The 61,881-nt window shown below is 44.3% G+C and overlaps 2 protein-coding genes across 3 annotated transcripts; one reads left to right on the top strand and one right to left on the bottom strand.

Annotated features, from left to right (window-relative positions):
- Positions 1-1,531: 1,531 nt before the first annotated feature.
- Positions 1,532-20,407, top strand: Akap14 (A-kinase anchoring protein 14). Of its 2 annotated transcripts, XM_085838182.1 has the most exons (6): positions 1,532-1,612; positions 7,045-8,697; positions 8,789-8,880; positions 14,322-14,501; positions 19,199-19,251; positions 20,143-20,407. In XM_085838182.1, the coding sequence occupies exons 2-6, from the start codon at positions 7,056-7,058 to the stop codon at positions 20,234-20,236; spliced, it is 2,061 nt and encodes a 686-aa protein (XP_085694308.1). In that variant the 5' UTR covers positions 1,532-1,612; positions 7,045-7,055; the 3' UTR covers positions 20,237-20,407. The 2 variants fall into 2 exon arrangements, with proteins under 2 accessions (XP_085694308.1, XP_085694309.1); XM_085838183.1 differs by lacking the exon at positions 14,322-14,501.
- On the bottom strand, positions 20,350-43,438 carry Nkap (NFKB activating protein). The gene is made up of 9 exons (XM_021153160.2): positions 42,881-43,438; positions 39,353-39,433; positions 33,569-33,639; positions 33,259-33,399; positions 30,544-30,607; positions 28,588-28,697; positions 28,423-28,498; positions 27,086-27,235; positions 20,350-23,279 (listed from the first exon to the last, which is right to left on the bottom strand). Exons 1-9 carry the CDS (start codon positions 43,258-43,260, stop codon positions 23,105-23,107), a joined length of 1,248 nt encoding a protein of 415 aa, XP_021008819.1. The 5' UTR covers positions 43,261-43,438; the 3' UTR covers positions 20,350-23,104.
- Between the last annotated feature and the right edge of the window lie 18,443 nt (positions 43,439-61,881).

Below are 61,881 nucleotides of genomic sequence, written 5' to 3'. Positions count from 1 at the left end.
TCAGGTTCAGCCTAATACCCTGGGTATTTTTTTTTGAAAGAAAAACTATGAAATACTTTATTTTTTATTTAATAAAATCTAACCACTTATTTTCAAAATAAACCATTAATCTCAAGGCAACTATTGAAATAAAAAATAACAAAGTATATTTTGTTCCTGAGTTTTAAAAATCATTATAGTAATTCATAAAGTTTGGTTCATAATAATTCTCATTAAAATTTATAATTTATAAGATATTTAAATATGCTTAATTGTTGTAGATAAATTTTATTAGATATTTTCATTATTTACATTTCAAATGTTATCCTCTTTCCTGGTTTCCCCTCTGAATACCCCCTACACCCCCCCATCACCCACCCACCCACCCATCCACTCCTGCTTCCTGACCCTGGCATTCCCCTATACTGGGGCATAGAATCTTCATAGGACCAAGGGCCTCTGCTCCCATTGATGTCCAACATGACCGGCCATCCTCTGCTACATATGCAGCTAGAGCCATGGGTCCCTCCATGTGTTTTCTCTGATTGGTGGTTTAGTCCCAGGGAGCTCTGGGGGTACTGATTAGTTCATATTGTTGCTCCTATGGGGCTGCAAACCCATTCAGCTCCCTGGGTACTTTCTCTAGCTCCTTCATTGGGGACCCTGTGCTCAATCCAATGGATGGCTGTGAGCATCCACTTCTGTATTTGTCAGGCACTGGCAGAGCCTTTCAGGAGACAGCTATAACAGGTTTCTGTCAAAAGAGGGGGTGGGAGGGGGAAAGAGAGAGTAGAAGGAAGGAAGGAAGGAAGGAAGGAAGGAAGGAAGGAAGGAAGGAAGGAAGGAAGGAAGGAAGGAAGGAAGGAAGGGAGGGAGGGAGGAAACATGTTCTAAGTTGGGCATGGTGGTGCACTCAGGAGGCTTGAGGCATGGGGACCTCATGTTTGAGGCCAGCACAGGCTCTATAAAAAGACTTTGTCTAAAGCCATGCTCATCTGTATTTTGTAGACAAGAAATGGAGAAAGAAAAGTGCTAAGTCAACTGTCTCTGAATCTGCTCAGATACTCACTGCTCCCCTCTCTCCTCCTCCAGCACATAAAGCCCTAACCTCAGAATGATGACATGAAAATGTCAGACTGTAGGCAGTGATGGCAGATACTTCTGGGTTTGAGCTCCTGGCAATTTCCAGGGCACCCTCTGTGTCTCACTTCATGCAAACATAATATGAAACAGTAATACTTACCTTAGGACACTATTGCAAGGTGGAGACAGCTCATGCAGTGACTTGCACAGCATGCAAATGCTCAAATGCCTTTTGGCTGAAGAAGGTCACCTCACCAGTCCTCCCAGCACAGCTGGGCCTACATCTCCTTCTGGGAAGAAGCTAGGCTTGCTTCATACAGTTTAGCTCTGATACTGAGGTCAAATAGCATGTAGGACTCAGCATTCTATCTCCTCTCAAATTCCTTTCTCTTATTGACAGAGGCCCATGGCTTCCCATTGTTGAAACTGCCATCGTTGCTGTGGCAGCACTTGTAAACATTCTCTTTAGGAACCTTGGGGCAGCACTGCTAAGAGACTGCTAAGGCTTCCTCTGCTACTGCTTCAAAGAATAATCTGCTTGCTCATTTAGGTACTGGGGTTTCTTTGCTAAGGGGGAGGCCTGAAAGGGGGCTTGAAGTGGTTCTATTAATCATCCAGACCCCAAAGAAGCTAATGGGAGAGACACCTATGAATGATATGCATCCATTGATTGAAGATAAGTCCCTCCCTCCCTCTCTCCCTCCTTCCTTCCCTCCCTCCCTCCTTTCCTTCCTTCCTTCCTTCCTTCCTCCCTCCCTCCCTCCCTCCCTCCCTCCCTTCCTCCCTCCCTCCCTTCCTTCCTCTCTCCCTTCCTTCCTCTCTCCCTCCCTCCTTTCTTTCCGTCCTTCCTTTCCTTCCTTCCTCTCTCCCTCCCTCCATTCCTTCCTTCCTTCCTCTCTCCCTCTCTCCTTTCCTTCTTTCTTTCTTTCTTTCTTTCTTTCCTTCCTTCCTTCCTTCCTTCCTCTCTCCCTCCCTCCTCTCCTTCTTTCCTTCCTTCCTCTCTCCCTCCCTCCTTTCCTTCCTTCCCTCCTTCCTCCCTTCCTTCCTCTCTCCTTCCCTCCCTCCCTCCCTCCTTTCTTTCCTTCCTTCCTTCCTTCCTTCCTCCCTCCCTCCCTTCCTTCCTCTCTCCCTTCCTTCCTCTGTCCCTCCCTCCTTTCCTTCCTTCCTTCCTTCCTCTATCCCTCCCTCCTCTCCTTCTTTCCTTCCTTCCTTCCTCCCTCCCTTCCTTCCTCTCTCCCTCCCTCCCTCCTTTCCTTCCTTCTCCTCAGTTCCTCCTCCCTTTCTGGTTTGTTGTTGTTGCTTTGGAGAGAGGAGTCTATCTAAGCCAAAGTTACTGGTTTCAAACTTGCTATGTAGCCTGAAATGACTTTCTTTTAGCAGATAGTCCCGTTTTCCGCCAGCTGCAGAAGAGGAAACTGAGGTGAAAGGGAACTGAGTGGACAATGAAAATAATAAGACCTAAATGAGCATTTAGTCTATAATTCTTACAGGAATGCTTAAAGGGTATGCAGATTTTGTTTGATTGATGGTCACGGGAAACTTAGTTACCTTGTGCAGTGTCTACTGTACCCTTGGGACAAAAGATGTTAGAAAAGGAAACAGGGTTGCTTTTCATGAAAGGGTCTTACAGGGAGAATGGGATGGCTCAGTGGATAAAAGTGGCGGTCCCCAGAATTCACATGGTGAAAGGAGAGAAACGTCTTCTGCAAGTCACCTCTTTGACCCCACACACGTGCTGAGTCTCCCCAGTTCAAGAGATAAATTGAAAAACTATGACTTTAAGATGAGGCTTGCAGATAGGAACATATTCTGATCTATATGACGGTGAGGAAAGGTCTCTGGAAGCCTCTTTTTTGTTTCTTTGTTTGCTTGCTTGCTTGCTTGCTTGCTTGCTTGCTTGCTTGCTTGCTTTTCAAGACAGCATTTCTTTCTGCAGCAACTAGCTCTGTAGACCAGCATTACCTGAACTCACTAGAACTGCCTGCCTCTGCATCCTGGAAAATGAGATTAAAGGTGTACCCCACCATGGCAGGCTGGAAGTCTCCTACTTAATTTATATTGTTTTACATTTCTTTCTTTTCCTAGCACCTATATCAGCTGGCTCACAACTGCCTGTAACTCCAGTTCCAGGGGATCCAATGCCTTCTTTCAGTTACCACAGTCTCCTGCAAGTGCACAGTACCTTTACCTACACTTACATACATTCACGTAAGGCACATAGATGCATACATAAAATGAAATAAACATTTTTTTCAAGTTATCATACTAAAAATTAAGATAGTTGGTCAGGGAAATATAAAGATGTGGCCACAGGAGAGAGAGGCAAATGAAACTTCAGCTTGCTGAGATTTGTAGTTGTTTGGGCTAGTGAGAGTTGGGGGAAAACAGACTGAACAGTTGTAGAAGACAGCAGCCCTGAGAAGCTGGAAACTTCTGTAAGCTTCCAGTCGCAGGCGCCCCATAGAGGAAAGCCATCATGGAATATGGTTTCCCTCTCACAAATCTGTTAGCATGAACTTACTAGTGTATGGCCTCTCAGGGACACTAGAGGGCACTAGAGAGCCATTTCATGTGGGCTTCTCCTGTTAGCTCTGTAATGACAGAGGAGAGTGGATGTGGAAAATAGCCAGTGTCCATTTCATTCATAGGGTCATGGTGGTTAAATGAAACATAGCACATTAAATAGTCCCAATTTGGGAACTTTATTTATAATAAATAAATAACTTGCCGGGCGTGGTGGCGCACACCTTTAATCCCAGTACTCGGGAGGCAGAGGCAGGTGGATTTCTGAGTTCGAGGCCACCCTGGTCTACAAAGTGAGTTCCAGGACAGCCAGAGCTACACAGAGAAACCCTGTCTCAAAATAAATAAATAAATAAATAAAAATAAATAACTTGCTCAGTTTGGAAAGGCATCTACTACCATTCCCTCCTACCATTTAAAGATTTGCTAGCAAGAAGGCTGGGCACGGCCTTGTACACCTTTAATCATGCAGGCAGATGGCTTTTTTGTGAGATTAAGGCCATCCTGGTCTACACAGAGAGCTCCAGGTCAGACAAAGCTACACAATGAGACCTGGTAGAAAGAAAGAAAGAAAGAAAGAAAGAAAGAAAGAAAGAAAGAAAGAAAGAAAGAAAGAAAGAAAGAAAGAAAGAGATTTGCCTGCTAGAAATGATTTCTCAGAAGTGAACAGTTCTGAGTAAAGGGAAGGGAAGTGAAGCAAGGAAAGTGAGTCCAAGACTCAAGGGGGAAAGACATATAAGGGGGGAAAATGCCTGAAGGACACACCCCTGTTATGTGATAGACCCCCGGCCTGTAATCCTGAGAGAGCCAATGTTCACATTATCAGTAGATGCTGAAGGTATTTGGAAAACTTGAGCTGCATTTATGACTTTTAAAAAAGTTTTCAGCCAGGCAGTGGTGGTGCATGCCTTTAATCCCAGCACTTGGGAGGCAGAGGCAGGCAGATCTCTGAATTCAAGGTCAGCCTGATCTACAGAGGGAGTTCCAGGACAGCCAGGGATACACAGAGAAACCCTGTCTCAAAAAAACAAAACGAAACAAACAAACAAAAAAGTCTTCAAACAGGAACAAAAATTTTCCTTTTTTAAACAAAAGATTTGTTTATTCTTATTTTATGTGTATGAGTGTTTTGCCCGTGTGTAAGTCTGTGCACCACATGTGAGCTTCCAGATGGATGATGGGAATCAAACCCTAGTTCTGTAGGAAGCCGTGATAATACGTGCCGTCACTAGATGGCGCTAAGCTCCATTGTGCGCATGTGCTGGAGCAAATGCCTGCCAAGTCACTAGTCCGTCCCCTGGGACATCTGTGCACCACATGTGAGCTTCCAGATGGATGATGAGAATCAAACCCTAGTTCTCTGGAAGAGCAGTTTGTGTTCTTAACCACTAAGCCATCTCTCCAGCTCTATTTTTTTTTTCAAGACCAGGTTTCTTTGTGTAGTCCTGGCTAACCTGGAACTCCCAGAGATCCACCTGCCTCTACCTCCCAAGTGCTGGGATTAAAGGTGTGTGCCACCACCACCTGGCCTATTTACTTCTTTTTTAAGATAAGGTGTCACTATGTAGTTTAAGCTGGCCTCCAACTCACAGTTTTCTTCTCCTGCCTCAGCCTTTCAAATATTGGGACAGGCATATGCCGTATCACCATGCGCAGCTGAAATGTTCTCCCTCTCTCTGTGTCTGTCTCTTTCTGTGTCTCTCTGACTATGTCTCTCTCTCTCTCTCTCTCTCTCTCTCTCTCTCTCTCTCTCTCTCTCTCTCTCTCTCTCTCCAGGGTCTTATATAGCTCAGGATGGCCTCAGATCTGCTATGTAGCTAAGGCTGATGTTGAACTTTTGGTCCCTTGCCTTTTGCTCCCAATTACAGATGTGCCTACAGTTTCACACCTGGTTTATCCATATATTTGGGGGTTTGATTTTGTTTTGGTTTTTTTTGGTTGGTTGGTTTTGGTTGGGGAGGCACTGTCTTGGTATACAGCCCTTAATCAGCCTAACATGCACTGCATAGCCCAGACTGACCTTGAACTTGTAGCAATACTTCTATCTCAGCCTCCCAACCTCCCAAATGCTAAAAATCACAGGGGTTTGCCACTATTCCCAGCTTTAGGTCTCAGATCATGAGCAAGAATCATCCTAAATGGTGCAAAAGCAGAAAGCAGTACCCACTGAATCAGATACATAGGAGAATGTTCATCACCTTGGCTTGCATGTGTTAACCAAAGCTAATATACATAAGAGATACACATGTTCCAGAAAAGAAATGGTAAGAATAATAGTTTCTTTGAAATAATAGAATTATATATCGAGAAAAGTCAAGATAGAAACACACTGATCTGCTGCCATGCCTCTTGACTCATTCATGTCCCTGCGTGTGCACATGCATGTTGCATGTGCATTGCTAGACATGGAATCCAAGGCTTCTCAAAGCTAGGTAAGCGATCTACTACTGGAATATGCTTTCATTCCCTCAATTCACTACTTTTAAAAAAAAAGTCATGTGCCGGGAGCACTCAGGAGACACACAGGGGTGGATCTCTGAGTTCAAGGCCACCCTGGTCTACAGTGTGAGTTCTAGGACAGTCAGGACTACATAGGAAAAATAAAACAAAAAACAAAAACAAAAAAACCAAGGTCATGTAATGTTCTTCTAAGTTTGGTTCCTAGCACTCATATGAGGTGGCTTAAACCACCCATGCATAACCACAATTCCAGGGCAACCTGAAGCCTTCTTTTGGCATCTCCAGGCACCTGTATCCACATGCACAAACAAAGCTGCATACATATAATTAAAAATAGAATCTCAAATCTCACCAATAGTCACAGGCACACTTAGTTGCTCCAAGCATGGGCTGAGGCTCTTTGTGAGTCAGTATTTGGAGTTCCTGCTCAAAGAAGCTGGGGATTCCTCTTCTACATTTTGACTCTAATCTGCACAGTTTGAAGAATGGAAAAGCCTTGGTTTTCAGAAAAGATCCACCTCAGCAAGCAGATAAAATGGGTCAACAGCAAGTTCTCCCTCCCACCCTTCCTCCCCAGTCTCTCCTCAAGAAGCAGCAAGCGTTGCCTGAGGATTTTGATCTTCCAGGAGACAAAGTATAGAGGTTGGAGAGATGACTCAGTGTTGTTCTTTTTTGGTTTGGTTTGGTTTTCTTGTTTTGTTTTGTTTTTTGCCCTGTTGCTCTCATAGAAGACCACAGTTGGATTTCCAGCACTCCACATGGTGGCACAAAACTCTGTAACTCTTGTTACAGAGGATCCGGTGCTTTCGTCTAACCTCTGCAGGCACCAGGCATACACTTAGTGCACAGATATGCATGCAAGCAAAATATCCATACACATAAATAACTAAAAACATTCTTTAAAAAGGAGAGCGTGTACTTAATGTAAGAATTTTTGTGATCTGTAACCCTGCACACATAGAGTAAATTCTTGAGGTTTTTTTTTTTTTTTAAATCCAGGCAAAATAAAAATGAGTAACAAAAAAAAGTTCCCAATCCAGAAGGTGAAGATTGTGGAAAACACAAGCACAGCCAAGACAAAGAAACCGGAGGCTCCAGAGCCCAAGCATGTTACAGAGCCAAAAGACAGTAAGTCTGTGGAGGACCCAAAGATCCCTGTGACAGATCAGAAAGAGAAGAAAACGGTGACCACCATTGCAGAGCCAAAGGACAAAAAGAGTGAGACAGAGCCAAAAGAAAAGAAGACTGTGACGATCTCAGACCCCAAAGCCAAGAAACCAGCAATAGAGAAAGAGAAGAGGACGGTGACATTTGTGACAGAAGTAAAAGACAAGAGGATTGTGACCGACACAAAAGAAAACAGAATTGCATCAATAGACACAAAGGAAAAGGTGCCAGTAGTAGTGCCTGAAGTAAAAGAGAAGAGAGTGCAGCTGTTAGACCCAAAAGAGAAGGTGGCTGTTTTGCCTACTACACCAATTGGGTCAGTTGTGCATGCTGAGCCTGTTGCACATGCTGCGCCTGCAAAGCCTGTTGCGCCTGTTGTGCCTGCAAAGCCTGTTGTGCCTGCAAAGCCTGTTGCACCTGTTGCGCCTGCAAAGCCTATTGCACCTGCTGCACCTGTTACGCCAGTTGTGCATGCTGTACCTACTGCACCTGTTACGCCAGTTGTGCGTGTTGCACCCGTTGCGCCTGTTGCACCTGCTGGGCCATATGTGCCTGCTGGGCCATATATGCCTGCTGGGCCATATGTGCCTGCTGGGCCATATATGCCTGCTGGGCCATATGTGCCTGCTGGGCCATATATGCCTGCTGGGCCATATGTGCCTGCGGGGCCATATGTGCCTTCTGGGCCATATATGCCTGCTGGGCCATATGTGCCTGCTGGGCCATATATGCCTGCTGGGCCATATGTGCCTGCTGGGCCATATATGCCTGCTGGGCCATATGTGCCTGCTGGGCCATATGTGCCTTCTGGGCCATATATGCCTGCTGGGCCATATGTGCCTGCTGGGCCATATGTGCCTGCTGGGCCATATGTGCCTGCTGCGCCAGTTGCGCCTGCTGCGCCAGTTGCGCCTGCTGCGCCAGTTGCGCCTGCTGCGCCAGTTGCGCCTGCTGCGCCAGTTGCGCCTGCTGCGCCAGTTGCGCCTGCTGCGCCAGTTGTGCCTGCTGCACCAGTTGCGCCTGCTGCGCCAGTTGCACCTGCTGCGCCAGTTGTGCCTGCTGCACCAGTTGTGCCTGCTGCACCAATTGCACCAGTTGCACCCGCTCTGCCCGTTGCGCCAGTTGTGCCAGTTGCACCAGCTGTGCCAGCTGCACCAGTTGTGCCAGAAGTAAAACAGAAGATCCCGGTGTCAGAGGTGAAGGGGAAGAAGGAAGTGCCACTACGTGTGCCCGAGTTAAAGGAAATCAAGGCGTTGTCATTCGCACCAGAGATAAAAGTAAAGAAGGTTGGATCAGAGATCAAGCAGAAGGCGCATGTGAAAGACGTAAAAGAGAAGAAAATTGTGCAAGACGTAAAAGAGAAGAAAATTGTGCCAGAGGTAAAAGAGAAAACGCCTGTAGTCGTAAAGAAAAAAGACAGGACTAGTGAAGTGGCTCGGACTGTAGTTGAGGGCGTACTGGCTGCTGCTGCTGAGAGTGTGGAAGGTAGGCATCAGAATGGTAAAACCAAAACCATTGTCTCATTACCATAACGCCACACTATCAGGCAACTAATTAACTCATGCCTTGTTTCCAGAAGCTAGAAACCCCATCAAGAACATCAAGTGGCTCACTCACGGGGAATTCACACCAGAAAAGGGGCGAAAACAAATTGAAAACTTTGTTTCAGTAAGTAACTTTGGTCACTCCACTTTGGTACCCAAGGGTGTGAGCAACAATACCAAAGATCCTCCACTGATCATAAGTTTAAGGTCATGAAAACCAAAGGGATAGCATTATAGACAATTAAAATAAGTAAACATAATTTCCTTATAAATTCCAAAACCAAGATAGGAAAGTTTTGCTTACTTGTTTTATTTTTAAAAGCATTACACACCCTTAAGGTAATATCCTTTTCTTTTAAAAAATATTTATTTTATATGTATGAGTATCCCCCCTCTGTGTGTGTGTGTGTGTGTGTGTGTGTGTGTGTGTGTGTGTGTGTGTGTGTGTGTTGCCTGTGGAGACTGGAAGAGGATGTCAGATGCCCTGAATGTTATATGTGACTGTGAGTTGCCAAGCAGATTCTGGAAATTGAACCAGGATAGCCAGTGTTCTTAGTAAGCCATTTCTACAGTCCTATTTTAATTTTTTGAGAAACAAGGTCTCCTATGTAACTCAAGCTAGCTTGGAATTTGCTATGTAGATTAGGCTAGCCTCAGACACACAGAGATCCATCTGTCCCTGCCTCTTGAATGCTAGGGTTAAAAGGGTGCACTACCTCCCCGGCCAGTAAGCATTCTTAACCACTGAACCATCGCTCCAACCCCAAGGTGGGAAAATCCTTGAAAGAGAAAACTGCAGCCATACTGCCATGCATTTGCATCATCTTAATCGTACACTGCCCAAGGAAATTGCTATTTCCATAAAAGCCTTTGTCTGTGCTGATGTATTCAATGGGGCCCTGCTGGCTTCAGGAGAGAGAAGCCTCTCTAAAACAGCTTTCCTCCAACAATATTAGTATGTTTAGGCTAACAGAGGCTGCGGGAGGGTCAAATGTCTTTATAGTGTTGGAGACTTGCACTAAGCATGCTTACATGTTTACTATTACTGACCCACTTTTGCCACCCCTGAGATCAATAGATTTTTTTTGCTATAACTTTAGAATATATTGCCCAGATGGTAATAATGGCATGCAAGCCCATCAATCCTACCCTACCTGCGACCTATGTCTGGCTCTGATCCTTTTAGATGGCTTCTGGGCAGTATAACCATGATTGCTTTGCACTGTAGGTAGATGAAGAATGGCTTGAAATCCCTTCTCACTATACTTTCTCTGAAGAGAGATTAGGTGAAAGTGAAGGTAAAGTCCCGAGGACAATTTCCTAGGCCCTGGCCACCGTGGTCAGGTGGCCCCAGGAGAAAGCAGCGAAGAGTCACCCACTCTCTGTACAGCACTAGGTACCACGCAGTGTTTCCAGTAGGGGGAGCTTCTCGAGCACCCGGGAATGAGTTGTGAGTGGCTATTGAACATCCTGCTCTAGTGTGAGTTTCTTTTCAGGCTGAGCAACCACACACACACACATACACACACACACGCGCGCACACACACACACATTGCATTCAGGGCTCCTGATTCGAAGCAGAATGGGCCAGGGGAAGGGGCAAATGTTTCTCTTGCCAAACGGACAGCTGTTTTGATAAATGGCAAAGCGAGCCCTGCCAGAGGCCTGCAAGGCCCAAGGGGATGCTGAGTGCCCTGCTGTTTCCATCATAGAACGTTTGCCCTCTTACCTTTCTCCCCCTGCCATGGCTGCCTCCTTGCTGTTCCCAGATGCCAGGCATGCCCCAGCACCAGGACCTGGGTGTTTGCCCCTCCCTCTACCCCAAGATCTATGCTTTACCTCTTTAGGTCTTTGTGAAATGCCACCTGCTCTTTGAGGCCTTTCCTCACCACATCATCTAGACTTAGAGCCTTCTCCCCTTCATTCCCTCCTGTCTCAGGAGTCTCAGTCTGGAGCGCTATCTAAGACACTGCAGAATATTGATTTATTCCCTGTCATTCTTCCATCACCAGATCGTATGGTCCTGGAGAGCAGAGCAGTCAGTTTTGCTCTAGGCTTCTAGCATAGTAGATGCTCAATAAGTCCTTGTTGGGCACATGAATAGGTTCATTCGCTCTCTTCTCTCTCCACTCTTTCTCCCACATGAGACCTTTATCCCCCTCTCCCACCTTTCTTTTGGGTTTTTGAAGCAGGCTGGCCTTGAACTTGCAGTGCAGTTGTGGGTGACTTGAATTCCTATTTCTCGACTCAGCTTCCCATGTGCTAGGATGACAAGATTGGGCCACCACTCCAGCTGTCACAATACAGTTCTATTCCTCTAAAGGTCACCTGCCATGGCTAACAGTTTTGTGCATGTACTTTCAGGTGCCTGCTGACTTTGAGTGTCCAATAATATAGAATGGGCTAAGCCATCCATGGCAGACTAGTACCATATCAGTGAGTATGTGAAGGTGTGTTATAGATAAAGAAAATACAAAACATAAGGCACTCACTGGAGTAACATAAAAATCCATTGCCCATACATTCATAAAATAGAAATAGCCAAACTGAATGTCTGGAGTTTACCTTAGTTCACATAGAAGATAAAGTACAGTACAAGCAAGCAGAGAGGAAGAAACTGTGAGAACGGAGGCATCAGGTGGGAGTGGACAACACTGAGCTTTCTGCCTAGAAGACCCTGGCTATCTGTCCAGGCTTGAGGCCCCACTGTCTTCATCCGAAAAGTATGTGGCTAGGTGGGTCGTTCTCTGGGAACTATTGTCGTGCTACAGAATCTTTTCATGACTAACATTCCCATTGGAAACAAATCTGAGTAACTGAGGCCAGGGGAGGAAATGGGCACACAAGGAGTTGACTGCCAGGCTTGACAAGAAATAATGCACTGAGCAACATGGCAGATGCCTCTCATTCTCATCACTTGGGTGGTAGAGGCAGGAAAATTGGGAGCTCAAGGTCACCCTGAGCTACGTGACACCCTATTTCAAAAACAAAAAGTGTCTGGAAATATAGCTCAGTTGGTAGAGAGCTTGCCACACATGCACTAAGTCCTTGGTTTACCCCCACACTGCACAAACAAGGCATGCCTTTATTCCCAGCACTTGTAGGTCGAGGAGAATTAGAAATTCAAAGTCATCTTTGACTACATAGCAAGTTGGAGTTAAGTTTAGGCTATATATAATAAGGCCCTGTCTTAAAACAGAAAACGGGAACGATTATAGAGATGGTGGGAGAAGACACAGTCCCCAATCTCAACCAACTGAGCACCGTTTCTCTCTTCTAACTGAAATGGCCAATTGGATATGCGTCTGAAATAAGCTGAGGCAAAAGACCAGACATTTGCTTTCCTGTTTTTAAACATGGACCTGAAAAATTTGCAACCAATTCCTTTGTCCCACTTCTCATCTCTGTCACTGGACCATCCGAAGAAGTGCCAGGCTCTTGTGTGGCACACTGTAATTGCTCATAGTTGCAGACACTCAGGAGGCTGAAGCAGGACAGTTGCTGAGTCCAGGATTTCAAGAGTAGGCCAATCAACATAATGATACCCCATCCCCATCCCAGTGCATCTCAAAAACAAACCAACAAAGCCATTCTACCTTGGATCTATAATGAACAAGTAGATGTTGGGGGACAGTGAGTAGTTCTAGTTTGGTGAGAAAAGTATGACACAGAGGTGAAAGTTCTTACCTTATTTGGGCCTGGGATGTAGCAGAGTTGGTAGAGTGTTTGTCTTGCACATACAAAGCCTCAAGTTTGTTCTTCATCACTGTGTAAGCAAGATGTGTTGGAGCACACCTGTCATACCAACTCTTGGGAGGGAGAGGCAGGTAGTTTACAAATTTAAAGTCATTCTTAGCTGTCTAGTGAGTTCAAGGCCAGTCTGAGCTACAGAATATCTTGTGCCTTCCCACCCCCACAATGGAATAAGATGGAGAGATGGGTCAGTGTTTAAATCATATACACAGGCAAGTGGCCTGAAGTTTGGCTACCCAGAACCCATGTAAATGCTGGGTAGCCAAGACTACCTGTAATTATAGCTTTAGAAGACAGAGACGGTGAATCTCAAGACCCAGCTGGCCAGGTCAAACTATGGGACTGAATCCTTGTAAGACCCTGCCTCAAAAATAAGGTGGAAGAGTGATTGAGGAAGATTCCAGATATTTAATTCAGCCCCCCCAAGCATACATATGTTCCCATAAAAATACATATACACATGCAACATACACCGCATACATGTACACACAAAGGAAAAAAAGTCTGCTTTTTACTCTAGACTGTGGAAAATCCTAACTGACACAGTGAGACATTGTCACTTTCTTTGGCATTCAGAGTTGCGCTGGTAGGTTTGAGGCTAGGCTTGAGGAAAGTAACCCTGATTTCAAAATGCAGGGCGGTCTGGAGAAGTGGGGTTGAGGGCAATGGGGTACAGATAGGAGGCTTCTGCCTAGGGTCTGGTGAGCACCAATAAAAGCTACAATGAAGTAGTGGTACCAGGATCAGAGAGCAGTGGGGAGATGTGAGCCACAGCAGGAAAGGACACATACGAACGAAGATGAATGCAATGTCTGTGAACTGGGAAGGACAGAAGGACCGAATGACCAGGATGTATGTGCAGACTGTGTGTATATGTGTATGCCTAGGTGGAAGTCAAAGGTTACCTTTTTGCTCTTCCTTAGATCTGTCCAACTTCCACCACTGTTTGATTTGCTTATTTTATTTGATTTTCTATGTATTTATTTAATTCATTTATGAGTGCTCTGCTGCATATCCACCTGCCTGCCAGAAGAGGGCATCGTTGGATCCCATTACAGATGGTTGTAAGCCACCTTTTTGGATAACCCAATTGCCTGACTTATTTCTCTCTGGTCTTATTTTCCTTTTATACACTATTATGTGTGAGTGTGTGTAGAGAGGTATCACGTACATGTGCACAGACCAGTGTACATGTAAACAGGTCAGAAGATAACCTCATGGACTTAGTTCGGATCTCCTTCTACCTTTCACATAAATCCTGGCTGTTTGACTCGAGTTGTCAGGCCTGCATAACAGGTGCCTTCACTGAGAAATCTCCCCAGAGCTTGGCTCTTGTTTTATAAACCACATATTACAACAAATGGAGGAAGCCCAACCTTATAGGTGGCTGAAACTGGGTCCATTACCTTCTAGTCATCCCTTAGGTGTCCTGGGATAGGGTAAGCAGAGCACCTATTTCATCACGAATTATCCTCCAGTCTAGCCACACACTGGCCTCCCAAGTGAGGATGTGGAAAAGTGTCATATGTCCGTGCACACCTTGACCCTTGCCCCCCTGCCTCCACCACAGTCCAAAGCGCATCTCAAGTGAGTTTTGCATTGCTGAGTTATTCCATCTCTCCTCTACTGTGGAGGAATAAGAGGAGGTGGGTTCTAGTTTGAATCAAAACAAAAAACTGTCAAGAGTTCTGAATTCGTAACCCTGTTATATAGTGCCTTTGTTGAACTGAGCCTGATTTTTTCTCAGTAAGCTTTCTCCACCCCACCCCACCCCCACCCATCCCCTCTCCTTTTTTTTTTCCTATGAAACAGACATGGGAGTTTCAAAACCGCTGGGTGTATTATGCTGATTTTATAGAGAAGAAAGACTTAATTCATTCCTACCACTATATCTACCGGGTGCGCTGGAGTGCCCCCACGGCTGTGAGACCCATGGCACGAGTCAGTGCCAATGCCTTATTCACCATCAAGTTCAACAAGAGCAAACCTGCCGTAAGCTCTTCTTTTTGCTTCCTGGTCCCTTTGGTTAAGATTCAGCAATGGTGACATTTCCAATCATGGGCATCCTTGATTCTTTCCTCCCTCCCCTAACCCCCATGGCAAAATTTCAGGTTTTATGAAGGCAGGTTCTGATCTTTACCTCGATAGCTAAGGATGGCCCTAAAATCCTGATGCTCTTGTCTCAGCCTTGCCAGTGTTGTACACCACCATGCTGGCTCTAACAAGTTCAAGCTGTTTGTTAGGTTGAGGGTTGAACCCAAGGCAGTTACTTTGCCAGTGAGCTGTATTTCTAGCACACGAAACCAAATAGACATGTTTCTGCTGTCAGCGTACTGACCCGGCTGTGGCACTTACCATGTTGATTACTCTGCTCTCCACAACACTTTGTGTCTGGTTTCTAGAGCATGCTCTCCCGATATGCCTTGTGCCTCCCTCACCATCCCTTGGCAGCATGTACTGATGTGTCTGCCTCACACACTAATACCTTCATGTTGGAATGTCCCAACAGCCAGTGTCCCCATCTCTAGAATTACGTTGGTTATTTTATCCAGTCCTATGACTTTAAACAGCACCCAGAGTTGGTGAAGCAGATGTACTCCCACAGTCCCACTTACTCAGGAAGTTGAAATGGAAGGATCATTAGAATTCACAGACTAGCCCAGGCAACTGCAAGTGCTACATTACAAAAACAAACAAAACCCCAATCTGGGCACAGCAGTGCACACTTTACTCAATACACAGAAGGCTGGTGTGTTGAGAAGGTCTATCACTCGACCCTAAGAGGTAATGGCAGGATTGGAGAAGTGGTTCAGCAGTTACAAACACTGCTCTGGCTGTGTTTGGTTCCCAATACCCATGGCACATGGCTCATAACTACCTGTTAATTCCAGCTCCACAGGATCCAAGGCCTCTGGCTTCTGGCTTCCATGGCATTCACAAGCACACCACACACACACACACAGACACACAATTTAAAAATAAAATCCAGAGCTAGCTCAGTAGTTAAGAGCATTGGCTGCTCTTGCAGTGGACCTAGGTTAGATTCCCAGTATCCACAGGGTAGCTCACAACCATCTGTAACTCCAGTCCAAGGGAATCTGACACCCTCTTTGGTTCCAAGCACATGTACAGTACATAAACATACATGCAGACAAAACACTTATACACATAAAATAATAAAATATAACAAAAAACCCATTTGTAAAAAAATGTCTATACCCAGCTTAGGTGACATAGTGTGCCTAACCCTAACCCTAATCCTAACCCAATCAATAAGATACATTAATATCACTTCAACCTTGTGATTTCCAAATCTCTAGCCTATCTTGATATTCAATGAAAATTTCATGTACCCTTTTTAAAGCTGATTTTGTGCCTGCAGTTCTGGAGGCTGAACTTAGCAACTTCACATGCTAAGCAGGTGCTCTACCACTGAGCGGTCTCCCCAGTCCTGGAATTGAATGTTTGATTCTCCTTCCCACATCCTACCCACTTCAAGTCTTTCATCTGAGTTGATGGCTGAACCTGTGGCATCTTCCTTGACTCTTCTTTCTCTCCCATCCCTCCCATTAGGAGACTATGTACAGGATCTCACCCACCCCGTCCAATTATTTCAGTAGCTTAACTGGCCTCCCTCCTTCTGTTCTTGCTCACATGTCAGCCAGAGCCTTCTCACTGTGTTTAAAGACTTATTTTTATTATTTATGTGTGTATATATGCACAGAGAGAGAGAGAGAGAGAGCTGTGCAGCTGCCATACACAGAGGCTAAAAAGGGTTCACATCCTCTGAACCTGGAGGTCCATGCAGCTGCAAGCTGCCTGCCACTGGTGCGAGGAACCCGGGTCCTCTGGAGGAGCACTCCATCTCTCCAGCCTCTAGTCCTTTGTTTCAAATAGCCCCAAAGTAGCCTGGAACTTTGAAGAACATGAAAAATATTGATGATCTTGTTAAATGAAGCTTCTGATTCAGCAAGTCTGCGTATGGCTAGAGATGATACAGTCTTTGTGGTGGTGGTGTTTTGGGGTTGTTTGTTTGTTTGTTTGTTTGTTTGAGACGGGCTTTCTCTATGTAGCTCTGGCCATCCTGGAAGTCACTCTGCAGCCCCCTCTAGATATCCACCTGCCTTTCCCTTCTGAGTGCTGGGATTAGAGGTGTGTGCCACCACTGCCTGGCTGAGACAGTACATTTTTTTTTTTTTTTGGTTTTTTTTGAGACAGGGTTTCTCTGTGTAGCCCTGGCTGTCCTGGAACTCACTCTGTAGACCAGGCTGGCCTTATACTCAGAAATCCACCTGCTTCTGCCTCCCGAGTGCTGGGATTAAAGGCGTGCGCCACCACTGCTCAGCGAGACAATACATTCTTAACAAAACCCTGGCAGTAATTCTGGCAGTGCACACCTAGAGACATATCTAAGTAGCAAGGGCCTATGAGCTATAGCTATATCTAATATGTATGGGATTCCCTCCGTCATTGAGGGAGGCGAGGTGGTAAGACTGGTGAAGTTAAGCAAGACCAGACATCATGAGATCAAGCCCTAGAGAAAAGGCTCTTGCTCAAAATCCCAAGCTCAATTTTGAAGGTGAAAATAGGTGGGGGTATCAAGCAGTGGTGGCACACACCTGTAATCCTAGCACTTGGGACAGAGGCAAGTGTTCTCTGTGAGTTCAAGGCCTGCCTGGTCTACTTAGTGAATTCCAGGACAGCCAGGGCTACATAGAGAAACCCTGTCTTGAAATAAATAAATAAATAAATAAATAAATAAATAAATAAATAAATAGTGACCACTGCAATATTATTACCTATTTTTTTCTGCCTTAAAAATGTACTTGTTGGGGGCTGGTGAGATGGCTCAATGGTTAAGAGCACCAACTGCTCTTCCAAAGGTCCTGAGTTCAAATCCCAGCAACCACATGGTGGCTCACAACCATCCGTAACGAAATCTGATGCCCTCTTCTGGAGTGTCTGAAGACAGCTACAGTGTACTTACATATAATAAATAAATAAATTAATTTTAAAAAAAAAATGTACTTGTTGCCGGGCGTGGTGGCGCACACCTTTAATCCCAGCACTTGGGAGGCAGAGGCAGGCGGATTTCTGAGTTCGAGGCCAGCCTGGTCTACAGAGTGAGTTCCAGGACAGCCAGGGCTACACAGAGAAACCCTGTCTCGAAAACAACAACAACAAAAAAGTCAACAGGGGCTAGCAAGATGGCTCAGCAGGTAAGAGCATTGACTGCTCTACTGAAGGTCCAGAGTTCAAATCCCAGCAACCACATGGTGGCTCACAACCACCCGTAATGAGATCTGACACCTTCTTCTGGTGTGTCTGAAGTCAGCTACAGTGTACTTATGTATAATAATAAATAAATCTTAAGAAAAAGTCAACAACAGATGGGCAGATTAGTTCATACATATAATCTTAACGTTATTGAGTCTGAGGCAAAAGCATTGATTACCTTGAATTCAAGGCCAGTTGGACTACCATATTAAGATCCTATATGAAAAAAATATATGAGTTGGTGTTGTGACACTATTTTGAAGGCTGTGAAGCTTTTAGGTGGGTTCTAGCTGGCAGAAGTGTGTAACTACATAACTAGGGGTGGGCCTTTGAAGCTTGTCTGTGCTTCATCTGCGCTTCCTGTCTCCTGTATGTACATATAACCAAATATCCTGCTCCTGACACTATGACTTCCCCTACCATCATCAACTGAAAGAATCTAAAACCGGGAGTCAAAAATAACTCTCTTTTTTTTTGTAGTTGTTTTTAATTTTTGGAGACAAGGTTTCTCCGTGTAGCCCTGGCTGTTCTGGAACTTGCTCAGTAAAACCAGGGTGGCCTTGAACTCACAGAGATCCACCCGCCTCTGCCTCCTCAGTTGCTGGGATTAAAAGTGTGCCACCACTGCCCAGCCCCCCCAAAATTTTTCCTCTTTGGAAAAAATGTATTTGTTGGAGCTAGGCTTGGTAGCAAATAACTGTAGTTCTAGAACTTGGGAGGTGGGGAGGCAAGAGGATCTATAACAAAGCCAACCTTGTACATACTGAGTCCAGCCTGGGCTGCCTGAGACCCTATCTCCAAAACCCAAATGCATTTGTTAGGTGTGGTAGCACAGCTACAATCCGAGCACTCGGGAAAGAGGTTGTGAGGAGGTTTATTTGCAGCTAGGAACTCAGTCCCACATATGTAACATAGGAAAACCCCTGCTTCAAAATAAAACATTTCCAACCCCTCCCCTACCAAAAAAAAATTAAAAAGGAGACAAAAGACTGATTCCTGGGGCTCTTAGGGAGGAACCGACCCAAGCCTCGACCAGCTGTCTCCAATCTTGTGGGGTAGCTTAAGGTATCTGTGACCTTTCCCTGAATAGGTTTGAAATATTAAAAAGCTACCAATTATGAAAAGATATGAATATAAACATTGAACACATTTTTATGTGTTATTTGATTCTCAAAACACTCAATATTATTAATATGTTTGATGTATAAAATGCATTTAAGAAAAAAAGATAATTTTGTAAAAGAAACAAAAAAAAAAACAAAACAAAAAACCCAAAAACCTACCAATTAATGGATTCCAGTTAATAAAAACAGGCCCTGAAAATGCAAACATAGACATATAAATAAGGGTGGACTGGGAGGATTAAGCATCGGCGAGCTTGGTCCAGGCTTACGCTTGTTCCTCTCTCTTAGGATATGCCTGTTGAAGTCTCTTACATCTTTGAGAATTCAGAACTACTTCAAAGGTAATTAAAATTTGGAGACTTATTCTAAATGGGTGAGGTAAAGGTTGTCACATTCTAGGACTCCCACAGGCCCATGGACACAGATAATTCAAGCAGGGCCCCCTTCATCTTTGGACCACTTATCCTATAGCATAGGCTGAAGGTAGGATTCAAGCATTACTCTAGAAAATTGTTTAAAAATGCTTTTTTAGCAATTAGAAACTTAAGGATTGGTAGGACAAAGTGAGTCATGTCTATTATTTCTATAGAAATTTTTAAGTATGTGTATGTGTGTGTCTGCGTGTGTATGGTGCTGGATATCAATACCAGGGCCTTGCACATGCCACACAGGTACTCTACCACTGAGCTACAGCTCTAGTCCTCTTCAGGAAAACTTCAGAATTATACTGAATTTCCTATGGATGATATAACCCCTTTTAGGCATTATACTCATGTCTATAATCCCAGCAATTGGGAGGCTGGATTGCTATAAGTTTGGGACCTGTCTAGGCTATAGAGTGAGATGTTTCAGAACTCACTCTCTCAATAAAGAGCCACACCAAACTCATATTGAAGTAGCTAGTGTGTGACAACCCACATTACTGTATAGCAGCTCTCTGAAAGACTTCTCACGTAAGTCTAACGAACAGAAAGGAATATACCTAGAACCCAGCCAGAATCTTGCTCACTGGGAATGTAATGAGGGAAGTCCTGCCACAACCTTTTGATTATAAAAGCTTTGTGTGGCCGGGCGGTGGTGGTGCACGCCTTTAATCCCAGAGTTCGAGGCCAGCCTGGTCTACAAAGTGAGTTCCAGGACAGCCAGAGAAACCATGTCTCAAAAAACCAAAAAGAAAAAAAAAAAAAAAAAGCTTTGTGCGTATGTGTGTTATTTTTCCCCTTCCTCTACAGACCAGGAAAAATTCGATTTCGAGAACAGTGGCTGCGGGACATTACTGAGACCAAGCATATTTTGTTGGAGTCCATTCCCTTTAAAGTTGTTTGATTCCTATGTTATGTTTGAGGATGTTTATAATCCACACATTAAAAATATGAAACATCATATCAAACCACATAATATTTATTGAGTAATAAACTCATGGCACACAACCCAACTGTGTTTTTGTTTTTATTCATTATCCATTCTGCAATAAGTTGTTTTCTGTTTTTGAAAAGATTTTTCTCAACACTATATCATGATTTTGGAGTCTGGCAAGCACAGAGTCGAGTTGTGAACATTACTAAAGTTCAGCCACTGGCCCTTAGCTGTCTGGTCCTTCTCTCTGCCTAGCTCTCAGCTTGATAGACATTTTTATGGGTATCTGGATAACAAACTGGCAACAGTTCTATATCTCACACTAACAGTCTGAAGGGCTCCACTACTCATAGATCTCTTCTACTGTCAGATGAGCCTTACTGCTAAACTCTGAACATCCCATCATGCTCATGATTACAATGAAGCAGGGGTGGGTTACCACCCTTCCTTATTTCTGGTCTTGTTTTTGTCTTCACAGTGGATCATCATGTATTCCTAACTTCCCAATGGGACTCCTATGCCTGCTCACACAATTTTAAAATACCAAAGACAACTTTACAGTACACTTCAAATGACAAAGACATACAAGGGACAAAGAACACTTGTAACGATTCATGTGGTAGGACTGAGCAATTTCTCTATTTTTCCTATTATCTTTGTACAACAAATAAAAGAGAGAGAAATCCTATGAACAATAGGCGAAGAGGTGAGAAACTGAGTAAGTCTCTTTAGAAAACAAAGTATTTAAATTACAATACTTCTACATAGACTTTACTCAGGCCTAAAGAGCTATAAAGAAAACAGGTAGAAGCATAACCACTATCTTGTTCACTAGAAATGTAACAAAGAGGGAATTCCTGGCTTAATGTTTTGTTCAATTATAAGAGTGTGTGTGTGTGTGTGTGTGTGTGTGTGTGTGTGTATGTGTGTACACGAGTGTGTGTTTCTTCTTCTGTAGACAAGGAAAGATATGTTTTTGCAAACAATGGCTGACTTAGAGCTCAGGTGACAGAACACAGTTTGAAGGGATAATTCAAACAAGCTAAAAATAAAATACTTTTAGCCTTCCATTTTTTAAAGGACTGCTACTAAATAATGACAGATTTTTAAATAAATTCCTATTTTTTCATTGACTGTATATACTCTGTGGAGAATAATCAAAAGAAAATCTGTAATACTTATACACTACAAAATTGTTGCATTGAAACTACATTTCCTATTTAAAAAAGAAAAACATATTCATCCAGTTGCTAGGAGCCATTTAACAAAAAAAATAATGCCCCTTCATTTTAACTTTTAAAGTAGAGATTATAAACTTGACATTGTATTACATGAGGAAGTGTACGGATTAAGAAGACTTTCAACTTTGGAACCTAGTTTCCATTAGACTTTAGGAAACTATATACTTATCAGACTGAGACGTATAAATACAGTGATTTCAAGTTCAAAGATCACAGATTTTACTACATGCTAACTGCTGCTTAGTTCAGCAGTTGTGGGTTAGAAACACATTTTCTCAGAACATATATTAAACTTTCAAACAGTGATGAAGTACAAAGTAACTTTGTTTCTACAAAGTTAAGGATTAAAGTCATGACAGATATAAAAAGCTGAAGAGCTTAACAATGTTTAAAATAAAATCCTATAGCGAGGTGCAGTGGCACACACCTCTAATCCTAGCACCTGGCAGGCTGAGGCAGGGGGAACTCTGGGAGTTCTAGGCCATCCAGGGCTACATAGTGAGACTCTGTCTCAAACAAGAATTCTGGTAACATAAAGGAAATAATTGAAAATGTTTAATATTTTACTTTCATCATCATGAAACAGCTTAATTAAAATACTGACTTATTATATTTTCCCTTATTAGCACTCTTAATACTCATTGTTAAGATATTCTCCTATATTAAATACCAGCTTAAATAGAAATAGTATTCTTATATTGGCACAGTAGACTCCCAAAACTGCATTTGAAACTTTTTTGCACTGCTGGGGATGTAGCTCAGGGCCTCATAAGCACGTGCCCTAACTCTGAGCTATATCCTAGCCACTGAAAGAACAATGGTAAATAATCTAATAGGACCGGAAACACCTAATGCTCACATTTTCTATTCCACACATCTGTGAGTCAGCCATTTGGTTTGCTTGGTTTTAGAGCAGAGGTAGTAAATTAGCCCAATATACACTTCTAGGGCTGACTATAGAAGCAAGCCAGTTTTCAAATTCCAGAGTTGCTGTGTACAGCAACACCTTCATTTTGTTAACAGAAATAGCCTCCTAAATAGTTTCTGTCAAGCCCATCTGTAACACATTCAAAACAAGATAAGAAATTCTCAAGTTCTGCTGGGATAGTGGCAGACACTGTAAGGGGCTAATAATAATAGTCACACCAGATCATGATGTAAGATTTAACTTTCTCATTCATCTGCCACTTTCTCTCTATGCCACCTTCCAAACATAGCAGGACTTTGGACTTTTAAACCAGAAGGTTGAGGTCAATAACTTAACTAATTATATCAACAAGCATCTTTTATTGAAGGACTGAAGAATTAAAAAGAAGGCACAGAAGCCCTGAAAAGCCATTTCATAGCACAGTAGCCTTTTTGGCTGGGCCTGGTGGCACACGCCTGGAATCTCAGCACTTGGAAGGTGGAGGAAGAAGACCAAGAGTTCAGAGTCATCCTTGGCTACAAAGCCTGAGGTCAACCTGGGCTAATTGAAACCATACATCAAAAAATAACTCAAAACAGAAACAAAACAATAAGCTTTTGTTGTTTATGTCTAGAACCCACAATTTCCTTTTCGATGTTAAAAATATTCACTTGTAAAGCCAAGAAGTCCTCACTTGTCATCCTTCCCTTTGGTCTTTCTGTATACCATCTCACGAAAGCTGGCCAGAATCTTGTTCTCCCTCTTTCGTCTTTCTTCTTGGTTAAAGGATGCAAGGGCTCTCTTCTCATCAGCACTGTAGATCTGGTTCTCTTTCCGAAGTCGAACAGCCTCCATTCGGCGATGCCTAGAGACAAATTTTATTTTTGACTTAATTTCATACTAATAATTCTTATAGTATGTTGTCATAAAATCTTCTACTTAAAAGGTGATAATAGACACTGGAGACGGGTTATTAAATAACTGTGTATTTTATCTGTTGAGGTTTCTTTTTCCTTTGACTTATTTCCAGTACTCAAATAATGATCTCCAATGTTTTGTCAACAGAGGAGATATTGTTAATTTCAAATACTAAATTCTTTTTTCTTATTTTAATTAGCTGAAATGGGAAACTTGTTAAATATTTTAGATGATTTACTTTTGGACAGGGTTTCATTAAGTAGCTCCAGCTAGCATGGAGCACTCTATGCAAACCAGGCTGGTCTCCAACTCACACAGTTCCACAGGTTCTGCCTCCCAAGCCAGAAATTAAAGCCCAGCCAGCAATAGCGGGTTTTTTGTCTTTGGGGAGTCCAGAGCAGGGCAGATAAAAGACTTACCTTAATTAATCAGGTGGCACAGTAAGTTTCAAATTTACTGATACAAAGAAGAGAATCAAGTCTAAATCTCTAAGTTAAGAGGCATTCTGTGGATAGTTTAATTTCCTTAGAATCCATAAGTGTCACACAGAAAACTAAAGGGGATTCAGTCTAAGAGTTAGATCAGTAAAATACAAGGACAGAGGACATTTTTGAAGTTAGATTCAAAAGGTCTGCTAGTCAGAGAGAAATATTAATGACCCTATTTGTATATACATACCGAACCTACATCATCAGTTTAAGAAACTTATCTTTAGAAAAACCCATGAAAGACTGGATAAGAAGAGGAGAGAACCATTTCAGGTTAGTGTGGTACCATCTAGAGAGAAGATGGGAGAGCTGAGGAGATGGCAACAGATGTAGGCTACTTCGAGTACTGTGAGTGCCCTGTGAAGTTTTAAGGAACAGAAAGCATCACAGTGATGCTCTAATGAGCACCCACATGCATGTCTCCAGTCTGTGGGAAAGAGTTTCTCTTGGGTACCATAGTGTGTATGCTGCTGCTTGCTCAGAGTGCATATAAGAGTCCGACTTTCTCAGATAATGTCATATTGGCTATCAATACATATATTGATAGTGTATTAATGGGTATACTACCAGAAGGGTTTAAGAGATCCTATGGCGGGCACCACATCCTTTCAAATATTTGGCATTATCAGAACTTTGTGCCTTTCCTATTAAATGTGTACAAAACAGTATTTCACTCAGGTCTTGACTTCCATTTCTAGTGTCAATGAACATCATTTAACTTACATATAGAACATATATATCATTTTGATAAACGGCCCTGTCATTTCCCCATATTTCTTTTATAGGTATTTAAATATTCTCACTACCAATACTTTATCATTTGAGTGTATTCTATGAATCTTATATGAACCTAGAATTTTCACATTTTAATGTGTCTTTTGATGGACATAAGTTCTTTTAGCCTATGCAAACTTCTGGGTAGCACATTTTTTTTGTTTTGTTTAGAAAACACTTTAATCTAAAAGACATCCTCTCTGAAAGTACTTAATCTAGTGGCACTGCCTTTTATTCAGTATTTTATGGTCTTTTAAAACATGGATCTGACATGCTATCTCTTTCATACACCAAAATTCCAACTGGCTTTGGGCTCTGAATATTTAGGCTATACCAAATGCTTCCTAAAGCCTGCAAGTTCCTTAAATTCTCATCTTGCATAGGTCCCATCTTATTTTTCTACTGTTTTTCAGAACTAACATGGCTTTTATTGACCTTTTAGTCTAACAAATATTTCTAGAACCACTTGACTAAGTTTCATGAACTGTCATGACTTTGATTGAAATTTTATTGACTCTATAAATATGAGAATTGATTTTACAATAATGCTATTCTAACTTTGAACATGCTATGTATCCATTGATATAAATATTCTTTAAGGGGAGGGTATGGGGGACTTTTGGGATAGCATTGGAAATGTAATTGAGGAAAATACGTAATAAAAAATATTTTAAAAATCTTCTTTAATGTTTATTTTTATTATTACTATTGTTTTGTTTTGTTTTTCTTTCTTTTTTTTTTTTTTTCTTCGAGACAGGGTTTCTCTGTGTAGCCCTGGCTGTCCTGGAACTCACTTAGTGCCAAGATTAAAGATATGTATCACCAGGCCCAACTAATTTTGTAATTGATTTTTTAGAACAAAATTAATGTGCTTTATTATGTTTCTATTAAAGGTAATATTATAAACCAGGGCATACCCATTGTGTAGGATACAAAGAATTATTATAAATGATCCAATGTGAGTTTTAAAATTAGGAACACAAAACTAAACATATAGATTATCTGTAGCATGAAACAGACTATAAGAAATCATGCCAAGTTGCATTAAAAAAACACACATGGGGGCTGGTGAGATGGCTCAGTGAGTAAGAGCACCCGACTGCTCTTCCAAAGGTCCAGAGTTCAAATCCCAGCAACCACATGGTGGCTCACAACCATCCGTAAGGAGATCTGACTCCCTCTTCTGGAGTGTCTGAAGACAGCTACAGTGTACTTACATATAATAAATAAATAAATCTAAAAAAAAAAACCACACATGATTTTTTTAAAATTTTATGTATATGAGTGTTTTGCCTGAATGTATGTTTGTACCTCACATATGTGTAGTGCCAGCAGAGGCCAGCAGAGGGCTTCAGATGCCCTGGGACTAGAGTTACAGGCATGTGGGTGCTGGGGATTGAACAGCCAGTGCTCTCTTTAAATCACTGAGCCATCACCCCAGTCCCTTAATATTTCTTCATGGCTTAGTTTTCTCTGTGAAGGTCTGGGAACTCTTTTATTAGAATTAATTTCTAAATCACTCATATTCTCTGATACTATTATATTTATATATTTCATTATATTTAACTATATTTAGCATACACAATTTTACATTGTTAATTATACTATTAATGATGTGTTTATATTTTCTAGTTGCCTGTTGCTGAGATTTAGAAACACAACTGGTTTTGTAATGACTTTATATGTAACCATTTGCTACACCCCTGAAGAGTCTGAGATATAAACAATCACTTCAATCATAAAAATGGCTATATTGAACCCTCCTTACTGATCCTTATGTCTCTAGTGATTTGTCCTAGTCATACTGTGTCATCCTCAAATGTGATGTTAGTTTTCAGACATGGAAGATTCTGGACGTATCTCAGAGGTTCCACACATATCTGTCTCTGGTCCCAATCAAAGCAGTTGGAACTGTTTTAATAGTTTGTAAGCGTAACGAGCCCACACTTCAGTATGATTCAGTGCTGCCACCCTTTCTCTCCCTGAGTAGTCAAGTATTTTGTGATTCTTCTACAATTTTATTTCCTCAGGCTAAATCTGACATCTTTCATGATCCTTAACTGATATTCATTCCAGAAATTCTGGACCTCTGAGAACTGGAAGCAAACTCAAAAGTCAAGAAAGATAATCTTAGGAAATTGTTTTCCTCACTACTGGAATCCTATATGCCCTTATGACAGATGACTGAACTTTAACTGTATTTACCAGAGGAAAAACCTAAAACTGGAAACTATTGATTTGTTAAATTTGGACATGCGTAGAGTTTGAGGCTAATATATGTAGTTGAAACTTACTTAGGTATGTTTCTTCTAATGAAACCAGTATCTCGTGTGTGTGTGTGTGTGTGTGTGTGTGTGTGCTTGCTCTCTCATATGTGTGTGCATGTGCGCACGCTCTATTTTCCACTAGGATATAGTCAAAGAAAACAGATCACCAAAATATAATTCCAGTAGTAAGAAAGAAGGAAATTGACGCAATGCCAAGAAAATACCTGCTACCACTCATTACGTAACCGGAACATTCAAATGATGCGATCTCTTCACTTGTCAAGCCAATTTCACCTCTTCTTGGGATACGCTTGCCAGCTTTTACATATTCAGCCATAGCTGCGCCTTCACCAGGTAACAGAGCGTGGCCATAGCTACAAAGTAATTCAGAATTCACAAAAGGTTCATCAAACTAGCTCCATAGAAAATGACAGCACAAAATATTTTTTCCTCAGACAATAGGAAGAATAACAGTGCTGAGCAGTAGTGTGCTTGATGCAAATGTCTTAATTTTTATTATAGGATGCTGTACTATGGCCTGTATCATTAACCAAGGAATGTATACACACTTTGGAAGAACAAAAGAACTGAGGTTCCCAAGTATAAATTCACGATTTAAAATTGTGGATTAAGGCGGGCTGGAGAGATGGCTCAGCGGTTAAGAGCACTGACTGCTCTTCCAGAGGTCCTGAGTTCAATTCCTAGCAGCCACATGGTGGCTCACAACCATTTGTAACAGAATCTGATGCCCTCCAGTAAATGCCATCCAGTAAAACTTCTCTTTTGCCTTTGATTAAGAGATTTTAAGAGCAGTTCAGTATGTTTCCTTGTATTCATATTAATTTTGAAGCTTACAGTACAACAGTAATCTCGGGCTGGTGAGATGGCTCAATGGGTAAGAGCACCCGACTGCTCTTTCGAAGGTCCAGAGTTCAAATCCCAGCAACCACATGGTGGCTCACAACCATCCGTAACGAGATCTGGCGCCCTCTTCTGGAGTGTCTGAAGACAGCTACAGTGTACTTACATATAATAAATAAATAAATCTTTAAAAAAAAAATCACTTGCTTTTTAAAAAAAAAAAAAAAACAGTAATCTCGACACTTATGAAGTTCATGTATTTACTACACTACAAGTTAAACATAAGTACTATTTTGTATGGGCTGCCAAGAAGGCTCACAGGGTAAAGGCATTTCTTTACTGTCAAGTCTGCGGAGTTGAGTTTAATCCTTGGTACCCTCCAGTAAACGTGGAAGGAGAGAACCAATTCCTAAAGGTTAGTTGTCCTCTAACCTTCATGCCTTCCCCTCCCCCTTACACACTAGCCCAGGTTGGCCTTAAGAACACAAAGGAGCCTAGAAAAACCCTGAATTCCTGAACTCCCTGCCTCCCCCCTCCTCCCAAACGCTGGGATCACAGGCATAAGCAGCACACCAAGCTAAATAAAGTACTTTAGATATTGCAAATCCACTTAACCTACGTGACCACTCAGCAGAAAACAAAACAAAGAACCTACAACAAAGAAAACCACAAAACCCCACAACTGTACACTGCTACTCACTTCAAGGGCTTATCATCTTGGGAGGCAAGAGTTTTGGGAGCCTCTGGGCCAATCAAATCTGATGGTTCTTCTGCCTCTGCATGAAATACATTAAGAAACACAGTCACATCTTGACTAATCAGTTAATGTTTGAACTGTTTTGAGTTAGTCAATACAAGAGCCTACTTGATCGATCCTTCCAAGGATTCTCTAGAAATTCTTCTTGGGACTCTTTAGAGCTCGAATCACTGGACTCTTTTCTGTTTTTCTTAGACTTCTTTTTCTTGTATTTCTTCCTGCAGAGGTTATAATTTAATACAAATTAAGTATTCTCATGTTAAAAGGCATTCTTACTTTTCTTTTTTAATGCAAACTTTTATAAAGATTTCTTTTTATGCATACTGGCATTTTGCCTGCATGAATGTCTGTGTGAGCATGCCAGATCCCCTAGAACTGAAGTTACAGAGAGTTGTGAGCTGCTATGTAGCTGCAGGGAATTGAACCCAGGTACCCTTAGGAAAAAAAAAAAAAGCCAGTGTTCTTAATCTCTGAGCCATCTCTTCAGCCCCAGGCATCCTTGGTTTTCATGGGAATAAACAGTTGATAAAACTATCTGAATTCCCAGCTTATTCAAACTTTTCAATTCAATCTTCTCAGTTAACCAAATAGTATTTTGCTATTAACAAGAAATGACTAGGGGCTGGAGAGATGGCTCAGTGTTTAAGAATACTGACTGTTTTCCCAAAGATCCTAAGTTTAGTTTTAAACTGGTGTCCTCTTCTAGTGTGTGTGAAGATAGCTACAGTGTGCTCAAATAAATAAAATTAATAAATAATCTTTTTTAAAAAAGGAAATGACTAAAGAATTAACAAAATACAGTTATCATATAGAAAGATAATAGAAATGGATTAGCTTAAAACCTAACTCTCAGGCAGGAGGTGGTAGCTTATATCTATAATCTTAGCACTTAGGTGCTAGAGGCAGGAGAATTAAGAGTCCAAAGCCATCCTATGCTGTCTAGTGAGCTTGCAGCCAGTCTGGGGTATACAAGACTCTATCTCAAAAACATACAGTGGCTAGAGAGATGATTCAACAGTCATGAGTGCTTGATGCTCTTCCAGAGTACTTGAGTTCATATCCCAGCCCCGACATCAGGTAGCACATAACCACCTCTAAGTCTAGCTCCAGAGGATCTGAGGCCCTCTTCTAGACTCTCCGGGTGCATGCATGTACATTGCACATACATAGATGCACACATAGACTTAAATGAAAATAAATCTTTAAAAAAACATAAAACAACCCCAAATAAAAAATAAGCACAAAAAAACAAAATGCAAATAAAAAAATAAACACACATAAAAGAAAAGCAAGTTCTCACCAATGTGAGCATTAATAAAAATGTCCAGTGTGATGGATTAAAATATATCAAATATGTTTAAATAGCAGCATTCAAAGTAAACTATCATTGTTGTGCATTCTCAAGGACATACTAAATGCAGACAATGAGCAGCAGTGTTTATTAGTTCCTCGTGACAGTAGTACACAGCACCACCTAGAAAGGATTCCTGGCCAATCTGCCAATGTTGAGATTCCTCTCTCTCCAGGAAAGAGGAATGACAGAAAAACATGCTAATTCTCTCTGTACAACAACTACAATTTAGGGACATTATTTGCATTTTGATTTGAAGAAACTGTAGGAAAAAAACTGCAGTGTATTGATGATTACTAAATTCTTATGCACAATCAAAAGTCTTTTTTTTTTTTTTTTTAAAGACTACCCTTAGCCGGGCATGGTGACGCATGCCTTTAATCCCAGCACTCAGGAGGCAGAGGCAGGTGGATTTCTGCGTTCAAGGCCAGCCTGGTCTACAAAGTGAGTTCTAGGACAGCCAGGACTATACAGAAAAACCCTGTCTCAAAAACAAAAACAAAACAAAACCCTTTAGAGAAAGGTACTAAGTTGTGGAATTACTTATGAAAAGAATGATAACTCCAGTTAGTTCCAAAATAAACAGAGGGTGGTAGACACTACCCAATGAGAAGGTGACTGCTGAGATACACACACACACACACACACACACACACACAGTGGATCATTATACTATTTTATATAATCATTTTTAAAAAGAAAAAAAAACTGACCCTCTTCGTTTCTTTTTCTTGTCCTTTTTCTTAGCTTTCTTTGCTCTTCTTTTTGAATCTTCATCTGCAAATTAAGGCCCATTATTATTGAAAAACATTCTGAAGTTCAAAATTGTTAAAACAATTTTTATTTTAACAGGTAAATATTCTATTATCACAAATATTCTATTATCACAAAATTCATTCTAACATTTATTAAGGCTTGCCATGAATTATACTAGGGTCAGGAGTCAAAGAAATTGCAGTCATGGACTAGTAAGATGGCTCAGTGGTAAACGCTTACTGTCAACCTGATGACGTGAGCTTGAACCCTAGAACGCTATGATGGAAGGAGGGAACCAAATCCTCTAAGCTGTCTTCTAAGCTCTCCACACACTGCCTATTGCATGTATGAGTGCACACACACAAATGCATACAATAAATAAATGTAAAAAATTAAAGTCACACTAGGTATTAATTTGTTCACTGCAGTGACGACATTGGTTAAGTAGGAATATGCCCATCTCAAAGAGGGACATATAGAAATGGTTAGCCAAGGAATGATGACTTAACATACTTTGAATAACACAGCAACTCCTCCCCTGACCCTCATATTTTAAGCAATGTGTCAAAATAGCGAAAGTTAATAATGATGGTGATGCTGATTAACATTATCCCCTTTATTTTCCTGAAAGTTGCTAAAGTTTCATAGTGAGAAAAAAACAAATCGAAAAGAAACAACTCTGTGTATGTGGCAGAGGAAGATTATGTCTTCCAGATTCTCAGTAGAATGAGAGATGGTAATGAAATGAGTGTAATCTGGCTGACAGAGAAAAGCAGGGGGTGCTCTGTGGATCCACAGGAGTCCACCAGCCAGTGCACCAGCAAGAGGGCTCAGTAGGTAAGGGTGCTTATTGCTGGGCTTGGGGACACGAGTTCAATCCCCTAGACCCTCTTGGTGGAAGGAGAGAAACTTCAACTCCTCAAAGTTAATCTCTGATTTCCATATGTATACTGTGCTGTGCACATCCACATACAAACACACATCTACACAAAATAAATGAATAAAATGTAACCTAAAACATGACTGGTTTGGGAAGGTAACTGAGGAATGGTTGACAGGGAAGAGGGAACTCTTAAGCTACTTGTTTTTTTAACTCAGTTGATTACAAAAGCCCAGCATGTTCACTGCTGCACTGAGTAAACCAAGGTAGATGCAGGAAATAACTGGCTCTGAAGGCAGCAGGCCCACTGTACCACGTGACATACACTAATTATTAAAAACTGCAATATACAGGCAAATGGATGGAACTTGAGAGTGTCATCCTAAGTGAGGTAACCTAGTCCCAAACGGACAGGCATAGTATGCACTCACTTATAAGTGGACATTAGACACAAAATACAGGATACCCATGCTACACTCCACAGACCCAAAGAAGCTAAACAAGAAGGAAGGCACAAGTGAGGATGCTTGAATCTTACTCAGAAGGGGGAATAAAACTGTCATAGGAAGCAGACAGAGGAAGGGAACTGGGAGGGAGAAGTGATGGGACGGGGAATCAATGGGGGTAACCTTAGTCGAGATTCACAATAGTAGGGATATGGATCCTGAAGAGGCCACCTCCTATAGCCAAGCAGGAACCCCAGTGGAGCAATAGGGACACCAACACACCCACAAAACTTGTGACCCAAAACTTATCCAGTCTACAAGAAATGCAGGGACAGGGGATGGAGCAGAGACTAAGGGAATGGCTAACCAATAACTGACCCAACTTGAGACCCATCCCATGGGCAAGCACCAATCCCTGACACTATTAATGATAATGACACTCTGTTATGCTTGCAGACTGGAACCTAGCATAACTGTCCTCTGAGAGGCTCCACTCAGCAGCTGACTGAAACAGATGCAGACACCCACAGCCAAACACTGGACGGAGCTCAAGGACTCTTATGGAAGAGTTGGGGGAAGGATTGAGGTCTCTGAACAGGATAGGAACTCCACAGGAAGATCAACAGAGTCAACTAACCTGAACCCTCTCTGAGTCTGAACCACCAACCAAAGAGCATACATGGGTTGGACCTAGCTTCCCCCCAACTACGTATGTAGCAGATGTGCAGCTCAGTCTTCATATGGGTCCCCCAACAACTAGAGTACAAGCTATCCCAAAAGCTGTTGCCTGTTTGTGCAATCCATTCCCCAATAAGACTACCATGTCTGGACTCGTGGGAAAGGATTGTGTTAGCCCTGCAGAGACCTGATGTGGCAAGGTTGGGAGATACCCAGGGATACTTCCACCCTCTCAGAGAAGAGAAGAGGCGATAGGAGAGGAGGGACTGTGTGAGGAGAGAGCCAGAAGAAGGCAGAGCTTTGAGATGTAAAGTGAATTGAAAAATTATAAGTAAATAAATAAATTGGAATAAAAAAACTAAAATAGCCATAATTATGGATATAATTCAACAAATGTTTAAAAAGCTGAGGGGCTAGAGAGATGGCTTAACAGTTCAGAGCACTGGATGCTCTTCCAAAAGACTTGGGTTTGATTCCCAGCCCCAACATGGTGGCTCGCAATTGTCTGTAACATCAGTACCAGGAGATCTGGTGTCCTCTTCTGGTCTCCACAGATATCAGGACTACACATGCTGCACAGACATGCTTGCAGGCAAACATGCATCCACATAACATGTTTAACAACTATAATATATTCTAGGATTTGCAGAATGAAACGGCTTTCTTACCACTGGAGTCTGTGTCAGATTCAGAGTCACTGTCGCTATCTTCAGAATATTTTTTATGTTTTCTTTTAGATGACTTTTTCTTTCTCTTTTTCTTGGCTCTTTCTTTTGAATGACTAGATTTCCTTTTCTTCTTCCTATCATCTGTTGTAAGTACAAAAGGGAAATTAACTTCTAAAGAAGTATTTCTATATTTGAATTACTGAACAGGAATAGCTATTTGGTAGTTTGAGCAAAAGCAAAGTAGTTCAATTACTTATAAACATACTTTTGAAACTTATGAATGAATAAGTCCCTTATTTTATAAAATTACCTTCTGAACTAGATGCTGAAGTAGTGCTTTTCTTTGGTTCTTCATCCTCTACTGGTGTATGTTCATCAGAGCTGAATCACAGGAAATGATTGTAAGAAATATGAACCATGGAGTATTAAAATATACTTAAAATTTTCAGTAACAGCACTCATTGCCTAGAAACCTTTAAAGGCAAGCATTTTTGAAATATTATTATTATTATTAAAATCTTAAATTATTATTATCATCATTACATTTTATCTTATGTATATAGGCATTTTGCTTATATGTAGAACTGTGCCCAGTCCCCACAGAGGATAGAAAAGACATCAGATCTTCTGGGATTAGAGTTACAGACTAGCCTCTATGTGGGTGCTGTGATTCAAACCCAGGGTCCCTGAAGAACAGTCACTCCTCTCAACAATTGAACTCTCACTCTAGCCCCCAAAGGCAAGCATTTTTTGTAAGCATATATTCAACAGTGTACCACCTTCATAATAAAATGACATACTTACATAATACTTTTAAGTTTGCACAGTACCATTAAGAAAGAAATATGTAATATTTATATTTTCTGAAGAAACTCACACGTTAAAAGTTGAGAAATAGAAAATATAAGATCAAGAAAGGACAAACATAGCTGGGCGTGGTGGCTCATGCCTTTAATCCCAGCACTAAAACCAAAAGAAAAAAAAAAAAAGAAAGGACAAACATAAGATTAAAGGAAGAGTGTGTGATTTTATTATTACTTTTTAGCTGCAGGAATCAAACCCAGACCTACAAAAGTCCTAGGCAATTGCTTCATCACCAAGCTATATCCTAGCTCCATACTTTCATTTTAAGTAGGTGAAGGATATGTGCTAGAACAATTCCCATCTCCCCAGAACTACAGATTTTGTAAAATAAATTCTGAAAGTAAGCTTTTTGTTTTGGAGGATTTAGAAATATTAGTTTTTACATTTCATTTGTTTAGCACATTGGCAGCAAGCAACATTGGCAGCTGCTGAAGCGTCTCACTGTCTGGATAGGTTTCTTTTGAGACAGGGTCTCAAGCCTATACTGGGGTTGAACTCTCTATGTTGATAAGGATGACGTTTCACTTTGACCCTCCTGCCTCTCCCTCTGCAATCCTGGGATTATAAATTACGCACTATCATGCCTGGTGCATTTAGTACTAGAGATCAAACCCAGGGTCTTAAGCATTCTAGATATGCATTTTACCAGCTCTTATCTGAGTGTGCCCTGCACCTGCATAGAACCTGACTTTGATTCCTGGCACCCACGCTGGGTAGCTCACAATCAATCACCTATAACTCCAGCAGCTTCAAGTAAGTCTGATGTCCCTGGCCTCTGGAGTCACCAGCACCTAGATGCACATACCCATGGAAAACCACATAACACACAAAACTAAAATAATAAAAACAGCTAGACATGATGATGTATGCCTTTAATCCCAGCACTCAGGAGGCAGATGAAGGTGGATCTCTGTGAACTTGAGTCCAGCCTCATCTTCACAGTGAGTTTCAGGCCAATCCAAAGCCACATAGGGAGATCTTGTCAAAATAGTAAATAAATATTTAAAAAAAATAATTCTTTGGGAAAGCCTTTAAAATGTTAAAATGCTTTGGTGGTACCAAAGGAGTAGTCTCATAGTCAAAACTTTTCCTTTAAAGTTTTGAAGATCACATATTGATTCCTGGCACCCACGCTGGGTAGCTCACAATCAATCACCTATAACTCAAAATGGATCAATATGGAATAACTTAAGTATTATCTACCAAAATTTTTTAAGGGTTTCTTTTAACTCCAGTTTAATGCATTCAAGTATCTACCTCTAAGAACAAGTTTCACATAATATTGCTTGATTGCTCTTACAGGTTTCTTGTTAAGAAAATAAAAGAGTGGAGCTGGGCATGGTAGCACATGCCTTTAACCCCCACAGGCAGACCTCTAAGTTTGAGGACAGCCTGGTCTACAGACAGCCAAGGCTACACAGAGAAACCTTCTCTCTTGAGGTGGGGTGGGGGAGGAGTATGAAACAAGAAGAAACTTCTGAGTAGCAGCGAAGACAAAATAAATATGGGGGCCAACAAGTTAAACATGCTTGCTGTGAAGTTTGATCCATACTGTGAAGGGACAGGAACTTCCACCCGTGTGCTATGGTACACACATGTCCCCCCTCCCTAAAGAATATTAAAAATAATTAAAAAGTAAATAAATATGGAATAGTAAAAAAATCACATGACCTTCAGAGTATTAGATATAGGAAGCTTTGTTTTTTCTTTTTTCTTTTTCTTTTTTTTTTTTTTCAAGACAGGGTTTCTCTGTGCAACCCTGGCTGTCCTGGAACTCACTCTGTAGACCAGGCTGGGATTACAGGTATGCACCATCACTGCCCAGCAGGAAACATTCTTTAAATGCCAGTATATTAATGTTTAAAACTCTTGGTGACCTTAATGATAAAAGGGATATAAACAAATGGGATGAAGACTTGGCTCAGTGGTTAAACACATTGGCTTCTCTTGCAGAGGACCCAGGTTGAATTCCCAACACCCACAAAGGAGCTCACAACCATCTGTAAGTTCACTTTCAATTCTCTCTTCTGACCTCTGTGGGCCCAGGGCTTGCATGCAGTACATCTATACATAATGTAGGCAAAACTTATAAAATAAATGTTTTTTTTTTCAAAAAAAAATATATAGGCATAGGCAAGAAGTTTCTAAATAGGATACCAGTTATTCACTAAGTCCCCAGGTCAATGAATGGGACCTTGTACAGCAAAGAAAAGCAGCTGAGTGAAGAGATGGCCTATAGAATGGGAGAAAATCTTGCTACCTATTACATCTTACAGAGGAAGATACCAAGAATGTACAAGGGGGGGGGGGGGGGGGGATGGAGAGATGGCTCAGTGGTTAAGAGCAATGGCTTTTCTTCCTGAGGACGAGAAAAAAATGTTCAACCTCACTATCCATCAGGGAAACGCAAATGAAAACTACACTCAGTCCATCTTACCCCATAGTCAGAATGACAGTCATTAAGAAAGTGACCAAGACAGAGCAGAGATTGAAGGAAAGACCATCCAGAGACTGCCCCACCTGGGGATCCATCAAACCCATACACCACCAAACCCAGACACTATTGTGGATGCCAACAAGTGTTTGCTGACAGGAGCCTAATACAGTTGTCTCCTGAGAGGCTCTGTCAGTGCCTGACAAATACAGAAGTGGATGCTCACAGTCATCTATAAGTTGGAACACAGGGCCCCCAATGAAAGAGCTAGATAAAGGACCCAAGGAGCTGAAGGGGTTTGCAGCCCCATAGGAGGAAAATCAATATGAACTAACCAGTGCTCCCAGAGCTGTGTCTCTAGTGGCATATATAGCAGAGGATGGCCTAGTTGACTATCAATGGGAGGAGAGGCTCTTGGTCCTGTGAAGGCTCTATGCCCCAGTGTAGGGGAATGCCAGGGCCAGGAATCGGAGTGGGTGGGTTGGGGAGTAGGGGGAGAGGGGAGGGGATAGGGGATTTTCCGAGGGGAAACCTGTAAAGGGGATAACATTTAAAATGCAAATAAAGAAACTATCTAATAAAAACTCTTTAAAAAGAAAAAAAGAAAGTGCCCAAGAACAAATGCTGTCGTGGATGCAGAGAACAAGCAGCCTTCTCCACTCAGTGGAGATGTAAACTAATTCAGCTTCTGTGGCAATCAGTATGAAGTTTCTCAAAACACAAACCAAACACAAAGACCCTCCCTCCACACAATGTAGTTAGAGCAGTCCTGGGCATCTGCCTGAAGGACTGCAAGTCACCACATCCCAGAGACACACACAGCAATGGAAACTGCAGCACTATCCAGTGACTCGGTTACCCGATCAAACTAGATAGCCTGGAACAACAGAGGCATAGATTTAAAATGTAGTATGTGCACACAGTGGAAACATTTTCAGTCAAAATAAAAATGGAGTTGCATCACATAGGGGAAAACGAAGGTAAGAGGAAATAATCACATGGAGCAAGTTAGGCAAGTCTCAGAAATATGAATTTTGGGCTGACGAGATGGCTCAGTGATTAAGAGCACTGACCGCTCTTCTGAAGTTCAAGTCCCAGCAACTACATGGTAGCTCACAACCATCTGTAATGAGATCTGACTCCATTTTCTGGTGTGTCTGAAGACAGCTACAGTGTACTTACATATAATAAATAAATAAATCTTTGGGCCAGAGTGAGCAGAGGTCCTAAATTCAATTCCCAACAATCACATGAAGGCTCACAACCATCTGTATAGCTACAGTGTACTCATACATAAAATAAATAAATAAATCTTTAAAAAAAAGAAATACGAATTTCATGGTTTACCTCATTTGTGGTACCCACATTGCATATAGTCACATAAAAAGTCACGTGTGTGTATATAAAAAGAAAGAAGAAAAGAAACTGTTTCAGGGAACAGAGGGAACACACAGGGTGGGGATTATGGATAAGGAACAATGTTAGGGGCCAGGGAGGTAGTTCAGAAGATCCACCCTTTGTTACATAAGCACGAGGACCTGAGTTCAGATCCCTAGACTCACAGAAAAATGGTGGTCACCGTAGACTCACCTATAACTCCAGCCCTGGGGAGAAAGAGACAGGAGGACCCCTAGGTCAACCATTCCACTTCACCAGATCAGCACCAGATTCACTAAGAAACTCTGTCTCAAAAACTAAGGTGCTGGACTGGCAAGATGCCTTAGCAGGTAGGGGCACTTGATGCCAATCCTAACAACTTGAATCACATGTCCTTGACCCCACATGGTAGAAGAGTACCAACCTCCTGCAAGTTGTCCTCTGACCCCCACATGTGGTACTTGATCTTGTGTACGAGCAAGAGCATGCATGCACACAGACATACATACACACACACACAGAATAAATAAATGTAAATTAAATAAAATGTAAATAAATGCAAATCAATAAATAAGGTAGAGAAGAGATCACAGACAATATCTGACTTCAAATTCTGACCCCACATACTCATTCACTCGGGCACACTCATTTTTTTCCCAGCTTTTGTGTCTGCTTTTCCCAGCTGACTAGTCCCTTCCCACCCTCGGGAGCGCCTTCTTTCTTAGGGAAATGCCTCCACTTGTAACACTTTTAAAAAATTAAAACTCTTTGTTATGCTAACACCTAGCAGTCTGATAGTGGGTTAGTAGGAAAAAACAATAAAAATAATACATATATTATTTTTAATAATGCATCTTTCTGAGTAGGAAACTGGAACTTTGTGCGGTATAATTTAAAGACAGCAATTGAGCCAGGCATGGTCATCTGGGCCAGTAATTCCAGCATTCAGGGGCGAAGGCAGGAATGGATTACAGAATGAGACCAGGTCTCAAAAACAGAACAAAACAAAACAACCTCCACACACACACATAATGAATGTGCTAAAATCTACTAGCAGCATCTGTAATCATCACCCATCCTCCATGTGTTTTTAATAAATCATAAGAAAGCAAAAAAAAAAAATCTGGTAAGTACTTGAAGCTCTTCACTTAAAAATTTTGACAGTAGGGCTGGCAAGATGGCTCAGTAGGTAATGGCGCTTGCTGCTAAGCCTGATGACCTGAGTTCAATCCCTGGGACCCACATGGTGGAAGGAGAGAACCGACTCCTGCAAGTTGTCCTCTGACCTCCACCTGTGTACATACACACATGTACAAATAAATAAAACGTAAGAAGACATAATTAAAAAGTATTTGACTGAAGACTAGGATTTAAGCAAATGCTATTGACATTTTAATTTTTTTTTTTTAACACACTTACTCTGGTTCAGGATTCTTTGGGGAAAGTCCCCAAACTTCAGGAGCTCCCAATTCTCCAATCCTCTCTCTTTCACTTAATCTCCTAGAAGAGATAAATATTCAAATTATAACTCAATGGACTGTTTCCTAAATGTATAATAATAAACTCAACAGACGTCAAGTCTCCCAGTATTATTTTCATCATATATCTTTTGACACAGGATCTTACCATGTGGCCTAGGCTAGCTCTGAACTCCTAGGCTCATGATCTAGCCTTCCAAGTAGCTGGAGCTAGAGGGACACCTGAATCTATCTATATGTTTTAAAAAGTTAATAAAAACTTGGTTTAAGCCAGGTGGTGGTAATGCATGCCTTTGACCCCAGCATTTGGGAGGCAGAGGCAGAGAGGCAGAGAGGCAGAGAGACAGAGAGGCAGAGAAAGGCAGAGAGAGGCAGAGAGGCAGAGAGGCAGAGAGAGAGGCAGAGAGGCAGAGAGAGAGGCAGAGAGGCAGAGAGGCAGAGAGAGAGGCAGAGAGGCAGAGAGAGAGGCAGAGAGAGAGGCAGAGAGGCAGAGAGAGAGGCAGAGAGGCAGAGAGGCAGAGAGGCAGAGAGGCAGAGGCAGAGGCAGAGGCAGAGGCAGAGGCAGATCTCTCTGAGTTTGAGGCCAGCCTGGTCTATAGAGAGAGTTCCAGGACAGTCAGGGAATAACAGAGAAACCCAGTCTGAGAGCAGGAGGGTGGGGGAGAGACTTAGCTTAACTATAAACTCATTAAGTAGGATTTAATGTTCTGATAGTAACGGGTACCAACTATAGAGTGCCTCAGCAACTGGGCAAGGGCATCCCTTTGCTGAATGTGTGGCACATGTTCGAAATGTCCTCATTTCGCTGTAAAGATTGACAGAAAGTCTTATATTTTAAAATAAGTGCATTTGTTTATGTATGTTATAAAGATTAGGAAATGTTGATTTGAAAACGTTCAGTTTTCAGGAACCTAGGAATTTGTGAAGAAGATAAAGATGAAAGGAAGAAGAGTCTTACTTGCCAGAAGCTCTCCTCTCTTACCAGCTTTCCTTTCAGAGCCTTTGGGAGGCGGACATTCTCTACTCTTGCTGGGGAAGGGGACACTTTATTCATTTTATGTATGAGACTAATTCGGTTTTAATATTTACTATGACTCATAAATTTAAAATACAAACTATGGGCTAGAAAGATTGCCTAGGGATTAAAAGAACATACTGTTTTTGTAGGGGACTGGAATTTGGTTCCTAACATCCTAGCTAGTTAGCTCTCAGCTACCTCTAAGCCCAGCTCCAGGAGATCTGATGCTTTTGGCCTCCCAAGACATCTACACTGACATTTATATATCCATACACAGACACATACATACATATAATTTAAAATATAATAAAAATAACACTGAGTGTGGTGGTGGATGCCTTCAGTCCCAATACTTGGGAGGCAAAGGCAGGCAGATCTCTCTGTGTTTGCAGCCAGCTTCGTCAACATGAGTTTCAGGACAGCCAAAGCTATACATAGTGACCTTGTCTCAATCCCTTCCACTCAAAAAATAAATAAAATAAAAAAATTCTTTGAAGAAAAAAATTAGCCTGAATTCCTTATAAAGTTTGATGGCTTATGACTCACTTTTAAAAGTTACTACAAAAGACCTATAATTGGCTTTTCTTTTTTTTTTAACACCTTTGATCATGAAAAAAGGTATTGATAACTACACAGAGAGAGACTTGGAGAATTTTGTATTTGATCAAAATGGATAATTTAGAAAAGAGGTACAACTGTTTGTGGCTTCTGGGGGAAGAATGCCTACCCAGCCATAAAGAACACAGAAGTCTCACGTCTGTTGCTCCTGTAATATGTTAAAATTTCTCATTTTAAATCACAAAGTCTAAGGCCTAGTACCACGCCTAAAACATAATTTTAATAGACACAATAAACTTCATATCACCACGAACACAAATCTCATCCAATCATTTAACATTCCAGTAACTCCTTTACTCCTCTGAAACTGGATCTCACGGCACAGGGTCTAGCTAGCCTTCAACTCCTGGTGGTTCTGACCCTCTCTCAAGTGTTGGGATTAGAGACATGATCCTGGCTCAGCCTTTGCTTTTCAACTGACACACTCCATGGGTACCACCCCAGAGGTCTCTTAACAGTTCAGGACTGTTTCACTTATGGATGTTATTACACCCTTAAAAGCCTTGTTACTGATTTCCCTCTCCCTTCTGGGCCACTGCTCCAACTTGGGGCCTTGGGTTTGCTAGGCAAGCATTCTTCCCCTGAGTTACAGCTCCAGCTTCTGCGGATTTTTAATGATGAAGAAGTGAAGCTAGGAAAAGTCTCACTTGCCCAAGACCATCCTGCTTCACCGCAAACAAAACCTTCACACTCAGGCAGGGCAATGCGGAAACTTGCCCTTTTTATTCTTATACTGTATTTCTTCCCCTGCTGGGGGAGAAAAAAAAAAAAAAAAAAACAACATGAAAGCATCTCTCAACTGTTGGAAAGTTAACTTGCCCCTCAATGCCTGTAATACTTGAAATTTTAGCATTTTGAAACACATGGTACAGGGCCTAAGACCTAATTTTTAACAAGCATAATAAACTTCAGACATATCAGATACTATGACTAATGCAGCAACATGAGCCTCTCTCAGGGTATCACTCTACCTCAGGCCTACCTTGAATTAACTCTGTAGTACAGGCTGGCCTTGAATTACTTGTGACAATCCTAACTCGGCTTCCTGAACGCTAGGATTACAGGAGTGAGACATCATGCATGCCCAGCTTTTGAATTTAAATATGTCTTGAGGCATGGTCTCATGTAGACCAAGGCGGCCTTAAATTTGCTACGTCGATGAGAATGAGTGTTCTGACTTCCCTCGAGAGTCTCACAGTTGTTGCCACTAAAGATTTGTGAGTCTTTTTAAACTAAGAACTCCCATTAGAGGAGATCCAATCTCATTCCCACATTGGTTTTCATGGTCAACACGGCTGAGACCACTTGACAAGACTTTTCCCAACATAGCCTCATCTAATTATTCTTTTTCCTCAAAGCCAATACATATACTTAATTACAATACTTCTTCCCAATTCACTGCAAAACGTTTCCACTGAAATATCCTCTTGTCTCAAATTTTTCTGTTTGTTCATGCAACAAGAAACAGCTGCCATGCCTACCAAGAGGCAGGCACTACTAATTCTGTGATCAATAAAAGTCACAAACCTCTATTTCCGTTTAGTGAGGAATAAAGACAGGTGCACGGATAATGACACCAAGGCATACAGTAGCCTCTTACTTTCCCAGTAGGGGGGAGTAGGTAGTGGGAAACCAGGGCCTCTTATGAAGGAGTCTAGGGATGAATGAAAATGTAAATTAGAAAGGATAAATAAAAAGGTCATGGGGTGGACTGAAGAAAGAGATGAAAAAGGTGCGAGGCGGATGGGAAGCGAAATAAAACAGAAACAATGAACAAGCTGGACTCAAAGGCAGGCAGAATGACCCAAGAGAGGGTGCGGCGATCTCACTCACTTCTGCCGGAGACTCTCCTCCCTTTCCTTGTCCAGCAGGCTAGGCCATGGCTTGTCGCCCCCGTAGGGACGCGAGTAGCCGCCATAATAGGCGGACGAGGATGCAGAAGCAAACGGGGCGCTCCGCTGTGCCGAGGGCCGTTCGCGAGAGCGCGATCGAGAGCGGGAGCGGTAAGATTGGTTTCGGGAGCTTTGGCTGAAGCCACTCAGCGAATGACTGAGGCCATTCCGGTCGCCGAACCGAGAACAAGAGCGCGAGCGAGACCGGCGACACCGCGGGGAGCGGGAAGATTTGATGGATTTGGGGCTCCGCGATGGACTGCGACGCTTCGCCCCGGAGGCCTCCCGTTCAGGGCTACGCGAGCCCGATACAGGAGCCATGGTGGGGGGAGCTGAAGCGGGACAAGGAGGCGCTCTCGCGACCCCCAAAGGTCCCGGACACCTAGAGTCCTAGAGTTTGCAGCCGACCAAACCCGAAAAAAAGCAAACAAACAAAAAAACCAACTTGGAAACAGTTCCGTGTACAGCGGTAAACCCCTTCCCCCGGACCCAGAGTCCTTGCCGCCAACAGGAAGGGATTTGTGTATCTCTATATAGAAGCCGACCAGGAAACTGAGGCTACGCTCTCATCCAGTTCCTAGTGAGGTTTCTGAAATCTAAACCTCACGGGATGCCTGAAAGAACATTGCGATGAATGAGACAAATATTTCATTGAGTAGCCATATAAGCAACACCACCAATTCTCCCTTTATTTAGTGTGGAACTATCTTTGTCTGTATAGTGTGCGCGTATGAATCTGTGTATGTATTATAACCCCCACTCCCACTTTTTTTTTAATCCCAAGCAAACAAAAGATCACGATTAAGGGTTAAGCTTTAATCTAAGATCATTGTTGTCCAGTTCACATAGAAAGCATACATTCTGATAACTTCAGTCTGTTATAATCCGATTAATTTAGCGACCCAGAGGAAAAATCTTAGTACGTAGGTTCAAGCCACCCATCTCTACAAATGTCCCACAAAACGAAATTATCAAGCCCCTTAAACTAGTCCATCATACACTAGCCCAGCAAAATATAAGGTAGATGATTCATAGTTGTATGTATTAAGTATTTTTAGGTGAAAGAGCATTCAAATATTAATTTTGTTTTTAATTTTTTGAAATTGAAATATAATTGTGTCATTTTCCCCTTTCTACCTCCAACCATTCCCGTGTGCCTCCTCTTGCTCTTTTAAATTCATTGCCTATTTTTCTTTATTTGTTGTTACATGTACCTGTAACTATAGCTGTTGTAACGTTTTCACCAGAGAAGACTGCTTAGATATGGGTTTTAGCCAATAGAAAGTCACACACGCCGGGGCGGTGGTGGCCCATGCCTTTAATCCCAGCACTTTGGAGGCAGAGGCAGGTGGATTTCTGAGTTCAAGGCCAGCCTGGTCCACAGAGTGAGTTCCAAGACAACCAGGGCTACACAGAGAAACCCTGTCTCGAAAAAAAAAAAAAAAAAGGCACACACACACACACACACACACACATGCCCTGTGTTGATATACTTCAGTTAACAAGAACAGTTGTCCAAGAGTGAAACTACAGAAGCCAACAGGCAAGGTTGGTGCCTTTAGGAATATTCCCAGAACTATGTACTTTGATAGATTATGTCTTTTGTCTTTTGTTTTGGCAGGTGATACTATCTACATGCTGATTGCTGCAGCCTGAATGGTACTTCCATCACAGAGTCAGTTGTGCTAAGGTCTGGTGACCTACTAAGGTCTAGAGCCCTGTTACAATAACCTGCTCAGAGCATATATTAACTGTATGTTTATGATTTCAGGACTGACCATTTGGTATTGGATAATCAGCTGAGGGAAGACTATTTCTCCTGGCTCTCAGCATTACCTAGTTGCCTGTAGTTCTTTGTCTAGGGTTAGAGCCTCGTGAGATTTTCCCATAATCTATCTGCTGGTGTCATCCTTGTCAGATCTTGCTTAAGTAGCCATGTTGCTGAGACTTCATAGTTTCTATGACATTTCTAGGGGATGCAGTCTGAGAGAAAACTTCTTGGTCTCTTACACTCTTTCTGCCTACTCCCTTTCTCCATGATCCCTAAGCCATAGATGCAAGGGTTAGGTTGCATATGGATCAGTTTGGGCTGGGCACCACAGGATTACTTGTTCTCTGTGATGGGTGCAGTACATATTCCATTGAGTAGCCACATAAATAACACCACCAAATTTGATTTTTCTGTGGTGCTCTCTGTCTTTTGTAAAGATAAGTTTCTTTAATGAGGGGTGATTGTTACACTTGTATATATGGGTGTAAGGATAAATATTTATAATACAGTTAAGAATTGTGCTGGTTTAGTAAAGTGGTGGTTGTAGATTCTGTGCAAAGATCAATTCATCACTAGCCCTGGGTAGTTGGCTGGGTTTCTGGTACGAGGTATCATTTCCATCTTGTTGAGCAGGCCTTATTTTATTTGGGGATGAATGAAAATGTAAGGAAGAAAAGGATGAATAAAAAGATTATGGGGTGGAATAAAGAAAGGGATAGAAAAAGGTTTGAGGCAAGCAAGGATCAAAATACAAGCAGAAACAATGAATAACAAGCCAGACTGAAAGGCAGGCAGGCTCATCTAAGAGAGGATGCAGCCAAATAGAGATCTGCTGGTTACTTCCAAGATATTCATGCCCCTCCTGCACCCTTAGAAATATCATGCTGTGCTGGTTGATGTTGAAGTTCTTGGCTGTCATTGTTGGCATGACTATTGGTTGTTCTGGAAGTTTGTATGGCAACTTCTGGTAACACAATTGCTAGTCCTCAGGGAGTCAGCTTTCAAGTCAGAGCCAATGTGTATCATCTAGGTCCTAGCCTATAATGTTTGGGGAGGCTCTTGTACTCCCCTGACCAATAACTCAAAGTGGGGAGTTCTTGCCAGGCCCAGCATGACTGCCTAAGGGGTGTTGTGACACAATTCCTGCCCCTGAAAGCATTGCCAAGCTGTTGATCACCACATGTGCTGATTGACTGCCATTGGCCTGGATCTGATCTGCTGTCTGATCTATGTGTTATACTTTCAATCTCTCCTTCTAGAGAATACACTTCCCCCATTACTCAAAGCTAATAACACCATAATAAATGAAACAGATGTGGTTCTCAGGAATGAGGAATGGAGGTGGTCATGAGGCTGTGGTGGATGAGGGACAGGCCTTACCCTTGACCTTGATGGCTATGAGAAGAATCTAGACAACATAACCACAGAGGCCATAAAAGCTACATGGCCCTTTGTAGAAATTACTCCTAGCAAGAGTTGGCCTTGAACCTGGAATTCTGTGAGGAGATGCATGCACCCTATGGTTGAATGACTGCTGGATTAGTTAGCCAGGATGAACTGGGGGATATCAAGGATAGAGAGTTAAAGTGGGTTCAAGAAGAAAAGTCATGGATATAGAAAGAAGGAGAAATCTATAGAAAGCAAGGAAATGATAAATGGGTTTATCTTATAGGAGGAAGGCTCATATATGATTAAGAAACAAATATTATTAGAGAGCACATGAAGCCATGCCATTTACAAAGATTAGAGAATTAAAAGATGATGTACAAGCATATGAAAAGTTAGTACTTCCTTCTCCTAGTTACTTGAAAGATTGGCAATGACAATGCCTGGAGAGATATCATAGAGAGCTAACTGCTTCACTTGCATAAAATAAGAAGCTTTATAAGAAATCATTTTAACCTTAGTAGTCTGACACCTTTCTGTTCTTACATAAAAACAGTTACTAAAGACTGCTGTCTGCGGTACCAGGAAACCGCAAGAGCTGTGCCCAGCTACCTGTGCAGAACAGGCTGTGTAAAAATTATAAGGAAATGTACTTTTGCTTTGTGTTTAGCTTCTGTTATAAGAAAACAGGAGTTGGAACTAATGATGCAGTATTTTTAGAATTTATGTAAATTTAAGAATTTCTAAAAAAAATAATTAACAATGGCCAAAGCCTTCACGATATAGCTTTAGTAAATAAAGGACTGGGTTCAGGCTCTCAGGTCAAAATGAGTCATCTCCTTTGAAATGTAAGAGAAAGTTGTATGAAATATTAAATGGACATGGTTAACCTTATGTTGAATGTATTCTATGAAAAAAAAAATTAGTCTGCGGTCAATAGCCTAAACCAGAATTATGTGGAATTATGCTGTCTTAGGGTTTCCATTGCTGTGAAGAGACACCATGACCAAAACAACTCTTATAAAGACAAATTTAATTGGGGCTGGCTTAGAGTTTCAGAGGTTCGGTCCATTATCATGGCCAGAAGCACGGCAGCACCCAGGAAAATGCGGTGCTGGAGAAGGAGCAGAGTTCTACATCTTGATCAGAAGACAACCAGGAGAGACTACTTCTTTTGTGTGGAATGTAAAACCATGCCAGGAAGTTTGGTAAGGTAGAGCAAGCAGGTCAAGACCCTGAGACTCAGTGGGCACACACCTGAGGCTTAGGCAACTCCCAGCTCCCTGCCAGACTCTTGACTTGAAACATGTGTCATGCGCCTCACCTAAAGAAATGTGTCCTATGGTCACGTATGCTCAAAACAGAGTTTTCCATGCTAATGAGGTACCTAGAGGCCTGGAGGGCTTAGTCAATAAGCTTCCCTTCCCAGACATTTCTCCCTGCAAAAGGTATTTAATCTCAGGCCCACCTTCAAAACTTGGGTATGGTTTTACGGATCCATTTTCCACCATGACAGTAAACAGTTTAGAACCATGGACTGTCTATTTTCAAAAAGATCCACCATGGGGAGCCATGAAGAAGGCCTACAGAGCCTCAACTTAGTTCTCCCATAGAAGGCCTCTCTATACTCCCAACAACAAAAGCCACCAAGCCTACCTTCATCAATCCAAGGACAATCACCCTGTGAGACAAGCTGGAGTTATCCTTTTCCCCCAACCCCAGGCTAGACGATGCCCCTAGCCCGTGGGTGCCCCACCCCACCCCTACTCCATTCTCTGCTCTTCCACAACTCTGTCAGCAGCACCTGGATATCCAAGAGTCTAAGAACCCCAAGGCCCTGGCTTTGTCGCAGGCCTGGGGACCCCCAAACTAGCTCTGGCTTTCCCACATCTCAGACTTTGCTTTCCCACCCCTGAAGGGGTGCTTTCGCACTTCTGAACAGCCCAGGTAGGGTAAGCACAGTCAAAATTCCTGTGTTCTGCCTCCCCATGTGACTGTGCCCTGTGGCAGGGTGGACTTGGGTTAAGCACTGGCCCTTAAGGTCACCTACACAGTTTAAGCACTTCTTCCAACAAGGCCACATATACCCCAATAAGGCCATATCTCCTCATAGTGTCACTTCCCATGGACCAAATGTATTCAAACCACCACATATGCGTTGTGTAGTAAACTCTTCTGAAATTAAAACTTTCTATTTTGGAGGGAAGCTCATTAAGACACAGGATGTTCTAAAGCAATGGTTTTCAACCTGTGGGTTAAAACCCCTTTGAGGATTAAAAGTCCTTTTCACAGGAGTTGCAGATCAGATATGCTGCATATCAGATAGTTACATTTTAATTCATAACAGTAACAAAATTACAATTATGAAGAGTAGCAATGAAAATAATTTTGTGCTTGGGGATCACCAAAACAATGAGGAACTGAGCCAGGCAGTGGTGGCGCACACCTTTAATCCCAGCACTTGGGAGGCAGAGGCAGGCAGATTTCTGAGTTCAAGGCCAGCCTGGTCTACAGAGTGAGTTCCAGGGCAGCCAGGGCTATACAGAGAAACCCTGTCTCGAGAAAAAAACAAAAACAAAAAAACAAAAACAAAACAAAAAACAAGAACAAACAACAAAAAATAAAAATAAAAACAACACGAGGAACTGAATTAAAGGGTTACAGCGTTAGCAAGTTTGGGAAGCACTGTTCTAGGGGGGATTGGAACATCACATCCTGCAGAGAAGCTCAGTTAAGCCCAGGAAGTAAGCAATGCAAAGGCTGTAGGAAGTCCCTGAAACCGACCAGATAAACTAAGCACCTCCCCTCCCTCCCTACATATATTGCTGATATAGCTGCCTTTGAATCATTTCTGATACTATAAGTCATCATTCACCCACACTCCTGGGAGTAATCCCAATAAAGCTCATTGGCTCACCAAGTTGGACTTGGATGGTATCCTTACTTTGGTCTGTTGTCAGCTCCTTATCTAAGGCAAGTAGGTGTTCATGTCTCCCTAGGAAAAGTGTCACACAAACCCTGTGTATTTAGAATGAGACTTGCAGGGAGATTTTTTTTTTCCTCTTTCTTTCCTGTTAAGGCCTGAGTACCTACTGCCTGTTGAGCCAGGCATTTTGTGCTGTTACTAATGTTACAAGGAAACGTTTTCATGTGCCTTTACTACTCTTACTAGGAACCTTTCTCATGCCCAAGTTGATTGCACATTCTGTTATGTTCTGTCCTTTGGTGTTCTTGGAAACCCCAAAATCACAATACAAGTCAGATAGAACTGCTTTGCATAGTTAGCCACAATAAGCTTGGACCCGAACCAGCCGTATGGCAGCACTTCCTGCACCCGTGTATGAGCTTTTGTGGTTTTTGCCTTTGTAAGCTACCCCTGGGATGGACCCCAATATAAGAGAGACCCCTACACCAATATAAAAGTATCATTTGGAATAAGACTTCCATTTTGAGTAGGGGTTGAGTGAAGTTTTAAGTTCCCAAGACTTCTCTGGGAATTGACATCCTACCTGGCAGAAAGAATCAGGTACTTGGGTAACTGACATCATGGTTGGCAAGTTAAGACATGAATGTTAGACAAGGCAAGTCCCCTGACGCAGTTGAATAACCCAACCAATGGGAACAGGATAAATGTGCAACAAAGACATTATCTAAGGAAGTCCCCATCCCTAAATCCTGATCAGTGGAATAACTTAGCACAGATGTTTGTGAATTTCAAAAAGGTCTGTAGGATTCTGGTTCAGGCTTGCAATCATTTCCTGAGTCTGTTTTGCAGCCCTGATTGATCAGTCCTGGGGCAAATGCTCAATAACCTATCCCTGTCTGACTGAGATTGGTGTTTATATGCTTTGTGGACTCCTGGACTCAAACATTTTCTTGTTTGTCTGTTTTTGAGATAGGGTAACGCTATGTAGCCAACACTGACCTGGGACTGATTATGTAGATCAGGCTGACCTCAAACTCAAAGATACCCATCTGCCTCTGCCTACCTAGTGCTAGGATTAAAGGCATAAACAACTGCACACGACTGGGAATTTACCTTTTTATTGAAAATAGCCTATTTTTCATACACTATATTCTGATTACAATTTTCAGCCCCTCCACTCCTCTCAGTTCCTCTCCACTTCCACCCCCATCCAGATCCACTCCTTTCCTGGGCCTCTTCAGAAAAGAACAGGCTGCTAAGAGAGAACAAAACACAACAAAAGAAAATATAATAAGATAAAGCAAAAAAAAAAAATCACATCAAAGTTGGACAAGGCAAACTAATGGAAGGAAAAGCGCCAAAGAGAAAACACAAATATTAGAGGTCCATTCACTCACCTACTCAGGAGTCCTAGCAAGTGTAAGGCCCTGGGTTAGGTCCTCGGCTCTGGAAAAAAAAAAAAAAAGAGTACTAAACTAGGAGCCATAATATATACACAGAGGAGCCAGCAGCGAAGACCTGTGCAGGCTCAGTGCAGGCTGCTTCAGTCTCTGTGAGTTCATATGAACTTTGCTCATGTTGATTTACAGGGCCTTGTTCTCCTGGTGTCCTCCATCCCCTCTGACTCTTACATTCTTTCTGACTCCTCTTCTAGGAGCTCCTCCCTGCACTCTGAAGGGAGGAATTTATGGAGACATCCGATTTAGAACGGTGTGTTCTAAAGTCAGCCCCTGCCCTGTCTCTGCGCAGTGTCTGGCTGTAAGCCTCTGTACCTGTTCCTGTCTGCTGCAAGAGGAAGCCTCTCGGATGATGGTTGAATAAGGCAGCAACCTATAAGTATTACAAAATATCGTTGGGAATCATGTTATTACTACTTTTTTTTTTTAAAGACTAGTAGTATTTGGGGCTACCCTAGGTATCTGGGCTATCTAGTCTCTGGTTCTTGATCACCTAACTAGTATCAGATATGATTTCCATCTTGTGGGGTGGGCTTTAAGTCAAATCAAACATTGGTTATGCCACCATTGCGCTAGCATTAATATGGAGAGGTTGCTGTTTGCCTTTCTCCTTTGGTAGCCTGCAGAGTACTTCCCAGTACCAAAGACACTAGAATGTAGGGGTGGATGTTCTATATTGGCACCAAGTCGATCACTCCATGTTTACTGGTGTGTGTGTGTGTGTGTGTGTGTGTGTGTGTGTGTGTTGTCTTCAGCAATGGGGCTTTGCTGTCATTTTGAAGAAAGAAACCTATTGTCTTTGCAACAGCCTGGCTTGTTTGGGGGATCTGCTTGGGACACATTTGGCTAACAACTCATATGGATAAAACCCAGTCCCAACAACTGGGACATTTTTAAATACCATTTTCTTTTTTTTAAGATTTATTTATTTATTTATTTATTATATTATTATATTATACTGTAGCTGTCTTCAGACACTCCAGAAGAGGGAGTCAGATCTCGTTATGGATGGTTGTGAGCCACCATGTGGTTGCTGGGATTTGAACTCCGGACCTTCAGAAGAGCAGTCGGGTGCTCTTACCCACTGAGCCATCTCACCAGCCCTTAAATAGCATTTTCAATGGAGAAATTGAACTTACTTTGGTAGATTACACCTATAGTCACAGCACTTGGAAATCCGAGGAAGGAGGACTGCCATGAGCCTGAAGACAACCTGGGCTACAGAGTGAGACTTTGTCCAAAATAAGGGGAAACAACAACAACAGGAAAGAGAAAAAAAGAAAGAAAATTAAAAAGAGCCTGAAAGATGCCTCATAATGTGCTTGCTAGCAAGCCTGAAAAACAGAGTTCAAGCCCTAGGATCCCTGTGATGGAATGAGAGATCCAGCGAATGTGAATGCTGGTGAATGTCATCTTACCTTCCTCCCTGTACCCCTCAGGAACAGGGACACAGAGAGCAGGACAGGGAGACAGAGAGAGACTGAGAGACACAGAGAAATGTTTCATACCCTCCTCCAAAAAAAAAAAAAAAAAAGATTAAAAAGGAGGTAGAGGTTATGAAATGACTCAGAGTGGAAGGTGCTTGCCACCATGCCTAAAGATCTGAGCTCAGTACAGGAGGACACATCATGGAAGGAGAGAACACTATATGATGAGGCATCATCTAGCCTCACAGGCTCAAATATGTACACATACATACATACATACATACATACATACATACATATGCATGCACGTACACACAAACCACATGCTACATAAAAATTAAATTCACTGTTTTTTGATTTGAGACAGGATCTCTATGCATAGTCTTGGCTACACTGGAACTCACTATGTAGACCAGGCTGACCAGGCTGGCTTTGAACTCAGAGATCTCTCTGCCTCTGCCTCTGCCTCTGCCTCTCTGCCTCAGCCTCTGACACCTGCCTCCTGCTTCCTCCTCCTACTTCTTCCTCTTGCCTCATCCTGCCTCTTCCTCCTCCTCCTGCCCCCTCCTCCTGCCTCAACCTACCTCCTCCGCCTACTGCATACTCCTACCTCTTCCTCCTGCTTCTTCCTGCTTCCTCCTGTCTCCTCCTGCCTCCTCCTCTGGCCTCCTCCTACTGTCTCCTCCTGCCTCCTCCTCCTGCATCTTCCTGCCTCCTCCTGCCTCTTCCTGCCTCCTCCTGCCTCGACCTGCCTCCTCGTGCATCCTCCTCCTGCCTCTTCCTGCCTTCTCCTGCATCCTCCTGCCTCAACCTGCCTCCTCCTGCTGCCTCCTCCTCATGTATCCTCCTGCCTCAAACAGCCTCCTCCTGCCTCCTCCTCATGTCTCCTCCTGCCTCTACCTGCCTCCTCCTGCTTCCTGTTCCTGCCTCAAACTGCCTCCTCGGCCTGCATCCTCCTGCCTCTTCCTCCTGCCTCCACCTACCTCCTCCTGCATCCTCCTCATGTCTCCTCCTGCCTCAAACTGCCTCCTCCTGTCTCCTCCTGTCTCCTCCTGCCTCCTCCCCTGCCTCTTCTTGCCTCCTCCTGCCTCCACCTGCCTCCTCCTCCTGCCTCCTCCTCTGACTCTTCCTGCCTCCTCCTGCCTCCACCTGCCTCCTGCCTCCTGTTCCTGCCTCAAACTGCCTCCTAGGCCTGCCTCCTCCTGCCTGCACCTGCCTCCTCCTGCATCCTCCTCATGTCTCCTCCTGCCTCCTCCTGCCTCATGCTGCCTCCTCGACCTTATCCTCCTGTCTCATCCTGCTTCCTGTCTTCTCCTGCATCCTCCTGTCTACTCCTCCTGCCACCTCCTGCCACCTCCTGCCACCTCCTGCATCCTCCTACCTCCTGCATCCTGCCTCCTCCTGTCACATCCTGCTTCCTCCTCCTCCTGCCTCAACCTGACTCCTACTGCTGCATCCTACTGCCTACTACTGCCTCCTCTTGCCTCCAAGTGCCTCCTCCTACCTCCTCCTTCTGTATCCTCCTGCCTCCTCCTGCCTCTTCCTGCCTCCTCCTCTTCTCTCCTCCTGCCTCCTCCTGCCTCTTCCTGGCTGCTCCTCCTCCTGCCTCCTCCACCTGCCTCCTCCTGCCACCTCCTCCTGCCTCCTTCAGCATCTCTCTCCTCCTGCGTCCACCTGCCTCCTCCTCCTGCCTCCTCCTGCATCCTCCTGCTTCTTCATGCCTCCTCCTCCTCCTGCCTCCTCCTGCCTGCTCCTCATGCCTCCTCCTCATGACTCTTCATGCCTCACCCTCCTGATTCTTCCTGCCTCCACTTCCTGTCTCTTCCTGTCTTCTCCTGCCTCAACCTGCTTCCTCATCCTGCCTCCTCCTACCTCCTCCTGCCTCCTCCTCCTGCCTCAACCTGCTGCCTCCTCCTACCTCCTCCTGCATCTTCCTGCCTACTCCTGCCTGCCTCAACCTGTCTCCTCCTGCTTCCTCCTCCTCCTGCATCCTCCTCCTGCCTCCTCCTGTCTCCACCTGCCGCCTCCTCCTCCTGCATCCTCCTACCTCCTCCTGCCTCAACCTGCTGCCTCCTCCTACCTCCTCCTGCATCTTCCTGCCTACTCCTGCCTGCCTCAACCTGCCTCCTCTTGCATCCTCCTAACTCCTCCTGCCTCCTCCTGCATCCTCCTGGCTCATCCTCCTTCCTCAACCTGCCTCCTTCTCCTGCCTCCTCCTGCATTCTCCTCCTGCCTCCTCCTCATTGTGCCTCATCCTAGCTCCTCCTGTCTCAGCCTCCTGTCTCCTTCTGCCTCCACCTCCTGTCTCCTCCTGCCTCCTCCTGCCTCCTCCTGCCTCCTGTCTTCTCCTGCATCTTTCTGTCTACTCCCCCTGCATCCTCCTACCTCCTCCTGCCTCCTCCTCCCTCCTCATTCCTCCTCCTGCCTCTTCCTGCCTCCTCCTCCTCCTGCATCCTACTGCCTCCTCCTGCTCCTGCCTTCTCCTGCCTCCTCCTTTCCTCCTCCTCCTGCCTCCTCCTCTTGCCTCACCCTGCCTGGTCCTCCTGCCTCCTCCTTTCCTCCTCCTCCTGCCTCCTCCTCTTGCCTCGCCCTGCCTGCTCCTCCTGCCTCCTCCTCCTGCCTCCACCTGCCTTCACTTCCTGTCTCTTCCTACTTTTCCTGCCTCCTCCTGCCTCCTCCTCCTGCCTCCACCTGCCTTCACTTCCTGTCTCTTCCTACTTTTCCTGCCTCCTCCTGCTGACTCCTCTTGCCTCCACCTGCCTCCACTTCCTGTCTCTTCCTACTTTTCCTGCCTCCTCCTGCTGACTCCTCCTGCATTCTCCTGCCTCCTCCTCCTGCCTCCTTCTGCCTCTTCCTGCCTCCACTTCCTGTCTCTTCCTACTTTTCCTGCCTCCTCCTGCTGACTCCTCCTGCATTCTCCTGCCTCCTCCTCCTGCCTCCTTCTGCCTCTTCCTGCCTCCTCTTCCTCCTCCTTCATCCTACTGCTTCCTCCTTTTTTCTGCCTCTTCCTGCCTCCTCCTGCCTCCTCCTCCTGCCTCCACCTGCCTCCACTTCCTGTCTCTTCCTACTTTTCCTGCCTCCTCCTCCTGCTTCCACCTGCCTTCACTTCCTGTCTCTTCCTACTTTTCCTGCCTCCTCCTGCTGACTCCTCCTGCCTCCACCTGCCTCCACTTCCTGTCTCTTCCTACTTTTCCTGCCTCCTCCTGCTGACTCCTCCTGCATTCTCCTGCCTCCTCCTCCTGCCTCTTCCTGCCTCCTCTTCCTCCTCCTTCATCCTACTGCTTCCTCCTTTTTTCTGCCTCTTCCTGCCTCCTCCTCTACCTCCTTCATCCTACTGTTTCCTCCTTTCTCCTGCCTCCTCCTTCCTCCTCGTTCTTCCTCCTCCTGCTGCCTTCCCCTGCCTTCCCCTCCTGACTCCTCCATCCTCCTCCTCCTGTCTACTCCTGCCTCATCATCCTGACTCCACCTGCCTTCACTTCCTATCTCTTCCTGTCTTTTCCTCACTCCTACTACTGCCTCCTCCTGCCTCCTGCTCATGCCTTCTCCTACCTCCTCCTTCGTCCTCCTTCGTCCTCCTCCTGCCTCACCCTGCCTTCCCCTCCTGACTCCTCCATCCTTCTCCTCCTGTCTACGCCTGCCTCCACTTCCTGTCTCTTCCTGTCTTTTCCTGCCTGCTCTTGCTGACTCCTCCTGCAACCTCCTGCATTCTCCTGCCTCCTCCTCCTTCCTCAAACTGCCTCCTCCTGCCTCTTCCTCCTGTCTCCTCCAGTCTCATCCTGCTTCCTGTCTTCTCCTGCATCCTCTTGTCTACTCCTCCTGTATCCTTCTACCTCCTCCTGCTTCCTACTGCCTCCTGCCTGCTCCTGTCTCCTCCTGCTTCCTCCTCCTCCTGCATCCTCCTCCTGCCTCCTCCTGTCTCCACCTGCCGCCTCCTCCTCCTGCATCCTCCTGCCTCCTGCCTTCTCCTGCCTCCTGTCTACTTCTCCTGCCTCCTCCTCATCGTGCCTCCTCCTGCCGCCTCCTGCCTCCTCCTTTTGCCTTCTCCTGCCTCCTCCAGCATTATCCTCCTGCCTCCTCCTGCCTCCTCCTGCCTCCTCCTGCCTCCTGCTCCTGCCTTCTCCTGCCTCCTGTCTTCTCCTGCCTCCTCCTGTCTCCTCCTGCCTCCTGCCTCCTCTTCCAGCCTCCTCCACCCTCCTCCTCCGTCCTCCTCCCTTCTCCTGCATCCTCCTTGTCCTGCCTCACCTGGCTCCTCCTCCTGCATCCTCCTGTCTCCTGCCTCCTATTCCTGCCTCCTCCTCCTGCCTCAGCCTGCTTCCTGCCTCCTCTTCCAGCCTCTTCCTCCTCCCTCCTCCTCCATGTCCTGCCTCACCTGTCTCCTCTTCCTGCATCCTCCTGCATCCTCCTGTCTCCTCCTCCTGTCTCCTCCTGCCTCCTGCCTCCTATTCCTGTCTTCTCCTGCATCCTCTTGTCTACTCCTCCTGTATCCTTCTACCTCCTCCTGCATCCTACTGCCTCCTGCCTGCTCCTGTCTCCTCCTGTCTCCTCCTGCTTCCTCCTCCTCCTGCCTCCTCCTGTCTCCTCCTGTCTCCACCTGCCTCCTCCTGCCTCCTCCTGTCTCCTCCTCCTGCCTTCTCCTGTCTTCTCCTGCATCCTCCTCCTGTCTCCTCCTGCCTTCTCCTGCCTCCTCCTGTCTTCTGCATCCTCCTGTCTACTTCTCCTGCCTCCTCCTGCTTTCTGCCTCCTCTTCCAGCCTCTTCCTCCCTCCTCCTCCTCCTTCCTCCTCCCTCCTCCTGCATCCTCCTTGTCCTGCCTCACCTGCCTCCTGCCTCCTATTCCTGCCTCCTCCTGTCTCCTCCTCCTGCCTCAACCTGCCTCCTCCTCCTGTCTCCTCCTGCCTCCACCTGCTGCCTCCTCCTGCTCCCTCCTGCCTCCTCCTCCTGTCTCCTCCTGCTTTATGTCTTCTCCTGCATCCTCCTGTCTACTTCTCCTGCATCCTCCTACCTCCTACTGCCTCCTCCTCCTCCTGCCTCCACCTGTTGCCTCCTCCTCCTGCCCCCTCCTGCCTCCTCCTGTCTCCTCCTGCTTCCTGTCTTCTCCTGCATCCTCCTGTCTCCTCCTCCTGTCTCTTCCTGACTCCTCATGTCTCCTCCTGACTCCTGTCTCCTATTCATGCCTCCTCCTGCATCCTCCTCCTGCCTCCTCCTCCTGCCTCCTTCTGTCTCCACCTGCCTCCTCCTGCCTCTTCCTGCCTCCTTCAGCCTCCTGTCTCCTATTCATGCCTCCGCCTCCTCCTGCATTCTCCTGTCTCCTCCTGCTTTCTCCTCCTCCTCCTGCCTCCGCCTGCCTCTTCCTGCCTCCTCCTCCTGTCTCCACCTGCCTCCTCCTGCCTCTTCCTGCCTCCTCCTGCCTCCTGTCTTCTCCTGCATTCTCCTGTCTACTTCTCCTGCCTCCTCCTGTCTCCTTCCTCCTCCTGCCTCCTCCTCCTGCCTCCTCCTGCTTCTTCATGCCTCCTCCTGCCTGCTCCTCATGCCTCCTCCTCATGGGTTCTCATGCCTCACCCTCCTGATTCTTCCTGCCTCCACTTCTGTCTTCTCCGGCCTCAACCTGCTTCCTCATCCTGCCTCCTCCTACCTCCTCCTGCCTCCTCCTGCCGCCGCCTCCTGCCTCAACCTGCCTCCTCCTCCTGCCTCCTCTTCATCGTGCCTCCTCCTGCCTCCTCCTGTCTCATCCTCCTGTCTCCTCCTGCCTCTGCCTGTCCCCTCCTGCCTCCACCTCCTGGCTCCTCCTGTCTCATCCTCCTGTCTCCTTCTGCCTCCACCTCCTGTCTCCTCCTGCCTCCTCCTGCCTCCTGTCTTCTCCTGCATCTTCCTCTCTACTCCCCCTGCATCCTCCTACCTTCTCCTGCCTCCCCCTCCTCCTGCCTTCTCCTGCCTCCTGTCTTCTCCTGCATCCTCCTGTCTACTTCTCCTGCCTCCTCCTGTCTCCTCCTGCTTCCTCCTCCTCCTGCCTCCTCCTCATCGTGCCTCCTCCTGCCTCCTCCTGTCTCATCCTCCTGTCTCCTCCTGCCTCCGCCTGTCCCCTCCTGCCTCCACCTCCTGTCTCCTTCTGTCTCATCCTGCCTCCTGTCTTCTCCTGCATCTTCCTCTCTACTCCCCCTGCATCCTCCTACCTCCTCCTGCCTCCTCCAGCATTCTCCTCCTGCCTCCTCCTGCCTTCTCCTGCCTCCTCCAGCATTCTCCTCCTGCATCCTCCTGTCTCCTGCTCCTGCCTTCTCCTGCCTCCTGTCTTCTCCTGCCTCCTCCTGTCTCCTCCTGCCTCCTGCCTCCTCTTCCAGCCTCTTCCACCCTCCTCCTTCATCCTCCTCCCTTCTCCTGAATCCTCCTTGTCCTGCCTCACCTGGCTCCTCCACCTGCATCCTCCTCCTGCATCCTCCTATCTCCTCCTGCCTCCTATTCCTGCCTCCTCCTGTCTCCTCCTCCTGCCTCAACCTGCCTCCTCCTCCTGTCTCCTCCTGCTTTGTGTCTTCTCCTGCATCCTCCTCCTGTCTACTCCTCCTGCATCCTCCTACCTCCACCTGCCTCCTACTGCCTCCTGCCTGCTCCTCCTGCCTCTTCCTCCTCCTGCCTCAACCTGACTCCTCCTCCTGCCTCCTCCTCCTGCCTCCTCCTCCTGCCTCCTCCTCCTGCTTCCTCCTCCTGCCTCCTCCTCCTCCCTCAACCTGACTCCTCCTCCTGCCTCCTCCTGCTTCCTCCTCCTGCCTCAACCTGACTCCTCCTCCTGCCTCCTCCTCCTACCTCCTCATCCTACCTCCTCCTCCTGCCTCTTCCTGCCACCTCCTGCCTCCTGTCTTCTCCTGCATCTTCCTGTCTACTTCTCCTGCCTCCTCTTCCTCCCTCCTCCTGTATCCTCCTTCTCCTGCCTCACCTGGCTCCTCCTCCTGCATCCTCCTGTCTCCTCCTGCCTCCTATTCATGCCTCCTCCTGTCTCATCCTCCTGCCTCAACCTGCCTCCTCCTGCCTCCCACCTGCTGCCTCATCCTGCCTCCTCCTCCTCCTGTTCCCTCCTGTGTCCTCTTCCTGCTTCCTCCTCCTGCTGCATCCTCCTCCTGCCTCCACCTGCATCCTCCTCCTGCCTCCTCCGGCCTCAACCTGCATCCTCCTCCTGCCTCCTTCTGCATCCTCCTCTTGCTTCAACCTGCCTCCTCCCCCTGCCTCCTCCTGCATCCTCCTGCCTCCTCCTGCATCCTCCTGCTTCCTTTTGCATCCTCCTGCCTCCTCCTCCTTCCTCAACCTGCCTCCTCCTCCTGCCTCTTCCTGCATCCTCCTAATTCCTCCTGCCTCTTCTTGCATCCTCCTGCCTCCCCCTCCTACCTCTTCCTTCCTCCTTCTGCCTCTTTCTGCCTCTTCCTGCCTCTGCCTCTGATTAAAGGTATACACAGTCATGCCAAGCCTTTAAAAATTAAGTTTGAAAACACATTAAAGATGAAGAAATGGGGGGCTGGAGAGATAGCCCAGGGGTTAAGAGCACTGACTGCTCTTCCAGAGGTGCCTAGTTCAATTCCCAGCAACCACGTGGTGGCTTACAACCATCCATAATGAGATCTGACATCCTCTTCTGGAGTGTCTGAAGACAGCTACAGTGTACTTACATATATAATAAATAAATCTTTTTTTTTTAAAGGATGAAGAAATGGCTCTGCAGCTTTGAGTACTTGCTTCTTTTGCAAAGGACCTGGATGTTATTCCCAGAACCCACATGGTGGCTTGCAACTATTATTACCTCTAGTTTAAGTGGCTCTCGTGTACACCTCTTGCCTCCCCAGGTACCAGGCATGGACATGGTACACAGACTCACATGCATGTGAACCTTCATCCACGTAAAATTAAATGTTTCTAAAATTATTTTAATTTTCCCCTCTGCCATGTCTGGGATTTTAATTGTGTCTCTGGAAACCAGCTGATGGAAGGAGAATGTCAACACTGGTAGTGTGTCTTCTAACCTACTCAAACCCCAAATAACATTTTACAGAAATTATTTTAAATGGGATAGGGTGGGAGAGATGGACCAGGTGGTAAAAGGCATCTGCCGCTAAGTCTGGCAATCTGAATTCAATTCCCAGGACCTACAGTATGGAAGAAGGCTGTCTGTAGATAGCAGCTTGTCCCCTAAACTTACTCCTGGGCATCTGGACACACAGCGCGTGCATACACACACACATTCACACACACACAAAGCAAACAAACAAATCATTTTCAATGGCATTGTACTTGTGTGATACACAGATATCCATTCAGATAAACATTCATACACTTAAATAAAAATAAATGAAACCTAAAATTTTATTTTTGTTTTTTTTTCGAGACAGAGTTTTTCTGTGTAGCCTTGGCTGTCCTGGAACTCACCATGTAGACCAGGCTGGCCTCAAAGTCAGAAATCTGCCTGCCTCTGCCTCCCAAGTGCTGGGATTAAAGGCGTGTACCACCACCGCCCAGCTGAAACCTAAAATTTTAAATCTCAGAAAAGAGTTTTAGGGAAGAAAGGCAGTTGGAAAAATCAGACATAACCAAGTGTGGATATAGGCTTCTCAGAGGAGAGTCATATTTGGGTGCTTTTTTTTTTTTTTTAATACAATAGGCACATATAGGATTATGGTGGTGGCAGTGCTGGTGGTGGCAGTGTGTAAGCATGGGTCCCAGGGATTGATGGCAGATTACATCTCTCAAGTTACATCTCTAAACCTTTAAAAGAACAGTCTCTCCCCAGCTTTTTTTATACATTGTTCAGAGTGCGTTCTAGAACAAGGTTAAAAGGTTTAAAGTTACAAAGGAGTTGCCAAAATTAATGGATGAGAGAGGTGTCAAAACTTGAGACTACATGTCATTTTGGGTTTAGGTAGGCACACATTGTCTCCGTATGCAATTTTCCCTGTCATTAGTCTTGACATTTCCTGGCTCTCTGACTCTGTCTCCAGTTCACTGAGAGCTGGAATGACAAAAGCTGGATTTCAGGATGAAGGGGCTCCCCGCTTCCTCATGCCCTCCCAACTTCCTGTCTTTTTAGCTTGCCTCAGAACTCTACTTCTGAATGTTTTTTTTTTTCAGCATATTAACCTTTTTTGCTTTAAAATACTTTATTGTGATCTTTATAATAAAATCAGGTATTTATTTATTTACATATGTTGTTTCAAGACAGGGTTTCTCTATGTAGCCCTGGCTGGCTGTCCTGGAACTAGCACTGTACATAAGGGTGGCCTCAAACTCTCAGAGATCTACCTGCCTCTCACCACCAAGTGCTGGGATTAAAAGCACTTGCCACCACTGCCCAGCTTATTTTTTTAAAGCCAAGAATTTTTTAAATTAATTTACTTATTCTCTTTTCATCCCAATATCAGCCCCCCTTTTCTCCCAATCCCCCCACAGATCATTCCCCCATTCTCCCCTCCCTTTCTCAGAGGAGAAGGGGAGCCCCCAACACCCACCCCTAACATATCAAGTGGAGCTGCAGGGCTAGGCACTTCCTCTCCCACTGAGGGCAGACAAGGCAGCCCAGTTAGGGGAATGGGATCCACAGGCAGGCAATAGAGTCAGGGACAGCCCCCACTCCAGTTGTTGGGGGCACGGCATGAAGACCAAGCTGCATATCTGCTATATAGGTTCAGGTGTGTGTGTGTGAGGGGGTGTCTAGCCCATGCTCGCTCTTTGGTTGATGGCTCAGTCTCTGGGAGACTCCAAGGGTCCAGGTTAGTTGACTCTGTTGGTTTTCCTGTGGAGTCCCTGTCCTATTCAGGTCCCCCAATCCTTCCCCCAACTCTTCCACAAGACTCCCTTAGCTCCATCTAATTTTGGTCCTTGGGTCCTTGCATTCATTTCAGTCAGCTTCTGGATGGAGCCTCTCAGAGGACAGTTATGCTAGGTTCCTGGCTGCAAGCATAATAAAGTATCATTAATAGTGTCAGCAATTGGTTCTTGCCTGTGA

Source organism: Mus caroli, unplaced genomic scaffold (genome assembly GCF_978045245.1).
Source record: "Mus caroli unplaced genomic scaffold, Mus_caroli_1 scaffold_5, whole genome shotgun sequence".
NCBI lineage: Eukaryota > Metazoa > Chordata > Mammalia > Rodentia > Muridae > Mus > Mus caroli.
Note: the sequence above shows the minus strand (reverse complement) of the source record. Positions and strands in the feature narration are given on the sequence as shown.

What these genes read in the sequence shown, in the direction of transcription:
- Akap14 (XM_085838182.1), top strand. Translation starts at nt 7,056, where the DNA reads ATGAGTAACAAAAAAAAGTTCCCAATCCAGAAGGTGAAGATTGTGGAA. An exon ending in TCAACAAGAGCAAACCTGCC is followed by an intron (nt 14,502 to 19,198) that starts GTAAGCTCTTCT and finishes CCTCTCTCTTAG; the next exon opens with GATATGCCTGTTGAAGTCTC. An exon ending in AATTCAGAACTACTTCAAAG is followed by an intron (nt 19,252 to 20,142) that starts GTAATTAAAATT and finishes CTTCCTCTACAG; the next exon opens with ACCAGGAAAAATTCGATTTC.
- Nkap (XM_021153160.2), bottom strand. Translation starts at nt 43,260, where the DNA reads ATGGCTCCTGTATCGGGCTCGCGTAGCCCTGAACGGGAGGCCTCCGGG. An exon ending in CCAAAGAATCCTGAACCAGA is followed by an intron (nt 33,640 to 39,352) that starts GTAAGTGTGTTA and finishes CCTGTGATTCAG; the next exon opens with CTCTGATGAACATACACCAG. An exon ending in CAAGATGATAAGCCCTTGAA is followed by an intron (nt 27,236 to 28,422) that starts GTGAGTAGCAGT and finishes ATTACTTTGTAG; the next exon opens with CTATGGCCACGCTCTGTTAC.